The sequence below is a fragment of the Bos indicus x Bos taurus genome, chromosome 1 (genome assembly GCF_003369695.1).
Source record: "Bos indicus x Bos taurus breed Angus x Brahman F1 hybrid chromosome 1, Bos_hybrid_MaternalHap_v2.0, whole genome shotgun sequence".
NCBI classification, from domain to species: Eukaryota; Metazoa; Chordata; class Mammalia; order Artiodactyla; family Bovidae; genus Bos; species Bos indicus x Bos taurus.
The window spans coordinates 156,741,251-156,811,359 of NC_040076.1; the positions used below are offsets into that span (position 1 = coordinate 156,741,251).

General features: G+C 44.1%; 1 protein-coding gene and 1 pseudogene across 1 annotated transcript; both read right to left on the bottom strand.

The window, feature by feature from the left end:
- Window positions 1–3,672: 3,672 nt before the first annotated feature.
- Window positions 3,673–21,878, bottom strand: SGO1 (shugoshin 1). Its single transcript, XM_027549812.1, has 8 exons — window positions 21,721–21,878; window positions 20,166–20,318; window positions 19,890–20,083; window positions 15,848–15,942; window positions 14,160–14,215; window positions 12,893–13,654; window positions 5,197–5,389; window positions 3,673–4,958 (listed from the first exon to the last, which is right to left on the bottom strand). The coding sequence occupies exons 1-8, from the start codon at window positions 21,869–21,871 to the stop codon at window positions 4,856–4,858; spliced, it is 1,707 nt and encodes a 568-aa protein (XP_027405613.1). The 5' UTR covers window positions 21,872–21,878; the 3' UTR covers window positions 3,673–4,855.
- A 20,009-nt stretch (window positions 21,879–41,887) lies between these two features.
- Window positions 41,888–46,853, bottom strand: LOC113898316 (annotated as a pseudogene).
- Window positions 46,854–70,109: the final 23,256 nt, after the last annotated feature.

Below are 70,109 nucleotides of genomic sequence, written 5' to 3' on the forward strand. Positions count from 1 at the left end.
CCATTCTATTGGAATGACTATCTCAAAGAATGTTCAAACTACCGCACGATTGCACTCATCTCACATGCTAGTAAATTAATCTCGAAATTCTCCAAGCCAGGCTTCATCAATACGTGAACTGTCAACTTCTAGATGTTCAAGCTGGATTTATAAAAGGCAGAGGAACCAGAAATCAAATTGTCAACATCCGTTGCATCATCAAAAAAGCAAGAGAGTTCCATAAAAACATCTGCTTTATTTATTACATCAAAGCCATTGACTGTGTAGATCACGACAAACTATGGAAAATTCTTCAAAAGATGGGAATACCGGGGTAACTTACCTGCCCTTCTGTGAAACCTGTATGCAGGTCAGGAAGCAACAGTTACAACCAGACATGGAACAACAAACTGGTTCCAAATCAGGAAAGGAGTATGTCAAAAATTTCTCATCAAAACGTGGAGAAAACATTTGAAGAGAGAGTAACTGAAAAATGAAAACTTTCCTAACCTGGGAAAGGAAATAGTGAACCAAATCCAGGAGTGCAGAGTCTGATACAGGACAAACCGAAAAGGAACACACCAAGACACATTGTAATCAAAACGGTAAGAATTAAAAATACAGATAAGGTGCTAAAAGCAGCAAGGGAAAAGCAATGAATTACATATGAAGGAATCCCCTGAACATGACCAGCTGCTGTTTCACTCACAAACAAAAAACACAGAAAAAGCATTTGACAAAATCCAACACCCATTTGTGATAGAAACTCTCCAGAAAGTGGGCATAGAGGGAACCTACCTCAACATACCAGAGGCCATATATGACAGTCGCAGCCACTTCCGTACTCAAGTGGTGAAGAGCTGAAAGCCTTCTCTCCAGCATCAGAAGCAAGGATGCCCCCTCTTGCCACTGTTTTGGGGGCTGCACCGGCTGGCATGTGGAACTTCACTGGCCAGGGCCTGTCCCCTACACTGGGAACAGTCTTAGCCGCTGGACCATCAGGGAAGTCCTCTTGCCACTTGTATTTAATGTAGTTTAGGAAGCCTGAGGCGAAGCAACCAGGGGGAAAAAGAAAGAATCCAACTGCAAAAGGAAGAAGACTGTCACTGTTTGCAGATGCCATGATATTAAACAAAGAACGCCTAACGTGCCATGAGAGAACTACTATAGCTCATCAATGAACTTGGTAAAGTTGCAGGATACAAAAATTACCATATTAGAAATCTGTTATATTTCTATAAACAACAAATTATCAGAAAGAAATTAAGGGGACAATCTAATTTACAACTATATAAAAAAGAATAGCATACCTAGGAATAAACCTACCTAGGAAAACAACTTGTACTTCAAAAACAGTATCTTACAGTTCTCACTCAGCTGTAAAAAGAGCAAAAGGGTGCCACCTGCAGCAACATGGATGGACCTAGAGATGACCGTGCTCAGGGGGTCAGACAGAGCAGCACAGACACCACACGACGCCACTTGCAGGTGGGATCCAAAAAACGATACGGGGCTCCCCCTGTGGTCCAGTGGCCAAGACTCCATGCTCCCAACGCAGGCGGCCTGGGTCTGACCCCTGATCAGGGAACAGGGTCTTACGTGCTGCAACTGAAAAGTCTGTTAGGAGGAGGTCCTGTGTGCTGCAGCCAAGACCTGGGACAGCCAAATAAGTAAATATTTAAAAAGTGGCACAAGTGAGCTTATTTACAAAACAGAAATAGGCTCAAAGAAAACAAACTTACGGACTAAAAGGGAAAGGTGAGGGACGGAGGATAAGTTTGAGACCAACAGACACGCACTGTATATGGAATAAACAAGGACCTATGGTGTAGCACAGGGACGTCGAGTCAGTGCTTTACAATAACCCTTGAGAAGAGTCTCCACTATAGGCTATATATAAGTGAATGACTTTGCTGTATACTTACCAGAAACGAACGAAACATTGTAAATCAAGTATACTACAAAGAGTAAACACATATTTAAATTTTAAAAAATTGTTGTTTGGAAAATGACATACTCGTTTTATCAGGAGAAGAGCAACCCTACTCTTAGGTACTAACTCCCTGGAAACTTATTTATACATATGAGAACACAGAATATTCAGTGAAGCACTAATTTATAATAATGACAAAGTGGAAGCCAATTATTTCTGAAAAGAAGAGGAAGTCTGGTTTATATAATAAAATTTTGTACACCAAGCAAAATAAGTTACATCTGTCAACATGGACAAGTCTAAAAACAGTGCTGAGTAAAAAGTTGTTATTAAAAGATGTATACAACATAACATTCATCTAAAAATGTTAAAATACAAAGCAGTTTTAATAGTCTACGGATAAACACTACAACAAGAATAAAGAAATAGTAAAAAACAGAAACTGCAGAAGTACAGGATTTCCCTGGTGATGCAGTGGATAAGAACCCGCCTGCCAATGCAGGGGATACAGGTTCGACCCCTGGTCCAGGAAGGTTCCGCATGCCGAGGAGCAACTAAGCCTGTGTCCCACCACCACTGGAGCCCACGGGCCCTAGAGCCAGCGAGCCGCCAACACTGAGCCGGTGTGCTGCGACTGCCGAGGCCCGCACACCGAGAGCCTGTGCTCGGCAGTGAGAGGGGCCGCTGCTGTGAACACCCGCGCACCGCACCCGAGCAGAGAAACCGCAGAGAAGGTCCGCGTGCGGCAACGGAGACCCAGCCAGAAGTAAAGTAAACCAAATTCAGAATAATCGAGTTTGGAGATGAAGGGAAGGTGAGGATAAAGGTAGATCAAAAGCGTCAGAAGAGAAAGATCCATAAAGTGATAAACAGTAAAGGCAGTCAATGGCGAAGAGCAGGACTTGGCAAGCTTTTGGGGTAAAGGGCTTGAGAGTAAATATTTTAGACTTTGCAAGCTTAAGGGATAAAATAAATCAACAGTAAGTTTTTGATTTAAAGACAAAAAAGCATCTTTACCTGGCAGACCATGCAAAAGCAGACTGTGTTAAAACATTATTTTTTGATTTAAAGAAAAATACACTTTACAAAACAGATTCTTTTTCACTGAATGCATTATTACTAAGACAGAAACAAGTTATACTTGGACCTGCAGGCTGCACACTGCTAGCCTAGAAGAGCCATCAGCCCGGCAGGACCTTCTGGAGTGACCGGAGTGGACTGCGTCTGCGTGGTCCCCAGCGTGGTAACCACTAGACTTGTGGCTCCTGAGCACTTGCAATGCAGCAGCTGTGACTGAGAAGTTAAGCTTTAAAAATTGTACTGAATCCTAAGACAGCCATCCTAGAGTTTGAATGAATTCAAACAGCAGGTGGAAGGGCAGCAGCTGAATAAACAAACTGGAAAAGTAAGACTGTGATGGGAGAGTAGGGCATGTGAACCCATGATTCCATCAGGGGCAGGAAAGTCTGGGCTGACTCTCAAGGAGCGCAGGTGGGCGTGGAGGTGCAGGAGAGAGCTTGAGGTCAGGGTTGGAAGAGGCAGCTGGGACACAGACACTGCTCCCGGGACAGGGAGGCTCCCGTGAGAAGAGGAAAGAGAAGAGACACGTGAGGATGGCATTGTGACAGAAGCGACGACCACGGGGAAAGCCAAGGTTTGGGGGAGAAACGTCCAGGGAGGATGAGAGCCGTGACGGCTGAGACAGAGACGACCGGAGAGACAGGATACCTCTGTATTTAAAGACTGGAAAAAAAACAAACTCACTGTCTTATACAAACTTTATTGCTCTCTAAACACGAATCAAAATTTATAGAAGTATATAAAAGTATGGGCTTCAAACTCTCAGAACTGAACTCTTATTGAATTTACTTTTTTCTTAGAAAGGTAGATTCTATTCTCTAATTAGGAACCTTGAGAAAATGAAGTCACACCAGGATCTACAGGCAGAGGCAGAGACCCCAAGCCAGCTGGTCCTCCCCGGGCAGCTGGAGCAGTTAAACCAGGCCAGACCCACTCCAGCTCGGGCCGCCATCTACTCTCCACATTGGGGTCCCAGGGTGGCTGGGTCGCAAGCTGGCTTCACATCACCTGAGTCCCTGACTCGAGTGAATTCGTGGCTTCAGGTTTGAGCACGCCTCACTTCTGCCGCTGGAGTGTCCCTCGGCCATGGACTTAGGAATTTGATCAAATGCACAAAAAAGGTCTTGGCTTTCACACACTTAACATCTGGCATTTTTGACTAAACAAGGAACTATTCTGACAGGCCGTGACGCAATAATCTGTGATTTTGCTAACGCATCACTTTCAACAACGGGCACGTGGCATTGTGGGTTTAGAGGCAGTCACTTGCCCAGTCCCTGAGCCTAAGCAACCTCCAGTTCTCTAATCACGATCTCAAACACATTTTGTCCGAAAAAATCAAATACAGCGATGGTATAAGGAACCCACAAGCAGCTCAGTGTATACTCTACTGTGAACGACAAGGATTCGTTTTATTCAAACACTGTACAAAGAGTTTCAAAAGGTCTTCAGTCTGTCTTCAAAAATTCATTCAGTCATAGTACTACCCACTTAAGGGAAAAAAAGATGCCTTATAACGAAAACATCTTAATTTGGAGAAACATGATTAATTTCCCAGTGTTGGTATAAGATACATCAATTAAGTTTTTGGCAATATAAAAAAATCTAAACTACGATAGTGCTTCAGTCCAATTACTTAAAGCTAGAAGAAAAATAAACCAAGTGTATCAAAGGTTTAGGAAGACACATCACTTTTGAAGTACAGTTTTGAAGACATGTTCATGATCTATAGACTTGTCAAGAGAATATTCTATGGCAACAGTTCAACCATTCGAGTACTTTTACAGATTCCCTCTTGGCGCCACAGAAGCGGGTGCAGGATGAATTTCAATAGCATCTAACACAGGCTTCATTGTACTTGCTTCACATTTTTTTTTTAGAACAGTGTCTGGAATCTTTTTTCTGCTTGAAAATAGGCGAATTCAAGAAACACAAATCCGTGAAAGGGTCCCCTCTCCTCAGTTTCCTGTAAGAGCAGAGAGAACTCTTAAGCATGAGGATAAGCATCCCAATATTAACTTACTCTTCAGTTTAAGTTTATCAGTTTAAGTTTAAGTTTAAGATCATGCCATTGTTAATATTCTCACTTCAGTTTTTCATCAAAACAGTGTATTTCAAATAAGGCTCACCCTTTAATGAAGCTCTGTAACCTTACTCTCCCAGGGGTGTCATTAAAAGTGAATTCCCACAAGCCAAATACTTACGAAGCGAGCGTGGGTTCCTTATAGTTCACGACGGCGGCTGTGCACCTACGTTTACGTAAAGACACTGGTGGGCTTTCTACATTCTTTTTTGGAGAAAGAGAAAGCTTTCTGGCTTTCATCACAGGATACAAAGGGACATTAGTGATATCCTTCAGGCTAAAATGAGGCGACTGGGGAGCTTCAGGTAGTACACCTACAAAAACAAGAACAAGTTTTATTGAGTACGCTTCCAAAAATCAGACAAACACAGGGACTGAAGCCATGTGATTACACACCTTAGATGCATCCAAAATCTGCAGAGGAAGGAAAACTCCCAAACTCATTCTACAAGGCCACCCTTACCCTGACACCAAAATCAGACAAAGATACACAAAAAAAGAAAATCACAGGCCAATATCACTGATGAACATAGATGCAAAAATCCTCAACAAGATTCTAGCAAACAGAATCCAACAATACTCTGACAGGATCAGGGCTCCTGTAATGTAGGAGATGCAGGTTCAATCCCTGGGTGGGGAAAAAAGAGCCCCTGGAGGAGGAAATGGCAACCTATTTACGATAAAAAACTCTCCAGAAAGCAGGCTTAGAAGGAACATACCTCAACACAATAAAGGCCACAGACAACAAACCCACAGTAAACGTTATTCTCAACAGTGAGAAACTGAAAGCATTTCCTCTTAATATCAGGAACGAGACAGGCTGCCCATTCTCGTCATGATTATTCAACGTACTTTTGGAAGTCCTGGCCATAGCAATCAGAGAGGAAAAGGAAATAAAAGAAACCCAAATCAGAAAAGAAGTAAAACTCTATTTGCTACTATACACAGAAAACCCTAAAGATTCACCAGAAAATTACTAGAGCTAATCAATGAATACAGAAAGTTGCAGGACACAAAAGCAGCACAGAAATCCCTTGCATTCACACACGAACAATGAGAAATCAGAAAGAGGAACTGAGGAAACAATCCCATTCACCACTGCAACAGAAAGAATACCGAGGAATAAACCCACCTAAGGAGACAGAAGTCCTGTACGCAAACAACTAAAACACTGATGCATGAGATCAGAGATGACGAGTGGAGAGATACACCACGTTCTCGGATTAGAAGAACAATATTATGAAAAATGACTATACTACCCAAAGTAATTAGATTCAATGCAATCCCTAATCAAACTGCCATTTGTATTTTTCACAGAACAAAAAATTTCACAATTTATATGGAAACACAAAAGTCCCCAAATAGCCAAAGCGATCTTGAGAAAGAAGAATGGAGCTGGAAGAATCAACCTTCCTGACTTCAGACTATACTACAAAACTACAGTCATCAAGCCAATATGGTACTGGCACAAAAAAAGAAATATAAATCAATGGAACAAGATAGAAAGCCCACAGACAAACCTATGCACCTATGGGTAGCTTTTTTTTGACAAAGGAGGCAAGAATACACAATAGAGAAAAGACAGCCTCTTCACTGAAGTGGTGCTGGGAAAACTGGACAGCTACGCGTGAAAGAATGAAACTAGAACACTTTCTAATACCATCTGTCCATGGGATTCTCCAGGCGAGAATACTGGAATGGATTGCCATTTCCTTCTCCAGAGGATCTCCCTGACACAAGGATCAAATCCAGGTCTCTTCCCTTGCAGGCAGATTCTTTTGTCTGAGCCACCAGGGAAGCCCTTCTAATACCACACACAAAAAATAAACTCAAAATAGATGAAAGATTTAAATATAAGGCCAGAAACTATAAAGCTCTTAGAAGAAAATATAGGCAGTACATTCATTGACATACATCACAGCAAGATCCTCTGTGACCCACTTCCTAGAGTAATGGAAATAAAAACAAAAGTAAACAAACGGGACTTAATAAAACTTAAAAGCTTTTGCACAGCAAAGTGACTCAGTTGTGCCTGACTCTTTGTGACCCCATGGAGTTCTCCAGGCCAGAATACTGGAGTGGGTAACCATTCCCTTCTCCAGGGGATCATCCCAAACCAGGTCTCCTGTACTGCAGAGAAGCCCAAGAATACTGGAGGGTGTAGCCTATCCCTTCTCCAGGGGATCTTCCTGACCCAGGAATTGAACCAGGGTCGCCTGAATTGCAGGCAGATTCTTTACCAGCTGAGCTACCTGGGAAGCCCTCCGAAGGGCAAAGCAAAGGAAACGATAAACAAGATTAAAAGACAACCCTCAGAATGAGAAAAAATAATTGCAAACAAAACTGACAAAGGATTCATCTGCAAAATATACAAGCAGTTCACACAGCTCAATACCAGAAAAACAGAAGACCTAAAAAGACTTTTCTCTAAAGACGACATAAACAGATGGCCAACAAACACATGAAAAGATGCTCGACATTGCTCATTATTAGAATGCAGTATCACCTCACACCAGTCAGAAAGGCCATCATTAAAAAATCTACAACCAATAAATTTGCAGAGATATGGAGAAAAGGGAACCCTCTTACACCACTGGGAATGTAAACTGATACAGCCACATACAAAGAACAGTACGGAGTCTGCTTAAAAAACTAGGACTAGAACTACCATATGATCCAGCAATCCCACTACTGGGCTATACCCTGAGAAAACCATAATTGGCAAAGAGATGCATGTACCCCAATGTTCACTGCAGCACTTTTTACAACAGCTGGGACATGGAAGCAGCCTAGATGTTCATCAACAGATGAATGGATACAGAAATTGTGGTACATGATGATGCTGTGAAAGTGCTGCACTCAATATGCCAGCAAATTTGGAAAACTCAACAGTGGCCACAGGACTGGAAAAGGTCAGTTTTCATTCCAATCCCAAAGAAAGGCAATGCCAAAGAATGCTCAAACTACCGCACAATTGCAGTCATCTCACACGCTAGTAAAGTAATGCTCAAAATTCTCCAAGCCAGGCTTCAGCAATACGTGACCCGTAAACTTCCAGATGTTTAAGCTGGTTTTAGAAAAGGCAGAGGAACCAGAGATCAAATCGCCAACATCTACTGGATCATCGAAAAAGCAAGAGAGTTCCAGAAAAGCATCTATTTCTGCTTTATTGACTATGCCAAAGCCTTTGTGTGGATCACAATAAACCGTGGAAAATTCTGAAAGAGATGGGAATACCAGACTATTTGACCTGTCTCTTGAGAAACCTGTATGCAGGTCAGGAAGCAACAGTTAGAACTGGACATGGAACAACAGACTGGTTCCAAATAGGAAAAGGAGTACGTCAAGGCTGTATATTGTCACCCTGCTTATTTAACTTATACACAGAGTACATCATGAGAAACACTGGGCTGGAGGAAGCACAAGCTGGAATCAAGACTGCTGGGAGAAATATCAATAACCTCAGATATGCAGATGACACCACCCTTATGGCAGAAAGTGAAGAGGAACTAAAAAGCCTCTTGATGAAGGTGAAGGAGGAGAGTGAAAAAGTTGGCTTAAAAGCTCAACATTCAGAAAATGAAGATCATGGCATCTGGTCCCATCACTTCATGGGAAATAGATGGGGAAACAGTGGAAACAGTGTCAGACTTTATGTTTTGGGGCTCCAAAATCACTGCAGATGGTTATTGCAGCCATGAAATTAAAAGACGCTTATTCCTTGGAAGAAAAGTTATGACCACCCTAGACAGCATATTAAAAAGCAGAGACATTACTTTGCCAACAAAGGTCCGTCTAGTCAAGACTATGGTTTTTCCAGTGGTCATGTATGGATGTGAGAATTGGGACTATAAAGAAAGCTGATCGCCGAAGAACTGACGCTTTTGAACTGTGGTATTGTAGAAGACTGTTGAGAGTCCCTTGGACTGCAAGGAGATCCAACCAGTCCATCCTAAAGGAGATCAATTCTGGGTGTTCACTGGAAGGACTGATGCTGAAGCTGCAACTCCAATACTTTGGCCACCTCATGTGATGAGTTGACTCATTGGAAAAGACCCTCATGCTGGGAGGGATTGGGGGCAGGAGGAGAAGGGGACAACAGAGGATGAGATGGCTGGATGGCATCACCGACTCGATGGATATGGGTTTGGGTAAACTCTGGGAGCTGGTGATGGACAGGGAGGCCTGGCCTGCTGTGATTCATGGGGTTACAAAGAGTCGGACACGACTGAACTGAACTGACTGATACCATTGAAAGTTACTCAGCCTTAAAATAGGACACATTTGAGTCAGTTTTGATGTGGTTGAACTTAGAGCCTACTGTACAGAGTGACGTAAGAAAGATATTGTATACTGACACACGTGTATGGAATCTAGAAGGGTGGTCCTGATGAACTTATTTGTGGGGCAGCGATGGAGACAGACCTAGAGAACAGGCTTGTGGGCGGTGTGGGAGGAGCTGAGAGCGGCAGGGAGACACACATCAGCACGTGTAGACAGAGCGCCACGCCCGTGCTCTGTACAACTTGTGGGGTGGGGTGGGCTGAGAGATGCGAACGTGAGGGGGACACGCGGACACCTGTGGGTGATTCATGCTGATGTGTGGCAGAAACCAGTACATTGTAAAGCAAGTATCTTTCAGTAAAAAAAAGTACACAAAATCCAGCATTTTATAATACAGCTTTTTAAAAACTTGTTCATCTTTTCCTCTCGGTATAACACTGAAATAATTATTGTGGCTGTGAAGAACTTACTAAAACAATAGCTTACTAAAACTTAAAATTCTTAAAAAATTTAAAGAAAAAAAATGAAAATTCTTCCATGATAGCTGGGGCACAATGAATTAGTTTCAACTATGCAACTTCACTTAGTCACACCTTATTCTTTAGAATTATCCAGGTCTCTATCGCTTTTAATTCTAACGGTTATCATCAACTGACTTCTTACAGTCTCAGAAAGCCACTCAAGTGCATTCTATTCTCCATACAGTGTTAACGGAAAAACCCAAGTGAACTTTTTGGCCAACCAAATACTAAATAAAAGAGAATTCCAAGTCACAGTCTCTGTGTAAACCAGGAGAAACGGGGTTCCCTCTAGTAAAGCTTTCCAGCTGGTGCTAGGAGTAAAAAATCCACCTGCCAAGGTAGGAGATGTGGGTTCGATCCCTGGGTATCCCCTGGAGGAGTAAACGGCAACCCACTCCAGTATTCCTGCCTGGAGAATCCCAGGACAGGGAAGACTGGCGGGTTACAGTCCACGGGGGGACAGAGTTGAACATGACTGAGCATGCACGTGTGCTAATAAAGCTGGAAGATTAAAAAGTTACCCAAAGTTTTTCCTATCAGAAACACCCAAGTTATTCGACCTGGATCTACATCTATATTGGGAGACAGGTACCCAGCACACAGTAAGAACACGACAAGGCAGATAATCTCTTAAAATTGCTTTAAAAAGCAAAGTCTTTCCCAGGAAAAACTAAACTTTAACTGTAAAATGATTTTATGTTTAATAACCACTGTTCAGGGCTACCTGGGTTTCAGATATTCTGCCTTTCTTGTCTCTACATAAACAAACTGTACTATGCTAATTATTCCAACTTTTGGTTTGGAAACTATGGTTGAACAACATCAGATCAGTTGCTATGTTCTGGAATAAAGCTTCTAAAACTTTTACCCGTATATCAATCTTCCAGGAAATTTGTTAAAAAGATACAGATATGATTCAGGGTGCAGGGTATGGCATGCGATTCTGCTTTTCTAAGCAGTTTCCGGGTGACGCTGAAGGTCTGGGGACCAAGCTCTGAGCAACACTAGTGTTTTTTCCTTTAAAAACTTGGGAGAATCTAAGTGCGAAGATGGAGACGGAGTACGAGCCCCATTCACCCAGCTCCAATAATTGTCAACATTCGGCCAATCTTGTTTGATGTACTCTAAAATCATTACAGCATACTTCTTAAAAGAGATATTTGCATGCTACCAATGGGGAAACCAGAGAAGGCAATGGCACCCCACTCCAGTACTTCTGCCTAGAAAATCCCATGGATGGAGGAGCCTGGTAGGCTGCAGTCCATGGGGTCGCTAGAGTCAGACACGACTGAGCGATTTCACTTTCACTTTTCACATTTATGCATTGGAGAAGGAAATGGCAACCCACTCCAATGTTCTTGCCTGGAGAATCCCCGGGACTGGGGAGCCTGATGGGCTGGCGTCTATGGGGTCGCACAGGGTCGGACACGACTGAAGTGACTTAGCAGTAGCAATGGGGAAACAGTGGAAACAGTGGCTGACTTTATTTCTGGGGGCTCCAAAATCACTGCAGATGGTGACTGTAGCCATGAAATTAAAAGACGCTTACTCCTTGGAAGAAAAGTTATGACCAACCTAGACAGCATATTAAAAAGCAGACACATTACTTTGCCAACAAAGGTCTGTCTCGTCGAGGCTATGGTTCTTCCAGTGGTCACGTGTGGATGTGAGAGATGGAAAACAGAGTGCAGAATTGATGCTTTTGAACTGTGGTATTGTAGAAGACTGTTGAGAGTCCCTTGGACTGCAAGGACATCCAACCAGTCCATCCTAAAGGAAATCAACCCTGAATCTTCATTGGAAGGACTGAGGCTGAAACTGAAGCTCCAATACTTTGGCCACCTGATGCGAAGACCTGACTCACTGGAAAAGACCCTGATGCTGAGAAAGATTGAAGGTGGAGAAGGGGACAACAGAGGATGAGATAGTTGGATGGCATCACAGACTCAATAGACATGAGTTTGAGTAAACTCTGGGAGTTGGTGATGAACAGGGAGGCCTGGAGTGCTACAGTCCATGGGGTCACAAAGAGCTGGACACCACTGAGCAACTGAACTGAACTGTACCACCTAACTGGGCTTCCCTGGTGGCTGAGCTGGTAAAGAATCTGCCTGTAGTGCAGGAGACGTGGGTTCGATCCCTGGGTTGGGAAGATCCCCTGGAGAAGGGAATGGCAGCCCACTTCAGTATTCTTGCCTGGAGAATCCCACGGACAGAGGAGTCTGGTGGGCTACAATTCACAGGGTCACAAAGAGTCAGATATAATTGACTAACACCATCCTAACAACCAGAACAGTGCTGTTATGGGGATCCAATGAGCTAGCATGACAGAATTTTGAGAATGATAAAATTTGCCTGTTTATGTTCGCATACTAACTATTAATACAGTTCCCAGATGAGAATCTTTGTGGGCAGCAGCAGGCTGTATTGTCAATATTTGGACTACTTTCTGATCTAACCAATAAAAGCAAGATTTTCTAAGCCACAGTTTTTAGATGTTTTACACATGTCTTATAAAATACTACTAAGGAATTGAGGAAAAGGTTTTCTTGGTCTTATTAGGCCACCTTCACGAAATAGAAAATTCTTTTAAATTCTGGATCCTGTCAAGTTGACGATAAAGCAAAGTCATTAAAATTACAGGTCGCTGGATTTAAGTTTGATTTCATTTTCAGGGGGATGTTTTGGAGGAGTGCATAACAGGCATTTTAATTCAACCTAACTCCACAACTTTCCTTGCTTTGGAAGGTTTCATTTACTGAAAGTAAAAACTCTCTCTCCATGACAAGTCCTATTTGTTCTTAAAGAGGATTTAAATTAGCTTAAAGTATGTCAAAGCTACACACTGTGGTTTGCACCCCCAGTCCCCCACTATTTAATTTTCCCCAAAGAGACAGATGGTAAGTCTATAACCTCCTCCAGAGAAGCAGATGGTAAATGCTAGTATGAAAGTACAAGGAGTGATCATTTATCATAAACATCAAGAGTGAGGCAAACAAGTAAATCACTTACCAGGAGGCGTCTCCGTTGTCTCAGAGCCCCCACGTCTCAGCGCTCGTCTAGGCCGAGGCCTGGGGACAGGACTCCTCATTGATTCACTGCTGAGATCTGGACTGGACTTGGATGTGGGAACATAGAGGTCATCAGAATCATCTCCTGAACAGCTTGATTCACAGGTGCTCACTTCAGATTCATTGTTGGTTTCCTCTCTTGTAGCATCATTGCACACTTTTTGCCGGAAGGGAGTAAGGTGAACACCTTCTTCCGAATTAAAATTGTAAGCGTCACAGGAGGTGAGAGTTTTATTCCCACTTTTGCTCCCTTTACACTTTGATACAGATCTTGATTTCCCCCTTTGGTTAGCTTTCGCTTTTCCTTTTCGTTCTTTGGCACCTCTGTGCTTGCTTTTAGTTGGCTGTGATTTATAGTCATAAGCATCTTTCTTTGTTTTGGTAGATCGTCCTGGGTGAACCAGCCTTGGGGATAAGTAAATCTGACTCCTGCTGTACCGACAAACACTTTGTTCTACGTTTTCAGGTATCCGTGTGCTTATTGGCGGGTCTACAAATCTAATCCTTTCTAGTTCCAAAGAGTCCTCTGACAAGTGACTGATTCCAAAATCATCCACAGCACTAATCTGACATGGACTGTTAATGTATTTCTTTAAACCACGACGGAGAGATATAGTTCTAGGTAAGACAATATCAGTTGACTTATCTTCACTTGAATCCAAATCGAATCCTGGTCTGTCTTGAGAAATAGTAGGTACTGGCTCTGAGAATTAAAAAAATAAAATAAATGAGAAAAACAGGTTCACTTTATGGAAATTTAAATTAAGAATGTTAGAATTCAAAGTTAAAAATGGAACTAATGAAAATTCTTTCTGTAGTTTTCCATTTACTCTAAATAAATAAAAATCTGGGGAGCTTACTATTTACTTCCTTTTGACTGTCTATACCTATATAGTCCAAGGTTGTTACAAGGGTTAAGTAAGATAATGTATGTTAAGTGCCTAACAGAGTGTAACACATCGTAGGCTCAGTAAACTGCAGCCGCAGTTGTAACCAAGGTTTCTGACTACAGATTTGGAAAAATAAAAATGGATGGATTTTAAAACTCTTTTGTGATTCTGTGTAAAATAGATATTTGCTTTGAGCAGAATACCAGATGAGCAGATCTTAAAAGGTAAAAAAACAAAACTTAGAGAAATTTAATTGCTACTTGTTCTCAAAGATCTCATCGTGCCTTCACGGTATTTTTAGATTTTCACTGGAATTACCTTCTCCTTGGAATGATTCTTCTTGTCCTGGACAGTCAGCACCCTCAAGCACTTGCCTTAGAAAGTACCAATAAAAAATAAAAAACTTAAAACATTTATGCAATAAAAGAATTTAAGACTTTCTACAAAGTTTTTTCCTTTTAGTAACATTTCATAATTCCATTCTATATCAGTATATCTGTTCTGTATCAAAGGAAACCAAAAAACACTGATGATGATGACATGGAAGCAGATTTGTTATGACTGATATTCAACTCCCCCTAGGAGGAGCACATCAAACTCAACAGTTTCTCCTGAACACTTTCCCTAACTCATCATTTTATTTAACTGGAGAAATAGCCAATCAGATTGATGTATAAACTACATTAAAAGAAATTCAGTTAGATGCCTCTTCTGGAGCCTACTGTATCATTAGCCAAGCTGTGATTTTCTTTGGTACAACATACTTTTGTGACATTTACCTACTGACTCCTCTGAATTCACACTGTTCATTTTCTGTAAAAAATTTTGTCCCTTTGGTTCATGAAATAAGAAATTTCCATTTTTATGCTTTAATATGGCCATTTCATTCTAATTTTATTCTTTTTTTTTCTTACAAAATTTACCCCTCTAGACATCAAAACTTAAGCACAAGTTGTGGAAATAGAGTAATAGCAACCAGTCAATAAAATTTTAGAAATCTTATAAAAACTCAATTACCTCATCTTACTTTTTGGCCATCACATAAATATTGCATCAGATCTTTAATATTCAACAGTTTAAAAACTACTCATGATTAAAATTAATATGGGGACAGAAATCACATTAGTGATTACTTCCACAAGGAGAGGGGCACAAAGGCACAAACTCCAAAGGGACACGAAGGGATGGTTTATGACGGAGCTCTCACCTGGGGACACTTAACCTGCCCGTTCCCCTGGGGCCTCAGAACGTCTGCAATGTCTAGACACACCTTTGGTCCTTACAGCTATTAGAGGCGGTTGCTGTTGGCATTTGGTGGGTAGAGGCCGAGGATGCTGCTAAATGCCCCACAGTGCTTAGGACCACGCCCACAACAAAGAATGATCCAGTCCAAACAGTCAGCAGTGCTCAGCTGAGAAATCCTGGCCAGAGCAATGGCAATGCTCTGCACTTTAACCCAGGTTTCAGTTCACAGGTGTATATATTAGTCCAACTCACTGCACTCTGTAATTGAGATCTGTGCATTTGACTAATCTAATTTTATTTCAGTAATTCATAAGCAAACAAATAAAGTACCCTAATTCAAGAGAAGGAGTATATGAGGTCTGATGATATTTCAGAACCAACTGGACAAGCAAGTCAGTGTGACAATTTGTTAAATATGGTAGTTTATTAGATTTCTTTTCTAAACCAGACTATTTGTGTTACTGGCAAAATAACCAACATTCGAATGTCCAATTCTTAGAATAAAAACATGATACAAGAAAAATACAAATGAAGCTTCAAGAGAAGCTTCTTATCCCTAGACGTCAAAAAGTAACTAAATAGAAGAAAGCTTTGGTGTGGCTATATAGGACAGAATTTCAACATATCAAAATTTTCTTAAATACATTCTTGAGAGAGTACCAGACTTCAAATACGTGACTCAGTATGATGCTGATTTCCTTTCACAAATGGATCACAGTTAAATATTTATTGGTATTGATAATAATGAATTCGATACTAACGGTAAATGCTTCACAAATACATCTCTGGAGTTGTCGTCACTACTGGAGTCCATTCCACTTTTGGAGTCCATTCCAGAGGGACATAATTCTAGGTTCTGTTAATGTATTGAAACAAAGAAAACACTGGTACAACCAAAATATTCACAACGAAGCATTCATTTACTCAACAATAGATACTTACTGATAGTCTGCTATGGTCCCAGGGACTGTTCTAGGAACTGAATCCAAAACTAGAAAACAGAATAAGTACTACCCTCTTAAAGCTTACAGTCTAGCATAGGGAGAGAAAAGGTAAAAAAGCTAGTAGTCATAAATGCAATGGAGGAAGTATTTACTCAGGGTGAAATGGCAGAGTAACTGATGTCTGGAGGGCTTTTAGGTGGGATGACTTTCATCTGAAATCTGAAGAAATGCAAAGAGCCAGCCACTTGAAGGAGAAGCACTGGGAACAGAAAATACAAAAGTCATGATGTAGGAAAACCCTTGCTGTGTTTAGGAAAGAAGGCCACTGGGGCTGGAACAGTCACAGGAAAGACCAGGAGGTGGGCAGAAGCCAGATGATGCAGGGCCTGAGGGCCATGAGTTTGACTTTTTTTTTTTTTTTTTTTTCAGAAAAAGACCAGTCTCTTGGTGGGTGACACAGGTTGGGCATGGACCCCAAGGCAGTTGCCCACCTAAAGGGAGGCCCCCCGACAAGACACTCTGCGAGGCCTGCTCTTCTGGCCCCAGCTGGTTGGCTCTGGATGGGGTTTGGGGGGCCCGTGACACACACCGGGAAGTCATTTAAATATTAAGCAGGGAAGTAAAATGATCTAAGTTTTAAAAAGATCAAGCAGACCACCATGTGACACAGGGACTGAAAAGAGCCAAAGGCACAGCAGCTGGGAGTCGTCATGTCAATCAAGCAAGACACGCCCACTTGGACTGAATCCTACAGCTGTGAAGGTTTGGCCTAGAAGGTTTTGGGGTAACAAAGTGTGCTCGCATTGAATAGGGGTGGAGGTAGGGACAGTGAGCGAGAGGGAAGCTTCTTGTGGTTCTGACTTGGCCAAGCAGCTGGGCTGCCTTATTGAGCCGAGCAAGACTTATAGAGGGAGGCACAAGTCCACAGGATCTTTGGGAGGGGGAAAAAGTAGAGTTTATACTTTGTACAAAGTATGTTTGAGATTCTTTATAATACTTAAGTGAATATATCAAGTAATAACTGTGTGTGTGTAGATCTTGAGCTACACACTTGGAAGTCACCAGCAGGCAGACAGTATTTAAAGCTGTGGGAAGGGATACAGTGGGTCTAGGACAACTGATGTTTAGGAGTAAAGAAGAAGCCAGCAAGAGAGACCCACATGGCATAGTCAGAAAGGTAAACAAGGAGATTATGATGGTAAGAAAGCTGAGATCAAAGTACTTCCAACAAAGTCATCCCTGTACCATAGTAGTACTTCAAGGCCAACAAGAAAGAAAAGTGACCAAAGTTACTGACTTTGGTAACACAGAGGTTTTGGTGACCCAGATATACAGTGATAACAGAATGGTGGGGATCAAAGTCTGACACAGAATTCAAATGTGAATGGAAGCTGAGGAAGGGAAGACAGTAAGTGCTCTGTTCTCTTTGGAAAAGTTCTCCTGTGAATGGAAGCAGAGAAATGAGGAGACAGCAGAATGAGATCAGGAGAGGTTCTATTTATTTTCTTTTCCTCTTAAGGTGAGAGAGATACTAAAGCACATTTGTACATAACTGGAACAATTGGGTAGAGGGAGATAAATGCTGGATGAGAGTGCAAACTTTCAGGAGCAAAGTCCCAGAGGAGAAGAAAACAAGAGAATCAGATCACACAGGGAGGGACTGGCCTTGGATAGGAGCAGACACTTCAGCCAATGGCACCAGAAGGAAAAGGAGAGACAGCGGAGACCTAGGCAGATGTGTATAAATAGATGTGTGTCAGGGAAACAAGAGGCCCAGTCTGATTCCTTAAAAGTCATTCCAATTCAGTGCAGTTGTTTTATGAAATGTGATGGACAAACAATATACAGACATTATAATGAATAGGTTGAAACTGTTCATCAGAAATAAAACTGGAAACTTAATCCTGTTAATAAAAGTTTTAAGTTGATTATCAACACAGCTAATGTTCTAAAGCTAGTATTACTGAAGGTAAATAAAGGCGGATATTTAACTACAGAGAGATGTAAAATTTTAAAAGATCCATCATAAAATGTAAGAAACGCTATTAGTACTTTCTAATTAATCCTTAAAAGGCAAGATAATTGTTGGTAGGCAAGAAATAAAAACATTCCCATTAAAGCATTTTAAGCTTCTCTATCACTACAAATTGACTTGATACACAAGGACGCACAAGTACACAATGATGGTTGAGAGCAAGCGACACATCAAACGTGTGGCAGAAAACAAACCGATGTTTTAAATGCTAATACTCTCACCTAGCAACTTAACACTATCTTTTAATACTAAAAATTCATTGATCAATGTCAAAAGGTCTGTAATAAAAGAATTTTTTCACCAGTTTTTGTGATTATCTTATTGAATATTCACTTGACACTATTCTGTGTGGTTTCAGCAAAAATCTGAAAAGGGAAGAGGAAGAATCAAATGTCTTTGGAGAAATGTTTTGCCTCACTAGTTGACCAAAGAAAAAACTTAGGAAAGATTACATTTTGAGGGAAAAAAGTTTTGTTTTGTTTTTAAATAATCTAACCCTTACATGAAGGTTAAAAAGAAAAAACAATCTAATCTTTATAGGTAATTCTCTATCACACTACAATGCATATTGCATGTGTGTGTATACATTCTATGTATTATACGCAGAAGAGATACGAAATCACCTTAGTTGCAGGGAGGCAAGAACTCTTTCACTGACCCCTCCTCTAGGTGGAGAAAGGACTTAACTCCTTTCTTGAGCCCACCCCCGACCCTAAGCACTAGGCTCCGGCTTCTGCTGCCCTAGGTGCCAGCACAGCTGTCTTCACTGGTATGGCAAACAGACAAGACACCTAAGTGTTTCCACCTGACTTCTTTCTCTGCCCCATGGAGCTTCCCTGGCAGTGGCCTTTAGGAAATGAGAGGAGAATGACCCAGAGAAGATCCTAAACCAAACTTTCTCCATGTGTTGCTTTGGCTGGCCTTTCTATACACCCCTGGACACAAACAGAATCAGATTAAAAAGCTGACAGCAAAATGTTCAAGATATTTCCTGTTTGGCAGTTAATGTATAGTTGTCCTGAAGGAAATCAGTCCTGAATATTCTTTGGAGGGACTGATGCTGAAGCTGAAACTCCCATACTCTGGCCACCTGATGCGAAGAGCTGACTCATTGGAAAAGACCCTGATGCTGGGAAAGATTGAAGGTGGGAGGAGAAGGGGATGACAGAGGATGAGATGGTTGGATGGCATCACTGACTCAATGGACATGGGTTTGGGTAGACTCTGGCAGTTGGTGACGGACAGGGAGGCCTGGCGTGCTGAGGCTCATGGTGTTGCAGAGCTGGATATGACTGAGTGACTGAACTGAACTGTCCTAACTTAGCCAACTAGTAGGTAAAAAGGATTCTCCATAAAGCACTTAACTACTTCTCATCTCCCCAATTAAGGCAGTCCTTACATTAACCCCACTGGTGTAGCAAAACTACATAGAAAAGTTGGATTAACAGCACTGATTAAAACTTCTGCACCACTCTGCTTCCACCACCACTTCCAGCCCTTCAGCTTACTTGCCCTCCCTTTGCCTCAGTTTGCTGACCATTCAGAGGGTCTGGCCATGCAAGAGACTCAACTATTTCTTTTATACCTGGTCTTGCTACAGTCTTTCGGAAGCAAGTTATAGGAGTATTACCAGTATTCTTGAAGCATTCTTAACTGGCCACACACAACTACGGGGCCACAGCACTGAGAAAAGACGTTCTGACCAGCTCACTAATAACAGAGCTATCAGTATAATTAATTAAAAAAAAAACAATTGATCTAAATTGATAATTTAAGGCTTTAACATTTTCTTCCTAAGAAATCCAGCCTTCCCGATGAAAATACCTGAGCAGGTTCTTCTGTCTGTTGTGACGTAAGTTTATTTTTCAGTGTGTACAGTTGGTAGCTGAGGAGGTAACACTCTCTCCGCAGCTTTAAGATGACATCGTGGGCTTCTTTCAGTTTGGACTTTTCATTTTCCAAAGCTAAGGCTAACATTCTGTTGTTGTCTTCATAGTTTAGCACTTTGGAAGTGTTGGCTAAAAGAAAATAAATTTTTTTAAATCAGTAATTAAATCTAATCTTAAAAAGTGATATATAGGAAACATGAAAGTCTCTTACTGATTGTTTGGCATGGCGCAATGATCAAAGACTTTCGTTTAACCTCTGTTAAATTTTTACTCCTTTTCTCTTTTATTTGTTTCTTTATGTCTTCAAGACTATCTTGAAAAGACTTTTTGAGGCATCTTTCCTTGGCCATCTTCTGCTCTAGGACTTTAAAAATAATAGAAATCATTTAATTTTTGAAGAGGTGGTATCAAATATAAAACAAAATTGAAAACAGGCTGTCCATAAAAAATGATTAGACCCTTGGTAACTGCAGAATCAGCCCAAAGTAGATAGCTAATCTGGTAATAACCTATATTTTGCAGCTTTTAAATTACACTAATGTCTGTGGCATAATTTTATCCTCCTTAGGTACTTTATAGGAAAGGTTTAATCAATAAGATTTCCAACCCAAAGACTCTGTAATATGCCACTTATTAATTCTGTAACAAATACTGGGGGCTTACTATACACTAGGCACTATGATGGCATCAGTATTTTGCTACTAAATACAGACTACTGTGCATGAACACCTTTGCCCTACATTGTACTTTGCAGATCTTAAAATTACAAAAAAAAATTCTCATTTCCTATGGCAATCTATATACATAAGTTTTCACTACAAAGCATGTCTTCATTTCCTCTGAGTTTGTCAAATGTTTTCCTGAACCTTACATTTTCTTGAGTATTTTCTCCAGGCGTTTCTTATTTTCCTCTGGGCTCTTAAATATAGATACTGTAGATTTCACTTAAATATTTTCTTTCTGCCAATACAGATACATATACTGGGATGCTTCCAGGCCAGCCAGGACAACTACTATTTTTAAAGCGCTGACTTCAAGTGGGATGTATAAAACATACTATCTACCACAAGGAAGCTTCTTTAGTTCAAACCTGGAGATGTCTGCGAGCCACACAAATTAGGCAACTTCTTAGTTATTTTAAAAGCAGTCTTTCTTAAAAACTTTCGTTCGTACATTAAGTCAACTTAAAATTAATAAGGAGATGAGCCCCGTCAGAAGTCTCCTTCCCGCCTGGGCCGACGGTCTTAACAGGGGGTGTGGCGGCCAGCAGGGCTGGAGAAGTCAGGACAGGGCCGCACTGGATTCGGGTTTAGGGATCTGGAATCCAAAGAACCAGGGCGGGAGCTCTCCACCCGTCGCCCCTGCCGCTGGGTGGCCGGGAGGACCGGCCAGTGCGGCTTCTCCAGAAGGAGAAGCAGCCAAAGCGAAGGACGCCACCAGGTCAGGCTGCCGGCCTGCGGGCTCTTCCGCGCGAGCCTGGGCTTCAAATCCCGCGAACGCTTCACCTCCCGATCTCCGGGGGGCGGGAGGTTCAGGCCCTACTGAACAGGAGGAACTCGGAGAGCGGCGCCAGCCAGGTCCGAGCTTCTGGCCGCCGAACTAGAAGGACCGGGAGACCCCGCGGCGGGGGGCGCGTATGGCGGCGGGGGGCGCGGCACGACGACCCTGGGCCCGGAAAGCCGCGGCGCCCTCCCTGGAGAAGGCAGCCGGGGCGGGAAGGCGTGAGGCCCGCAGACCCGCCTCGCGCGGGACGCCCAGAACGGTACCTGGGCCACGGCTTCCGCCGCAGCTGCTGCTCTGCTCACACCAGGCTCCGCGGGAAGGCACAGCCGCGAAAGCCGGGACCTCCGGGACCCCAGCCTCAGACTCCGGGTTGCGCCGCCGTCCGCGTTCAAACTCTCCGCCGCGCGCGTCCATTGGCTGACGGTCACGTGACGCGGCAGCCCTCCCGGCATAGGCGAAGCCCCGCCCCCTGGGCGGTGTCGACTGACGCGATCTCGCGGGGACTGCGCCTTCGCGCGGCCGCGGCCGTTTCCCGCGGGGCGGAGTCTGTGGTCTGGCGCTTTTCGGCCTCCCGCTGTGGGGATTAGGGGACGGAGCCACCATGACACCTTGAGGGGCGGGGACTTTAGGGAGTGAAAAGCTTCCGGTTTACTGCGCCCAGCGCCGGTCTTCGAGGTCGTGCGCAAGGGCTCCCTCTGGCGAGAAGAGTCTTCTTGGTGGTTTGCCGGCTGAAGCAGTCAGCCCACTGCATGGAGGCCGTTAAAGGGGTGGGGTTCTGCAGGCCAGAGTACTGGAGTGGGTAGGTCGTTCCCTTCTCCAGGGATCTTCCTGACCTAGGGATCGGACCCAGGGCTCCCGCATTGCAGGCGGATTCCTTACCTCTGAGCCACCAGGGAAGCTTCAGTTAAAGCGATATGCAAGCCGAAACAGAGAGGAGCTTTTGGAGAAACTGGATTTTGTTAGGGAGGTTGCAGACATCTGAAATATTCAGGTCCAGGTTCTTTATCTTTGCCTCTCAGAAAATGACAGTAGTGTCTATTGAGTTACCTGCCCAGAAGCCTGGGAAAATCTTCCTGATTATTTATCATCCCTTAGCTTTTCCGTCGGAGAAGGCAATGGCACTCCACTCCAGTACTCCTGCCTGGAAAATCCCATGGACAGAGGAGCCTGGTGGGCTGCCGTCTCTGGGGTCGCACAGAGTCGGACACGACTGAAGTGACTTAGCAGTAGCAGCAGCAGGAGCTTTTCCTTGTCCTATTGGTCACCCAGTCCTGTCAATTCTTCTAAGTATTTTTCAGGTCCACAGTTAGAGCAAAACCAGAAATGAGTGAAGGGCCTCTGGCACGTACCAGCCAAGAATTAAACGATGTTGCTTGTTTCTTCAGCTGTTACTACTAACAAACATTTGTAGCTGGACCCATCCTTGACAAAGTGGGTTATTCTTTGACTCTATGTAGATTATACTCTGCACCTGGCCTTCTTCTCCCCCTGTACTCTCTTGTCAGTTCAGTTCAGCCACTCAGTAGTGTCCAACTCTCTTGTAGCATTCTGTATTTCAGAAAGAAGGTAATGGGCCTATAATTTTAGGGACACTAGTCGCAGTTGCTGAGTTGCCTGATGCTAACTGTGGCGTTTTGAAACTTTGCAAAAAAAAAAAAAAAAGGCAGGGCCTTCATGAGAATATAAAAACCTCTCCCTATTCTTGAGAGTGGAGGGCACAATTCTTGAGGCGCTAGCCTTCTGCGTTTCCCTTTTGCCTGGGAAAAATACTGAAGCCACTCTTTTCTGTTTCCTTGAAGCTCTGTCTCTGTATTTCTGTTTGGCTTGGGTGGACAGGGAGCCAAGGTTTTAGCAACCAAACCCTATTTTCCATCCCCTAATCCAAGCAACTACCTAATTTCTTTCTATCAACTGCGCTGGGACCTGCTCTGACTGCAAACTCCATTCTGTTGTCAGGGTGTTTTCTCCAAAAGGCGGGCTCTGACCTTAAACAGATTTAAACTTTCTTCATGTTAGTGTGACCTTACTGCTACTGCTACTGCTAAGTCACTTCAGTCGTGTCTGACTCTGTGTGACTCCAGAGACGGCAGCCCACCAGGCTCCCCTGTCCCTGGGATTCTCCAGGCAAGAACACTGGACTGGGTTGCCATTTCCTTCTCCAAGGCATAAAAGTGAAAAGTGAAAGTGAAGTCGCTCAGTTGTATCCAACTCTTAGCAACCCCATGGGCTGCAGCCAGCCAGGCAACTACTCACATGTTAATGTCAGTGACTGCTTGGTAGCCAATCAGCTACAAACAAGTAAGTTTAATAATTCTACTACTACTACTACTACTACTACAATAATTCTACTACTCTAAAAAAGTGAAAATGTTAGTAACTAATCACACAAAAATGAACTCATTCATTCATGCTTTATGAACTGAGCTGACTACTGAAAGCTAAGTTTCTAACCACTTCTAGTTTGAATACTCCTAATTCACCAGAAGAATTGATGCTTTTGAACTGCGGTGTTGGAGAAGACTCTTGAGAGTCCCTTGGACTGCAAGAAAATCCAACCAGTCCATCCTAAAGGAGATCAGTCCTCGGTGTTCACTGGAAGGACTGATGTTGAAGCTGAAGCTCCAATACTTTGGCCACCTGATGTGAAGAACTGACTCAGTTGAAGAGACCCTGATGCTGGGAAAGATTGAGGGCAGGAGGAGAAGGGGACAACAGAGGATGAGATGATTGAATGGCATCACCCACCCAATGGATGTGGGGTTGAGTAGACTCTGGCAGTTGGCGATAGGGAGGCCTGGCGTGCTGCTGTTCATGGGGTCGCAAAGAGTCGGACACGACTGAGCGCCTGAATTGAACTGAATTCCCAGTTTGTTTCTTAATGAAATATTCATATCAAGTAGTGCTGTCTGAATTTTCTTTTGAGAATACTTCTGTGTGCAGGTTCTGTATCAGTACCTCTGTACCTGGGGCCCCAGGGGGTACTTACAGCGCTGAGAGGCATTTCTGGTTCCTTTGGGACAGAGCTTGCTTTGGACATAGAAGAGCAATGGTGTTCTATAAAATATGAATAACTGAGGAGCGTTATTATTTTCTAACAGTGTTTTCTTGCCACTCTAAAAATGATGTCAGAAGGAAAATGAAAGATAGGACAACTCATAATTTTCTTTCAGTCCATCTCTATTCATTAGTAAGCTGAAGGTAAGAAACTGTTGGTAGAATGTGCACATATAAAGAACTATAAACAGTTCGGTCAGTCTTGTGTGGCATTTCTACTGTTCTGGTAAGAATGAAATGCATACACATGTAAGAGTTGTGAAATATGAATTGTGTGATTTTGGTGACTCTGCAAATGCAAGTTAATTGCTCTTATGTTTGCATTTAAAACTAGCATTGTACAGTACAATGATGAATGGTAACATTCATGCTGATGCTTGAAATTTTAAATTTTGCTTTACTTAAAATGACATTATATGTCAAATGAAAATACACATTGACAAATTGAGGCAGATACTGTGGAAGAAAGGTAGAATCTTTATATACATGGGCTTCCCTGGTGGCTCAGAGGTTAAAGCGTCTGCCTCCAATGCAGGAGACCAGGGTTCAATCCCTGGGTCAGGAAGATCCCCTGGAGGAGAAAATGGTAACCCACTCCAGTATTCTTGCCTGGAGAATCCCATGGACGGAGAAGCCTGGTAGGCTACAGTCCACGGGGTCGCAAAGAGTCAGACACAACTGTATACACACACACACACACACACACACATACACACACATATACAATGAACATAGGGGTTCATATATCTTTTTAAATTAGTGGTTTTTTCCTCAAAGTACCAGAAGTGGAATTGCATGATCATATGGTAGTTCTATTTTTAATTTTTTAAGCAATCTCCATACTGTTTTCCATAGTGTCTGCACCAATTTACTTTCCCACAAACAGTGTAGGAGGGGTTCCCCTTCCTCCACATTCTCACTCGCACTTGTTATTCGTTCTCTTTTTGATAAGAGCCGTTCTGACAGGTGCAAGGTGCTATCTCATTGTGGTTTTGATCTATTATTTCCCTGATGATTAGTAGTGTTGATCATCTTGTCATATGTTGGACATCTGTATGTCTTCTTTGGGAAAATGTCTATTCAGGTCTTCCGCCCATTTTTCAATTGGGTTATTTTTTTTTAGTATTGAGTTGTCTGGGTTCTTTGTATGTTTTGGATATTTACTCCTAATCAGATATATCCTTTGCGAATATCGTCTCCCATTCATTTGTTGTTCAGTCACTAAGTCGTGTCCGACTCTGCTACCTCATGGACTGCAGCACTCCAGTATTCCCTGTCCTTCATTGTCTCCTGGAGATTGTTCAGACTCATGTCCATTGAGTTGACGATGCCATCCAACCATCTCATCCTCTGTCGCCCCCTTCTCCTCCTGCCCTCAATCTTTCCCAGCATCAGGGTCTTTTCCAATGAGTCAGCTCTTCACATCAGGTGGCCAAAGTATGGGAGCTTCAGCACCAGTCCTCCCATTCAGTAGGGTGAATTTTCATTTAGTTTCCTTTGCTGTGCAGAGGTTTTCAGTTTAGTTTTTAGTTTTCAGTTTAGGTTTTCAGATGTAGTCATATTTATTCATTTTTGCTTTTCTTTTTCTTGCCTGAAGGAGATCCATTAAAAAAAATCTTACTAAGACTTATGTCAAAGAGTGTACTGCCTATGTTTTCTTCTAGGAGTTTCAGATCTTATATTTTAAGTCTTTAATCCAGTTTCCATTTATTTTTGTATATGGTATGAAAACATCCTCTTTGTCTCTTTTTGCAGTTTTTGCTTAAAGTTTATTTTGTCTGATGTAAGTATAGCTATCCTAACCTTCATGTGGCTTTCATTTGCATGGAATATGTTTTTCCACCCCTTTAATTTGTCATGTATTCAAATTTCACCTTCTTAAAATATGTTTAATGGAATTACGATTGGCTAGACTTATCTAGGACTTCCTGATTCTTTTCACTAATGCTGATACATTTTCTTTTAGGTTTTTAACATGTCTATGATGCTAATTAAGAAAATTTATTGAAGTATAATTGATTTCTAATGTATTAATTTCTCCTATTCAGCAAAGTAACTTAGTTATACATATACATATATCCTTCTTCATATTCTTCTCCATTATGGTTTGTCACAAGATATTCAATCTAGTTTCCTATAGTAGGACCTTGTTTATCCATTCTATATATAATAGTTTGTATCTGCTAATCCCAGACTCCCAATCCATCTTGCCCACTTGGCAACCACAAGTCTGTTCTGCATACCTGTGAGTTTGTTTTTGTTTTGTAGATAGGTTGATTTGTATCATATTTTAGATTCCATATATAAGCAATATCATGATATTTGTTTTTTCTCTGTCTGACTTACTTCACTCAGTTTTATAACCTCTAGGTCCATCCATGTTGTTGCAAATGGCATTATTCCATTCTTTTTGATGGCTGAGTAATATTCCATTTTATATATGTATCTCATTTTCTTTATCCATTCATCTCTTGATGGATATTTAGGTTGTTTCCATGTCTTGGCATGGAAGTACTGAAAGGTTGTTGTTGAATCACACGAATACACCAGGATTCTTGGCCCCCGGAGGAGAAGAATTCAATCCGGGGCCAGAGACGAGGCTTGATCTCTCAGAGCTTTTGTGTAATAAAGTTTTATTAAAGTATAAAGGAGATAGAGAAAGCTTCTGACATAGGCATCAGAAGGGGGCAGAAAGAGTACCCGCTTGCTAGTGTTAACAATGAGGTTATATAATCCAAAGAATGTCTGGAGGTTGTAAAGACCTCATCAGACCTACTCCCATAATTTACATTTTAAGGTAACAGAAGGTTTAATCCAAAGACTGTCCTCAGGCAGAATACATTATTGTTATATAATCCTAAGGAATGTAGAGAAGGAAAAAAGTTTGTCCTTTCTTCCTCCTTGATAATTCCAGACCCCTCTCTCCTTGGGGACCCCTGGACTCCCTATCACCCTGCCTAGGAACTGACTCGCTCAGTACTATTGTAAATAGTACTGCTGTGAACATAGGGACACATATGTCTTTTCAGATTAGAATTTTATCTGAGTATATGCCCAGGAGTGGGATTACTGGATCATATGGCAACTCTATTTTTAGTTTTTTGAGGAAACTCCATACTGCTTTCCATAGTGACTGCATCAATTTACATTCCCACCAAGAGTGTAAGAAGGTTCCCTTTTCTCCACACCCTCTCCAATTCTGATACTTTAAAAAATCCACAGTAGGAACATACACAAAACAATTTGAGTTCTGCAGTAATTAATCATAATAGAAAGTGGTTATTTCCCTTATCTCTTTTGTAAAGTACGTTATTCCTTCAAATATCAGGAATTACTTATTGCTATGGTTTGAATGTTTGTGTTCTCCCCAATTCATAGTTGAAATCCTAATGCTTGATGTGATGGTATTGGGAAATGGGGGTCTCTGGGAGAAGACAGAGCCCTTATGAGTAGGATTAATGTGCTCACAAAAGAGACCCTACAGAGCTCCCTGGTCCTTGCCACCATGTGAGGACACAGCAAGAAGCCTGATATGAACCTGGAAGCTCTCACTAAACGTAGACTCTGCCATGATCCTGGACTTCCCAGCCTCCTGAACTAGGAAAAATAAACTTCTGTTGTTTATAAGCCCCCCAAGAATGTAATGTTTCATTATGGCAGTTTGATTGGACTAACACATTTAAGTGAAATAATTTATAGTACACTGATAGTAGTCTACAAATAAAGACGAAAAGGTATACATAGGGCTGTGGACAATTAGGTAACAGTTATTTCATAACTAAGCAATCTAACAAATTTATATTATATGGAAATGAATATTGCCAAGTGAGAATTAGAAAATGAATGTTACTAGTTGAGAAAACTAGTAAACACGAAACTGTTAAACACAAAGGCAGAGACTGCTCTTGCCCACCTGATACTCCTTCTCTCTTAATGATTGAACCTCGGTTCTGTGCTGTGCTTAGTAACTCAGTCGTGTCAGACTCTTTGTGACCCTGTGGACTGTAGCCTGCTAGGCTCCTCTGTCCATGGGGATTTTCCATGCAAGAATAGTGGAGTGGGTTGCCATGCCCTGCTCCCAACCCAAGGATTGAACCCAGGTCTCCTGCATTGCAGACAGATTCTTTACCATTGAGCCACCAGGGAAGCCCGACTAAACTTTTCCATTATTGAAATAACAGTGTGCTCAGCTATAAAGATGGAGAAGGCAATGGCACCCCACTCCAGTACTCTTGCCTAGAAAATCCCATGGACGGAGGAGCCTGGTAGGCTGCAGTCCATGGGGTCGCTAGAGTCGGACACGACTGAGTGACTTCACTTTCATTTCTCACTTTCATGCATTGGAGAAGGAAATGGCAGCCCACTCCAAAATTCTTGCCTAGAGACAGGGGAGCCTGGTGGGCTGCCGTCTATGGGGTTGCACAGAGTCGGACATGACTGAAGCGACTTAGCAGCAGCAGCAGCAGCTATAAAGAGCATTTAAAATCTCCCTGTCACAGAAATACCTAATGTGAGTGGAAGTGCTTATATGGGAAACTATGTAAATTCCGTAACCTATTTTTTTAAACTTCTGTCTTCAGTTCAGTTCAGTTGCTCAGTCATGTCCGACTCTTTTCGACCCCATGAATTGCAGCACGCCAGGCCTCCCTGTCCATCACCAACTCCCGGAGTTCACCCAAACTCATGTCCACTGCAAAGAATGCAATGGCACCCCACTCCAGTACTCTTGCCTGGAAAATTCCATGGATGGAGGAGCCTGGTAGGCTGCAGTCCATGGGGTCGCACAGAGTCGGACACGACTGAAGCGACTTAGCAGCAGCAGCAGCAGCAGCAGCAGCAGCAGCATGTCCATTGAGTCGGTGATGCCATCCAGTCATCTCATCCTCTGTTGTCCCCTTCTCCTGCCCCCAATCCCTCCCAGCATCAGAGTCTTTTCCAATGAGTCAACTCTTCACGAGGTGGCCAAAGTACTGGAGTTTCAGCTTTAGCATCAGTTCTTCCAAAGAACACCCAGAACTGATCTTCTTAGAATGGACTCGTTGGATCTCCTTGCAGATCAAGGGACTCTCAAGAGTCTTCTCCAACACCACAGTTCAAAAGCATCAATTCTTTGGCATTCAGCTTTCTTCACAGTCCAACTCTCACATCCATACATGACCACTGGAAAAACCATAGCCTTCACTAGACGGATCTTTGTTGGCAAAGTAATGTCTCTGCTTTTGAATATGCTGTCTAGGTCGGTCATAACTTTCCTTCCAAGGAGTAAGCGTCTTTTAATTTCATTGCTGCAATCACCATCTGCAGTGATTCTGGAGCCCCCCAAAATAAAGTCTGACACTGTTTCCACTGTTTCCTCATCTATTTCCCATGACGTGATGGGACCAGATGCCATGATCTTCGTTTTCTGAATGTTGAGCTTTAAGCCAACTTTTTCACTCTCCACTTTCACTTTCATCAAGAGGCTTTTTAGTTCCTCTTCACTTTCTGCCATAAGAGTGGTGTCATCTCCATATCTGAGGTTATTGATATTTCTCCTGGCAATCTTGATTCCAGCTTGTGCTTCTTCCAGCCCAGCGTTTCTCATGATGTACTCTGCATATAAATTAAATAAGCAGGGTGACAATATACAGCCTTGACATACTCCTTTTCCTATTTGGAACCAGTCTGTTGTTTCATGTCCAGTTCTAACTGTTGCTTCCTGACCTGCATATAGGTTTCTCATGAGGCAGGTCAGGTGGTCCGGTATTCCCATCTCTTTCAGAATTTCCCACAGTTTATTGTGATCCACACAGTCAAAGGCTTTGGCATAGTCAATAAAGCAGAAATAGATGTTTTTCTGGAACTCTCTTGCTTTTTCCATGATCCATCGGCTGTTGGCAATTTGATCTCTGGTTCCTTTGCCTTTTCTAAAACCAGCTGCGATGGCGCAGGAGTGACTGAGAGGAGCTACCCCACGTCCGAGGTCAGGGGCGGCGGCCGAGAGGAGCTACCCCACGCCAAACTTCTATCTTAAGAGAGTCTAAATTTTAAACCAGGTAGAGCAAACAGGGTTTCACCTCTCATGCCACATTTCATCTTGCTGTAATTACTTGTATCAATGTCTTTTCTAAAATGTGTACACTCTCTGAGGACAGGGGCTGACTATATCTTGTTTTACAGTGGAACTCAGAAGAGGCAGAGAATAAATATTTGTTGCATGAATAAATGAATGAACAAATTAATAAATGAACGAACGAATGAGTGAAGCGATGACTATCTGAATTTTGTGTTGAGAAGGATTCTGAGTTAGTATTTTACTTAGGGGAAATAATGTCATTACCCATTTGTTAGGACTGTCATAGGCATGTGTCGTTTTCATTAGGGATTTATGTTGTAAACACAAGTCACTAACATTATGCTATTTTATTGCAAAGTTTGATTTTGTGTTATGTGTTGATGTAATAACCATTAAAGAAATAATAAAAACATTAAAGTTGGAATAAAACTGGTTTGTTTAGTTCAATCTCCTTAAAATTGTAGATCTGGGAAATTAAGTGCTTTATTGAAAGTCTCACAGCTGCTTGAAGTGATTTCTTTTATTTTTTCTCCCACATGTTGCTGCCTCACCTTATTAATCCCTTCACCTCCCTAATTTAACTACCAGTTAGAGTCATATGGCAGTTATTCCAGCACAAGGGAGAGAGAGAGAAAACAATGTCAGAGATTGTTTTGAAATTACATGCGAAGTCCTGAAACTCTGAAACTCTGAAGTTCCAGTTCCTCTCCTTTTCCAGTGCCCACTCACTCCAGTGTTTGTAAAGTGAAACTAATAGTAAGCGCACAGCTTCCTGTTGATAAATTTTTCTTTTCACTTTTTTAACTTTCTGAATCACATACACTCAATTCTGTCCATTTTTTTTGAGAAGCATGGTTATTCAACTTTTGTTTCTGTTATACAAAATATTATAGAGTATTTACATTTTGGCTTACCCTTAGAAATTTTAATTTCATTTAATGTTGCTACTTTATAATTTCTTTTGGAAATGTTTCATCCAATAAATATGATCTTTTTTGCCCTACAAACCGCTAAAAGACTATAGACATGTGGACTGAGAAAAGGTCAGTTTTTTTCTTTTTTTAAATTGAAGTAAGTATAGTTGATTGACAATGTGTTCGTTTCAGGTGTCCAGCAAAGTGATTCAGTTATACACATATATATTCTTTTAAAGATTCTTTTCCGTTGTGCTGCTACTGCTAAGTCGCTTCAGTCGTGTCCGACTCTGTGCGACCCCATAGACGGCAGCCCACCAGGCTTCCCAGTTCCTGGGATTCTCCAGGCAAGAACACTGGAGTGGGCTGCCATTTCCTTCTCCAATGCATGAAAGTGAAAAGTGAAAGTGAAGTCGCTCAGTCGTGTCCGACTCTAGCGACCCCATGGACTGCAGCCTACCAGGCTCCTCCGTCCATGGGATTTTCCAGGCAAAAGTACTGGAGTGGGGTGCCATTGCCTTCTCCACTTTTCCATTGTAGGTTATCGCAAAGTAGTAGGTTCTGTTGGTTATATTATACGTATAGTAGTTGAGTGTATGTTAACCCCAAACTGCTAATTTATCCATCCATTCCCACCCCAAGAAAAGGTCAGTTTTGACTAAGATAGTACCATGTGTCAGAATAAGGGAGGGGCTGACAATGAGAAAGAGGCAAACAGCAAAGCAGGTATGACAACCAGAACATGGTGTTTAGAATAGGCAAGAGATACCCACACACTTGTGAAACCCCACACTAGTGTTTGGACTATCTACGGGAGTGCTATTATATGAGCGTGGCTAGCTACACGATAAAGTATACTGGCCTCATGTGCAATGTGAAATAACAGGAAAAAATGCTGACATTACGTTCCAGCATTGTGTTTTAAATATTGTTTTGCTCAAAGAGAAATGCAGTGTTCTTAATTTCAGACTTTGGTCATGATTTAGTATAAAGTTATAAAATAAAAATAAAGCATGGTTGACTCAGGACACTTGTAGATTATCCTATTAAACTGCCTCAGTGGCAGGGTATTAAATAGTATATTATTCCTTTTAAGGTGCTCACATGCTTACTTGCTCAGTTGTGTCTGACTATTTGCAACCCTATGGACTGTAGCCCACCAGACTCTCTGTCCATGGGGTTTTCCAGGCAGACATACTGCAGTGGGTTGCCATTTCCTTTTCCAGGGGATCTTCTAGATCCAGGGATAGAATCCATGTTTCCTGCACTGCAGGTGGATTCTTTACCACTGAGCCACTGGGGAAGCCCGGTAGTAACTTGGAGCATACTAAATCGAATTCCAGCCATAAAGGGTCACAGAACTGGAACTGAATTGGAAGGGGTCTTAGGTGGTACCTGGTCCACAACCTTCACCCGAGGAACTCAGAAGTAGGCAAGTAAGTGTAGCCCCAAACCTACGAAATTGATTCGAGGGCTAAATATTTAACAGCAATTCTCGTTTTGAACTCTCAAGTTTTTCTTACAATGCCATTTGAGTTATGCAACAACTGTTACCTGTAAAAACCATTTTTTTCTTCCCTCTGGATATTTAGGAATTCAGTTCTTGGCCAAGGTGTATTAGACCCTTCTTTTAAATTCTAAAGTTGACTCTCAAGGCCCTAGGTGTTAATCCCTCGTGCTCACACCTTGTCCTTTCCCACCGCCGAAGTTTGAGAACAGTAATGTTCTAGAAACTTGGGTTTGAGCCTGGATTTGATCCCTGGGTTGGGAAGAGCCCCCTGAGAAGGGAATGGCCCACTCCAGTATTCGTGCCCAGAGAATTCCAGGGACAGAGGAGCCTGGCGCGTTGCAGAGCGGGACAGACTGAGCGACCAACACTTTCACTTTTCACAGTAAAATTAAGAGGCCCTGAAATTGGCTCCATCTCCTCTAAGCGCTTCTTATGCACCCTCCCCCAGCCTCTGTCTCTTCCTCGTCGTTCTCACACCCCAATCCTCCCAACAAGTCCGTTTGTCGTTATCCTAGGAAGAGTGTGAAGGTGGATGACACCTGCCTTTGCACGGACCCCTGGCTCTGGGAGATTTGTTCATCTCTTTATCTCACAGAAACAGCAAAGTCGTCTCCGGCAGCCTCTGCAGGCCCTTCCCGTTCCGCTCTGTGATAGTCACGTGACCGCGAGAGCAGCGGCACAAAAAGCGGAAGTCGGCCTCAGGGCAGGACGCCGGCGTCCAGCCCTGTAATCGCAGCTGCGCGCGTGTGCCTTTTGACAGCGGTTGGCAAACCCCGTCAGATTGGAAGAACGGACCTGTGCCCAGAGGGAAGGCAAATTTTGTCTAACCTAAGAGATTGACTGAGACTGTCGATACTGAAACTCTTTCACTGGGGGAACTTGGTAAAAACAGGCACGGACCTTACTGTGCCTCCACGACTCGCCTTCTTTCTCGTGTTTATTAGTTCTCTGGTAGTTCTGATATTCATCAGATTCTTTGTTGTTGTTTAGTGGCTAAGTTGAGTTCAACTCTTTGTGACCCCATGGAGTGAAGCCTGCCAGGTTCCTCTGTCCGTGAGATTGCCCAGGCAAGAATACTGGAGTGGGTGCCATTTCTTTCAGGGGATCTTCCCCACCCAGGGATGGAATTCTGCAGGCGTCTTGAATTGCAGGCGAATTCTTTTACCGCTGAGCCACCAGGGAAGCAAGTGCACGTAAATCACCCGTGGGTCTTGTTGAAATGCAGCTTCTGGCTCAGTATATTTGAGGTTAGGCCCCAGATTCTGTAGTTCTAACAAGTTCCCAGGTGTTGCTTATTTATTGGTGATCTATGCAGAGCACACTTTGAGGAGCAACACTCTAAGACACTGATTGGCAAACCCTGCCTTGGGACCACCTGGGGATAGTGAAAATTACCCTCTAGGGCCATCCCCGCATGTCTTGATTAGGTGAGTAGAGAGATGCAGTGATGCTAAGACACTAGGCATTTTTAAAAGCTTCCAAGTGATTCAGCCAAATCTGAGAACCACTGAGATAAGCCACCGATTCTAGGGCACCTGGTGTCTTTGGCTGCTCACCTTCTTGACCACTTGGGTTCTAAACCCTTTTTGGAGAGTGACCTACCTTCCCACCTCCACCTGGAAACAGGTTTACTCCATTTGAAAGTAGATTAGAGGCATGGTTCTCCTACCACTTAAATACCACTCCTGGGCATATACCCAGACAAAACTATAATTAGAAAAGATACCTCATGTATCTCAATGTTCATAGCAACACTATTTACAGTAGCCAACACATGGAAGCAACCTAAGTGTCCATCAACAGAGGATTGGATAAACAAGATGTGGTACATATATACAATGAAATATTACTCAGTCATAAAAAGAATGAAAATTTGCAGCAACATGGATGAACCTAGAGATGATCGTACTAAGTCAGGCAGAGAAAGGCAAATACCATAGGATATCCCTTATATGTGGAATCTAAAATACAAATACAGGTGCCTGAGAGCTGATTGGTTAAAATGCCAGAGTAGAAGGGCGCATGCTCATCTCTTCCTGAGAAAGCACCCAAATCACAACTAGCTGTTGAACAACTATGGACAGGAGGATGCTGGGATGCCTCCCGTCCAGAGACAAAGGAGAAGCTGCAACAAGATGGTAGGAGGGGCACAATCATAATAAGGTTAAATCCCATACCCGACAAGTGGGTGGTCCACAAAGTGAAGAACAATGATGTTAGAGAAGCTCTTCCACTGTTGTGAAGGCTCTGAGGCCCACGTCAGGCTTTCCAGCCTGGGGATACAGGCAAAGGGACTAGGAGCCCCCAGGAAATCTGATGTTGAAGGCCAGTGGGGTTGGATTACAGGACCGGGGGAAATGAGGCTCCACTCTTAGAGGGTACACACAAAGTCTTGGGCTCCTAGGACCCAGGCGGGGAGGAGACTGAACCCAACATACCTGCTAGTGTTGGAGGGTCTCCTGAAGAGGCGTGGGCTGGCAGTGCTTTGCCACACGGATGTAGGCACTAGCAGCTGCGGTCCTGGGAGTTGCCCACTGGTGGGAACCCTACGGGAGGATGCCATTAGCCCTACCATAGAGCCTGTAGACTCCAGGGCAGGGTCACCTCAGGTCAAACCACCAAGATAGGATGCAAAGGAATTTATTTACAAAGCAGAAATAGGCCCACAGAGGAAGAGAACAGACTTGTGGTTTCGAAGGGGAAGGGGTGGTGGGGAAGGGTTGGATTGGGAGTTTGGGGTTAACAGATGCAAACTATTATATGTGTGCTGTGCTAAGTCACTCAGTCATGTCTGACTTTTTGCAGCCCTATGGACTGTAGCTGCCAGGCTTCTCTGGCCATGGGATTCTCTAGGCAAGAGTACTGGAGTGGGTTGCCATGCCCTCATCCAGGGGATCTTCCAAACCCAGGTAACAAACTCATGTCTCTTATGTCTCCTGCATTGGCAAGAAGGTTCTTTACCACTAGCACCATCTGCTGTTGCTGCTGCTGAGTCACTTCAGTCGTGTCCGACTCTGTGCGACCCCAGAGACAGCAGCCCATCAGGCTCCCCAGTCCCGGGGATTCTCCAGGCAAGAACACTGGAGTGGGTCTAGCACCATCTGAGAAGCCCTCAACTATTTTATATAGAAAATGCATCAACAACAAGGTCCTACTGTATAGCACAGGAAACTGTGTGCAGTATCCTGTGATAAATTGTAATAGAAAAGGATATGAAAAAGGATGTGTATATATATATCATATAGCTGAGTCACTTTGCTGTACAGCAGACATTAACACAGCATTGTAAATCAAAAGTGAAAGTCGGTCAGTCGTGTCCAACTCTTTGCAACCCCATGAACTGTAGTCCACCTGACTCCTCTGTCTCTGGTGTTCTCCAGACAAGAATAGTGGAGTGGGTTGCCGTTCTCTTCTCCACGGGATCTTCCTGACCCAGGGATTGAACACAGGTCTCCCACGTTGCAGGCGAATTCTTTACCATCTGAGCCACCAGGTAGAGCGGAAATTAACACAGCATTGTAAATCAGCTGTACTTCAATAAAATTTTAAAAACCTTATGTATTTTCTGGGGAAAAAATGACCTCTTACATGCTTTAGCACAATGATCAAAGTCAAAAACTTACTCTGGTACAATACTGTCACCTAACCTACAGCCTGTATGCAAATTTCATCAATTATTGCATTAACATTTTTTATAGATACAGATTTTCTCCAGTTCATAATCTGTCTAGAAGTACTGTTAGTTTGTTCCTCAAGATTCAGTTTGATTTTAATTCCTTTGCTCTTTTAAAGCCAGAGCAAGATGGCTGTCATCACTTCCCAAAGTGACAAAAGACAAAGTTAATAGGGTTTTTGCCTTTTAAAATATAGCTTTATCTGTGTTATTTTGCCCACTTGCTATCAAGGCCTTCACAGATTAAAGAGGGCATAAATTTTCTTTCACTTCTGTTCCAGCCTACATTTCCTCCTGTAATGACTGTGTTTGCACACAGGACTCTTCAGTTGGTGCCAAAATAGGTGGGTCTCACCTGTTTGCTTCTCAAATGAGCACATCCACTGGATGCCTAAAGATGATCCGTAAATGGAGATATTGATAAACTGTACCTCATCAAAATAAAAAAACTCTGGCCCTGTGAAAGATCCTGTTAAAAGGATTTTAAAAAGCTACTGACTGGGAGAAATATGCTTACAAATCACTCATGACTGACTGAATAATGGCTACTTAAAAATATCAAGTCCTGATGCCTGGAACTTGTAAATGTTATTTTATTTGGGTCATTGTTGATGTAATTAAACTAAGGCTTTTGAGATAAGGAGATTATTTAGGTTATCCAGGTGGGCCCTAAATGCTAACACAATTTTCCTTGTAAGAAAAAGGCTGAGGGAAATTTGACAAATACATACAGAGAAGAGACGCCAGCATGAAGACGGAGGCAGAGACTGCAGCGATGCAGTCACCAGGGAGACACAGGGAGGAGAGCAGGTGAGGACAGAGCAAAGAGAGCAGGGGCCACAAGCGCAGGCATGCCCACAGCCACCAGGAGCTGGAGGAGGCAGAAGATGGCCTTTCTCCAAAGGGTGAGCAGGCCTGCTGACAGCTTCCCTTTGAGCTTCATGTCTCCAGAACTGCCAGGGAGTACATTTCCATTGACACACTGTTGGTGGTGATTTGCTCCAGCAGCCTTGGGAAGCTAATACAACATCTATCCGACAAAGGGCTACTGTTTTATTTTTTAATTTTAAAATTTTCATTGGCTTGTAGTTGATTAACAATGCTGTGTTTCAGGTGCATAACAAAGTGAATCAGTTATAGGTATATCCCCTCTTTTTCACATTCTTTTCCCATATAGGTTACTGCAGAATATTGAGTAGAGTTCCTGTGCTGTACAGTAGAAGGACTAGTATTCTAAACAATGAAAGAGCATCACAAACTCAACAGTAAAATGCAGTCTGATTAGAATGAACAAAAACATATACAGACATTTTACTGACAAGGATAAACAGGTGGCAGAGAAGCACAGAAAAGGGTGTTTAACAAGACTATCCATCAAGGAAATGCATATTGAAACAAAAAATGGTACAAATGTATTTACAAAATAGTTACAGATATAGGAAACAAATTTATGGTTATTGGGAGGAAAGGGGGAGGGATGAATTGGGAGTTTGGGATTGGCATAAACACACTACTATATGTAGTAGTACATGTACTACATGTACTATTGATACAGGTAACAACTTGGAGGAATCGCCAAGAAATTATGTTGAGTGAAAAAAGTTAATCCCAAAAGGTTACCTTGGGTATGATCTTAACTTTCAGTTCAGTTCAGTTGTTCAGTCGTGTCCATCTCTTTGCGACCCCATGAGTCGCAGTACGCCAGGCCTCCCTGTCCATCACCATCTCCTGGAGTTCACTGAAACTCGTGTCCATCGAGTTGGTGATGCCATCCAGCCATCTCATCCTCTGTCGTCCCCTTCTCCTCCTGCCCCCAATCCCTCCCAGCATCAGAGTCTTTTCCAATGAGTCAACTCTTCGCATGAGGTGGCCAAAGTACTGGAGTTTCAGCTTTAGCATCATTCTTAACTTAGGTAACGTTTTTTAAATAGCAGAATTTTGAAATAGAAGGCAAAGTAACGATTGCCACTAAATAGAAAAGAGGATTGGGAGGGGTGGGAAGAAGGCGGGTGTGATTATAAAAGCACAACATGAAGGGTCCTCATGATTTACCTTTTTTTTTTTCTTAAAAAATAAATAACAACTGTATTAAGTTGTAATTCACATACCATAAATTCGCCCATTTACAATGTATACAGATCATTGTTTTTTAAGATATTCACAAATATTTGCAATGATTCTCACAATCAATTTTAGAACATTTTTGTCATTCTGAAAATAAGCCCTGATAACTACTAAAAGTCATTCCCTACTTTCCAGCCACCCTGCCCGTGGTCATAGGCAAACACTAATAGATTTTCTGTCGCTCTATATTAGGAAACTATGATCCCACAGGTGCAGGGCAACTAAGCCTGTGCACTCTGGAGCCTGGGCGGCAACTCCTGAGCCTGTGTGCCACACTAGAGAATTTGTGTGCAACAGTGAAAGGTTACACGTGATGCAACGAAGACCTTGTGTGCACAACTAAGACCCAACACAACAAAATAAAGACAAGTCGTAAGCACGCGAGGCAGCAAGAATCACAGAAGAACTGCACAAAAAAGATCTTCACGACCCAGATAACCACGATGCTGTGATCACTCACCTAGAGCCAGGCATCCTGGAATGAGAAGTCAAGTGGGCCTTAGGAAGCTTCTCTACCAACAAAGCTAGTGGAGGTGATAGAACTCCAGTTGAGCTGTTTCAAATCCTAAAAGATAATGCTGTGAAAGTGCTGCGTTCAATATGCCAACAAATTTGGAAAACTCAGCAGTGGCCACAGGACTGGAAAAGGTCAGTTTTCATTCCAATCACAAAGAAGGGCAATGCCAAAGAATGCTCAAACTACTGCACAATTGCAGTCATCTCACACACTAGCAAAGTAATGCTCAAAATTCTCCAAGCCAGGCTTCAACAGTACATGAACCATGAACTTCCAGATGTTCAAGCTGGATTGAGAAAAGGCAGAAGAACCAGAGATCAAATTGTCAACATCTGCTCAATCATTAAAAAGCTACAGAATTCCAGAAAAGCATCTACTTCTGCTTTATTGATTATGCCAAATCCTTTGTGTAGATCACAACAAACTGTGGGAAATTCTTAAAGAGGTGGGAATGCCAGACCATCTTACCTGAGAAATGTGTATGCAGGTCAAGAAGCAACAGTTAGAACCAGACATGGAACAACAGACTGGTTCCAAATCGGGAAAGGAGTACATCAAGGCTGTATACTGTCACCTTGCTTATTTAACTTACATGCAGAGTACATCATGCGAAGTGCCGGGCTGGATGAAGCACAAGCTAGAATCAAGATTGCCGGGAGAAATATCAATAACCTCAGATATGCAGATGATACCACCCTATGGCAGAAAGTGAAGAGGAACTAAAGCTTGTTGATGAAAGTGAAAGAGGAGAGTGAAAAAGCTGGCTTAAAACTCAACACTCAAAAAACGAGGATCATGGCATCCAGTCCCATCACTTCATAGCAAATAGATGGGGAAACAATGGAAACAGTGACAGACTTTATTTTCTTGGGCTCCAAAATCACTGCAGATGGTGACTGCAGACATGAAATTAAAAGATGCTCGCTCCTTAGAAGAAAAGCTATGACCAACCTAGACAGCATATTAAAAAGCAGAGACATTACTTTGCCGACAAAGGTCCGTCTAGGCAAAGCTTTGGTTTTTCCAGTAGTCATGAATGGATGTGAGAGTTGGACTACAAAGAAAGCTGTGTACCGAAGAATTGATGCTTTTGAACTGTGGTGTTGGAGAAGACTCTTGAGAGTCCCTTGGATTGCAAGGCGATTCAACCAATCCATTCTAAAGGAACTCAGTCTTGAATATTCATTGGAAAGACTGATGCTGAAACTCCCAATACTTTGGCCACCTGATGCGAAGAACAGATTCACTGGAAAAGACCCTGATGGTGGGAAAGATTGAAGGCAGGAGGAGAAGGGGACAACAGAGGATGAGATGGTTGAATGGCATCACTGACTCAATAGATAAGAGTTTGAGCAAGCTCCCAGAGTTGGTGATGGACAGGGAAGCCTTGTGTGCTGCAGTCCATGGGGTCGCAAAGATTCTGACATGACTGAGTGACTGAACTGAAGCATGCAAGAGTTTTAGTGTAATTTTACATACTTTCCTTATTTCAACTTGTAGTATTGATTTTTATTTCCACTAAATACTTAATCATAATGGCAAGGGTAAGTGAAAATTTGGAAAGTAGGAATAATTTTAGGGGCAGTACTTTAAAAAATGTATCTACATGTTTGAATACAGTCTAATTAACATATAATAAGTAAAAGCATAGGTTATCTAACTACTTGAAATTTTAAAATCAGATCTTGTCTAAACGATTTTATTTTTGCTAAAGAACAGCTATTCTTAATAGGCAATAACTGCTTTCTTAAATGTAATGAGAAAACCATCACAAACTATTAATGCAAATTATTATAATAAGTATGGGGCAAAAGGGCTTATGATCCTTTGGCTTTATTCTTCTTTGGAAGAGGTCAGGAGAATATTGGCTTGAATTCTGTCATCCTTATCTACTTACTTTACTGTGTTCTTAACACTATTCATAAAACTTCTTAGGTGACAAGTTGAGCATTCAATGAAATGTTAATGGCAAATTATTTGCAAATGTCTATCTTAAGGTGTTTAAAAAATGAATTGGAATTTACCATGGAATATAATTTGGGCTTCACTGGTGCTTCCATGGTAAAGAAGACACAGGTTCTATCCCTGGGTCAGGAAGATTCCCGGGAGAAGGAAATGGCAACCCACTCCAGTATTCTTGGCTGGGAAATCCCATGGACAGAGGAGCCTGGTGGGCTACAGTCCGTGGGGTCCCAAAAGAGTCAGACACAACTTAGCAACTAAACAACAATAACAACAAGTAAGGCTTCTTTGTTTTTCAAGAGACTTATCTTGAAAGTTTTCTTTAATACTAGTCTCTGACATTATAAAATTTTTGTTTTTTGTGCTCTGACAATTTCTAAATACAAACTGGGTTAAAAGATTGTTTCAAAAATCTGCTGCTTCATCAGAAGGCATTAGAACATTTCTTACAGGAAAGAATCCTATTAGTCTTTTAGTTGCTAATGTATGAATCATAACAGGTAAGAAAAAACCAGGTGGAAAATGACTAACATACTGGAAATATTTGCATGTGCAAAAATACCGCTACTTCATTTTCTCTGTATCTGAGCGGCCCTGGGAGGATCCCTGTGCTTCTCATCCTCAGCAGGTGTGTGGTGTGCTCTGTAGATTGGCATCAGTTATCCGGCTGTTATGCTCGGCCATCTGCTTAAGGATGTAGGGGATTATGCTGTCTATGGAAGCATTGCCCATGTGACCAGTAAAAAGTGTTCTTTGGTTATGTTAGTGCTCATCAGCCTGAGTGCCCGCAGGCGGTTTGAGGATCTGGGCCAGTCAGTAGGTGTCTTCCAAGTAGGTTTTCTGAACACAATCCTCCAACTCCATCTCTGCTTTTCTTCTAATCTTAAAATCTGGCTTGTGCTGGCCAAATCTGGATTAGTTCAGTCACTCAGTCGTATCTGACTCTTTGTAACCCCTTGGACTGCAGCACACCAGGCCTCCCTGTCCATCACCAACTCCCGGAGCCAACTCAAACTCATGTCCATCGGGTCAGTGATGCCATCCAACCATCTCATCCTCTGTTGTCCCCTTCTCCTCCCACCTTCAGTCTTTCCCAGCATCAGGGGCTTTTCCATTGAGTCAGTTCTTTGCATCAGGTGGCCAAAGTATTAGAGCTTCAGCATCAGTTCTTTCAGTGAATATTCAGGACTGATTTCCTTTAGGATTGACTGGTTTGATCTCCTTGCAGTCCAAGGGACTCTCTTCAAAGAGTTCTCTCCAACACCACAGTTTGAAAGCATCAATTCTTCAGTGCTCAACTTTAATTATAGTCAGACTCTTACATCCATACATGACTACTGGGAAAACCATAGCTTTGACTAGACAGACCTTTGTTGATAAAGCAATGTCTCTGATTTTTAATATGCTGTCTGGGTTGGTTATAGCTTTTCTTCCAAGGAGCAAGCATCTTTTAATTTCATGGCTGCAGTCACCATCTGCAGTGCGTTGGGAGCCCAAGAAAATAAAGTCTGTCACTGTTTCCATTGTTTCCCCATGTATTTGCCATGAAGTGATGGGACAGGATGCCATGATCTTAGTTTTAGAATGCTGGATTCAAAAACCTGGATGCTGGGGACTAAAGAGAGCTATAGCTTTAAGATACGCATACTCATAGCTGTCTATACCCAGCTTTGCTCTTCTGTTACACGGCTCCTGAAACTTCCAGGTGTGCTCCATGACTGAATTTATCCACTTGCCAGAAGGTTTGTCTTCCTGGATATTGTCCTGCAGCTGATTGACTCTGGCCACAGGGTAGTGGGAGGCTTATGTTCTGGGCCAGGCCAAGGTTGGGGAGCTCATTTGAGCAGGCTTGCATCAGGCTGGTTCAGCAATCCTGCCCAAGTGCCTGAAGGGCTAGGCTTAACCCGGCTCAGTGCGTGGAGAGGAAACACAGGCAGAAGTAGCCTTGAGAGGCAGTGCACATTGAGGCACTCTGGAATCGGGCTGGCCACAGGATGTGAATGCTGAAAAGAAGGAGGGCGTGGGCCCCAGTGATGAGTGTGGACTGGTCTCTAATGATGACATAGATGTTCCCTCCTCTGCTGGTGTCTGTCTCACCTGCCAGGCTTGGAGGTGAGGAGCTGTCTGAGGTTTTCAGTGTTTTAGCTAAAGTATCACATGCCAGAGTAATCTCACTTGCCGATTGATGCTCCTGGGGTATTTCTGAAGCATCACCACTGATAAGGGATTCACTTCAGTTGACAAAGGCAGTCACTTCATTTGCCAGTGTGCTCAGATCTGGCTTGTTGCAGCCTTGGAATCCACGGTTAGGAGAAGGGTACCAGCCTCGTGTATGAAGAGTTGCACGCAGTTCACAAGCATCCTGGATCAAGACCTGTTGTCTTGTTCCCCTTTATCTGCCTTGAGTGTGGGAGTGGCTATCAGAGGATTTCTCAGATCCTTCTGGATAAAGGGTTTTCTCGGTTGCAGCAGCACAATTGCTTGGTTTCTCCCTTTGCACGTCAAAGTGCTTCTGTTCACCAGTCCCAAACTCTGAATTTATCCCTCCCCCTTCGCTCACCGTAAGTTTGTCTGTGAGTCTGGGAACGTTGATCTTATACATCTACAGAGCAGCGTTCATGGATGACACTTGTGGTTCATTCCCTGTATGTGGGCAAAGTGTACCTTCTTGCACATGGCTTTCTTCTTCAGAGTCTAAGTGTAGAACAGATTACTCAGCAAGGTCTTGTACACAGTAGATCTGTGAGAGTTTAGGGGCACTTTGACTGTTGATAGATATTTCATTAAATGGCTGTCAGTGTCTGAGGGCTATTGCTGTGGGGAGACGTGCCACAGTGGTATTCAAGAACCTTATTTCAGGGATTTCCCTGGTGGCCCAGTGGTTAGGAACCTGCCTGCCAGTGCAGGGGGCATGGGTTCAATCCCTGGTCTGGGAAGATACCACATGCCACAGAACAGCCAAGCCCGTGCTCCATGGCTGTTGAGCCTGTGCTTCAGAGCCCGGGAGCCGCAACTGCTGAGCCCTCACACTGCACCTCCTGAAGCCTCAGCTCCACCTTCTGAAGCCTGGGCGCCACACCGAGAGTGGCCCCTGCTCGCTGCACCATAACTAGAGAAAGGCCACGCACAGCCTTGTTAAATTTATTTATTAAGTAAGCTCACATGCTAGTAAAGTAATGCTCAAAATTCTCCAAGCCAGGCTTCAGCAATATGTGAACCATGAACTTCCAGACGTTCAAGCTGGTTTTAGAAAAGGCAGACGAACCAGAGATCAAATTGCCAACATCTGCTGGATCATCGAAAAAGCACGAGAGTTCCAGAAAAACATCTATTTCTGCTTTATTGACTATGCCAAAGCCTTTGACTGTGTGGATCACAGTAAACCATGGAAAATTCTGAAAGAGATGGGAATACCAGACCACCTTCCCTGCCTCTTGAGAAATCTGTATGCAGGTCAGGAAGCAACAGTTAGAACCGGGCATGGAACAACAGACTGGTTCCAAATAGGAAAAGGAGTACGTCAAGGCTGTATATTGTCACCCTGCTTATATAACTTCTATGCAGAGTGCATCATGAGAAACGCTGGGCTGGAAGAAGCACAAGCTGGAATCAAGACTGCTGGGAGAAATATCAATAACCTCACATATGCAGATGATACCACCCTTATGGCAGAAAGTGAAGAGGAACTAAAAAGCCTCTTGATGAAGGTGAAAGTGGAGAGTGAAAAAGTTGGCTTAAAGCTCAACATTCAGAAAACGAAGATCATGGCATCTGGTCCCATCACTTCATGGGAAATAGATGGGGAAACAGTGGAAACAGTGTCAGACTTTATTTTGGGGGGCTCCAGAATCACTGCAGATGGTGATTGCAGCCATGAAATTAAAAGACGCTTACTCCTTGGAAGGAAAGTTATGTCCAACCTAGATAGCATATTCAAAAGCAGAGACATTACTTTGCCAGCAAATGTCCTTCTAGTCAAGGCTACAGTTTTTCCAGTGGTCATGTATGGATGTGAGAGTTGGACTGTGAAGAAAGCTGAATGCCAAAGAATTGATGCTTTTGAACTGTGGTGTTGGAGCAGACTCTTGAGAGTCCCTTGGACTGCAAGGAGATCCAACCAATCCATTCTAAAGGAGATCAGCCCTGAGTGTTCTTTGGAAGGACTGATGCTAAAGCTGAAACTCCAGTACTTTGGCCACCTCATGTGAAGAGTTGACTCATTGGAAAAGACTCTAACTCTGGGAGGGATTGGGGACAGGAGGAGAAGGGGACAATAGAGGATGAGATGTCTAGATGGCATCACTGACTCGATGGACGTGAGTTTGAGTGAACTCCAGGAGTTGGTGCTGGACAGGGAGGCCTGGCCTGCTGAGATTCATGGGGTCCCAAAGAGTCGGACACAACTGAGTGACTGTTCTGAATCTGAATTAAAAAGAACCTTATTTCAAAATTACACAAGCCCTTCCTGTAGCTTGATAGGCTGGTGTATCAGATCAGATCAGATCAGTCGCTCAGTCTTGTCCAACTCTTTGCGACCCCATGAATCGCAGCATGCCAGGCCTCCCTGTCCATCACCAACTCCTGGAGTTCACCCAGACTCACGTCCATTGAGTCAGTGATGCCATCCAGCCATCTCATCCTCTGTCGTCCCCTTCTCCTCCTGCCGCCAATCCCTCCCAGTATCAGAGTCTTTTCCAGTGAGTCAACTCTTCACATGAGGTGGCCAAAGTACTGGAGTTTTCAGCTTCAGCATCATTCCTTCCAAAGAAATCCCAGAGCTGATCTCCTTCAGAATGGACTGGTTGGATCTCCTTGCAGTCCAAGGGACTCTCAAGAGTCTTCTCCAACACCACAGTTCAAAAGTATCATGTATACCTGTGGTGGATTCATTTTGATATTTGGCAAAACTAATACAATTATGTAAAGTTTAAAAATAAAATTAAAAAAAATAAAAAATAAAATAAAATCTTTCCAAGATAAAAAAAAAAAAAAAAAGCATCAATTATTTGGCGCTCAGCCTTCTTCACAGTCCAACTCTCACATCCATATATGACCACAGGAAAAACCATAGCCTTGACTAGACGAACCTTTGTTGGCAAAGTAATGTCTCTGCTTTTGAATATGTTATCTAGGTTGGACATAACTTTCCTTCCAAGGAGTAAGCGTCTTTTAATTTCATGGCTGCAATCACCATCTGCAGTGATTCTGGAGCCCCCCAAAATAAAGTCTGACACTGTTTCCACTGTTTCCCCATCTATTTCCCATGAAGTGATGGGACCAGATGCCATGATCTTCGTTTTCTGAATGTTGAGCTTTAAGCCAACTTTTTCACTCTCCACTTTCACTTTCATCAAGAGGCTTTTTAGTTCCTCTTCACTTTCTACCATAAGGGTGGTGTCATCTGCATATGTGAGGTTATTGATATTTCTCCCAGCAGTCTTGATTCCAGCTTGTGCTTCTTCCAGCCCAGCGTTTCTCATGATGTACCCTGCATATAAATTAAATAAGCAGGGTGACAATATACAGCCTTGACGTACTCCTTTTCCTATTTGGAACCAGTCTGTTGTTCCATATCCAGTTCTAACTGTTGCTTCCTGACCTGCATACAAATTTCTCATGAGGCAGGTCAGGTGGTCTGGTATTCCCATCTCTTTCAGAATTTTCCACAGTTTATTGTGATCCACACGGTCAAAGGCTTTGGCATAGTCGATAAAGCAGAAATAGATGTTTTTCTGGAACTCTCTTGCTTTTTCCATGATCCATCGGATGTTGGCAATTTGATCTCTGGTTCGTCTGCCTTTTCTAAAACCAGCTTGAACATCAGGAAGTTCATGGTTCACATATTCAATACATTGTTTTGTACTAATAATAACTGGAATGCTTTAAACTAGTTTCTATTTTTTGTGTCATATTTTCAAGGAATTTTTGTTCTGTTTATATTGTTAACCTTTTTTTGAAAGAATTTCAGATTTACAGAAAAGTTGCAAAAGTAGTGCAAAGATCCACTGGGTTCTATATATCCTTCAGTCAGATTTTCCAGTTGTTAACAATGTCCATATTTGCATTCTTTTTCTCTCTCTCTCTACACACACAAATACATATACATACATTGACTGTGGATTTTTTTTTGTTCCTGAACTTACTTGAAAATAAGTTGCATACATGATGCCCTGTAGCCTTTCATATTCAGAGTGTATTTACAAGGCAAAAATCAAAATTAAGAAATTGACATTCATCTAACTTGACCATCCAATCCATAGATTCTGCTCAGAATTTGCCTATTTTCTCCACACTTTCCATTATGAGTTCAAGATCTAACTCTGGACCGTGCAGCATTTAGTTGTCACTCCAGCTTGGAGCAGCCCCTAAATCTTTGTCTTTCATGACTGTGATGTTTTTGAAGAGTAAATGCCACATTGTAGAATCTCTCTTCATTTATGCATTATGAGCAACAATTGTCTTATCTGTTTAAATGTCTATTTTTGTATATGTTACATAAAATAGATAATTTGTCAGTAGTGTAACACGTGTATGATTTATAAACAAAAGGAGCTACATGCTTAAACATTTTTCCATACAATTCATTCATTCCTTCATTTCTTTATTTTTGGCCACACCCACATCACGCAGGATCTTAGTTCCCTGACCAGGGATCAAATCCACATCCCCTGCATTGGGAGCACAGAGTCTTAACCACTGGACCACCAGGAAAGACCCTTTTTAAACTGATGGTGATACATGGAGATAAAGACTTAGAAGCTGCTTTACTAAGTGGTAAGGAGAATAACCAGCCACAATCTAGGAGCCTAGAAAGAAGCTGGAGTATTTCAACTGGGAAATTACTGTGGGAGGCCAGGAGCTTTGAGCTGAATTATTCAGGCTCTGGGTAAGCACATGATTTGTCTTGCATCATTATGTGATCAGATGCTTTGCTGCTGCTGCTGCTAAGTCGCTTCAGTCGTGTCCGACTCTGTGTGACCCCATAGACGGCAGCCCACCAGGCTCCGCTGTCCCTGGGATTCTCCAGGCAAGAACACTGGAGTGGGTTGCCATTTCCTTCTCCAATGCATGAAAGTAAAAAGTGAAAGTGAAGTTGCTCAGTCGTGTCCAACTCTTAGCAACTCCATGGACTACAGCCTACCAGGCTCCTCCATCCATGGGATTTTCCAGGCAAGAGTACTGGAGTGGGGTGCCATTGCGTTCTCCGGATCAGATGCTTTACTGTAATGAAAAAACTTGGTTTAGCATTTGGTAATGTAGCAATTCAAAAGCATATGTTTTCAATTTATTTAGATACTTGATTTTTTTTGGCTGTCATGGCTGAAAAAGTTCTTCCAATAATATGCTAACCCAAATGGGAAAAGTGTATCTTTCACTGTGCTTTCAAAATTGTAACTGTCATTATTTAAAGTCAGACATCCTGGAGTGTGAAGTCAAGTGGGCCTCTACCAACAAAGCTAGTGGAGGTGATGGAATTCCAGTTGAGCTATTTCAAATTCTAAAAGATGATGCTGTGAAAGTGCTGCACTCAATATGCCAGCAAATTTGGAAAACTCAGCAGTGGCCACAGGACTGGAAAAGATCAGTTTTCATTCCAATCCCAAAGAAAGGCAATGTCAAAGAATGCTCAGACTACCTCACAATTGCACTCATTTCACACGCTAGCAAAGTAATACTCAAAATTCTCCAAGCTCAGCTTCAACAGTATGTGAACCGAGAACTTCCAGATGTTCAAGCTGGATTTGGAAAAGGCAGAGGAACCAGAGAGCAAATTGCCAACATCCGTTGGACCATAGAAAAAGCAAGAGAATTACAGGAAAATATCTACTTCTGCTCTATTGACTATGCTAAAGCCTTTGACTGTGTAGATCACAACAAACTGTGGACCAGACCACCATACCTGCCTCCTGAGAAATCTGTATGCAGGTCAAGAAGCAACGGTTAGAACTGGACATGGAACAACAGACTGGTTCCAAATCGGGAAAGGAGTATGTCAAGGCAGTATATTGTCACCCTGCTTATTTAACTTATATGCAGAGTACATCATGAGAAACGCTGGGCTGGAAGAAGCTCAAGTTGGAATCAAGATTGTCGGGAGAAATATCAATAATCTCAGATATGCAGATGACACCACCCTATGGCAGAAAGTGAAGAGGAACTAAAGCCTGTTGACAAAAGTGAAAGAGGAGAGTGAAAAAGCTGGCTTAAAACTCAACATTCAAAAAATGAGGATCATGGCATCTGGTCCCATCACTTCGTCGCAAATAGATGGGGAAACAATGGAAACCGTGACAAACTTTATATCCTTGGGCTCCAAAATCACTGCAGATGGTGACTGTAGCCATGAAATTACAAGTCGCTTGCTCCTTGGAAGAAAAACTATGACCAACCTAGACAGCAAATGAAAAAGCAGAGACATTACTTTGCCAACAAACGTCTGTCTAGTCAAAGCTATAGTTTTTCCAGTCATCACATCCAGTCATGTATGTATGTGAGAGTTGGACCATAAAGAAAGCTGAGTGCCGAAGAATTGATGCTTTTGAATTGTGGTGTTGGATAAGACTCTTGAGAGTCCCTTGGACTGTGAGGAGATCCAACCAGTCCATCCTAAAGGAAATCAGTTCTGAATACTCATTGGAAGGACTGATGCTGAAGCTGAAACTCCAATACTTTGGCCACCTGATGTGAAGAACTGACTCATTTGAAAAGACCCTGATGCTGGGAAAGACTGAAGGTAGGAGGAGAAGGGGACGACAGAGGATGAGATGGTTGGATGGCATCACCAATGTGATGGACATGAGTTTGAGCAAGCTCTGGAAGTCGGTGATGGACAGGGAGGCCTGGTGTGCTGCAGTCCATGGGGTCACAGATAGTTGGACACGACTGAGCAACTGAACTGTCCACTAATTGTCACTATAGCAGAAGTCAACACATTTGGATCACTTAATGTCTTTGTAAGAGAAAAGTGAAGACTTCATCTTTCAGTCAGTCTGTTCTTTCAGGCCCACAGTCTCTCCTGCAGTCCTCTACGTGGTTACCTCTGTGGACGCTGGCGCGCTTCTCCCAGTCCTTTGCGCCATGTTGGTGGCTGGCAGGCCATTCTAGGTACAGCACTCATCGGAAGAGGGGAACCTCACCCAAGGTGCATCCCCTCCCGGGGCGGCGCTCCGTCAGCAAACGGCTGGTGCTGGATTAAAGGCGGGCTGACTCGCTGAGAGCTGAGACCGCACTGAATGGCCATCACAGGCCCTGAACTGTGCAGGGCATTGGTTAAGGACCTCGTGGGAACTGCATCTCAGTTCAGTCCCTCTTCCTGCCTCCATCACGTCCCTGCAGTTAACCTTAAGGGCGCTCCCCAGTAGCATTTCTATATGTGACTGTTCCTGTCAGAATCTGCATCCCAGGGAACCTGATCTAAGAAAGTTACCCTCTAAAAAAGAGTGCAGAGAGTCCCCTATGTTTTAAAATGTCTTGTTTTTATAAATCTAACATCACCTACCACATCCATTGCTGTCTTATGCATTGTCTTTGCTACCAATACCTTGCCTGTGAATGATGGAGGGAATACATTCCATGTGGGGTATCAGTACTTTATCTGTACCTTTGCTTGGGAATTTCTACAATTCAGTTGAAGTAGTTTTCTGAACTTTTCTATGTATTATAGGTTTTCTAAAAGATGTTATTTTTAGCTGAGGGAAAATATTATTTGGTTCTTTTTTTGTGTGTGGTTCATAAAAAATAGTTCTTCATGTATTTTGTTATTGGAAACAGAATCCAGAAAATACCATAAGCTGAAATGTGTTAGAAATATCAGTGCTTCATACAAATACATAGCAAACGTTCAACACTATGTAATTTGTTCCAACAGTTGTTCCTTTAGTCTTCTATAATGCTTTCACATGTCATGCAACAAGATTTGACTAACAAAGATACACATTTTGGGTTTCGCCGTATGCTTTTTTGGTATTATTTCAGCCACCTTAACTGTGACAGAACAACTATTTCCTCACTGGATGTGGCTGTGCTTTTGTAAAATGCCTTCGATTTACATGAGAAACCTCAAAAGAAGCTTCTCAGCATGTATATTACCACATTTCATGACACTGTAGAGTTCTGTGTGTGCTGTTGCATGATTGTAGAAATCCCTGAAAAACTGTAAGCGTTTTTCCTCAAGTCTGAGATGCTTCGTTTTAACCTATTCCGTTCATCTTTATGGCATCATGCTACCATTTGCTATGTCTGTTTCTGGCAATATGGTAAACTAGATTACCCAGAAAGCTTCCTGTTATAAAATGCTCTCACATATTAGTGAAAATATAAAAAAGTATCATTTTAAAATGTGTAACTGAGGCAGAAAGCATGTAAGAACATTTCCAGTGGACTAAAAATGAAGTATGAACGGAAAACCAGAGCCAAAAGCCCACTGGAAGGGGCTTTGACAGCCTGGGGCGTGGGATCAGAAGATCGCTACAGGGAATCTTTGTCTCAGTCGCATAGAGGTTTAGACCTCAGGACCTACACGAGAATAGGGGATAATGCCTTGGGAGTCTTACGAGTCTAAAGGCTGCATTTGAGACTCCCACAGAAAGCTGGGGCCTTTGAAGATTCACACTAGAAAACTTACCCACTGGTGCAGAATAGTGTCTGAAGGACTTTTGTATGTCTTTATTTAGATTTTGGATAGAAAAAAATTTTCCTGAAAATCCATAACCAGGTCACTATCTTCACCCAGAGCTGGGATTGAAATCTTTCCGTCAGTATGGTTCTAGGAAACTCCAAGTCAATAAACTAACAGAGATCCAAGCCTCTGAAAATCCTGGGCTTCTGGCGAAGTAAGTGTAAACCTCTCAGGAGGAGAGCCCTCCTCGAGTTCTGAGAGTGCTGGAGAGCTGACAGTACAAAGTTACAAAGCATGTGAGGAAAGACTTAACACCGGTTGAGTCAGTGTCCTCAGGGAGCTGCAGTTATCTGCTCAAGAGCTTCAGATTAGAGAACTACTGAGGAGTCAAAATCAAATACAGATGCCTAAATCAGTGAGACTCAAGGGTGACTCCTAGAGCTTTCGGAAGGGTGGTGCTGAAACTTACTGAGACGGGAAAGACTAAAGCAGGAAAAGAACATTTTTTGTGGGGGCATAAATCAGGATTTTGGATTTTTACATCATAATTTTGAGGTATCTACTAGCTATTTAAGAAATGAGACCTTTACAGGCAGCTGGATCTATCTATGTATCCATCCATCCACCCATCTGTCCATTTACCTATTAACTATCTCTAACTCTCTTCTGTATCTCTCTGTATATACATCTAGACTTCTGAGTATGGACATTTGGCCTGTGGTTGGCCTCTGCTGACTTCTCCCATTACAATTCCCTCCAGCTCCCCACAGGCATGAGGCCCCTTTTGGCCCTTTGAATGCCAAGGATTCTCAACTATTGTTGCATCTGGAACCTGGGGGAGATCTTAAAAATCCTGATGCCTGGGTGCCTGGGTTGCATCCTGTTATATCAGCCTGTTGGGGGTGGAGCCAGGCATCAGTACCTTAAACATTTTTTGTCTCCAGTTTTATTGAGAAATAATTGACACACAATGCTGCATGAGTTTAAGGCATAGAACATGATGGTTTGATTTACATGTATTGTAAAATGTTCGTGGCAATACGTGCAGCTAACGTCCATCATCTCACATAGATACAGTATAAAAAGAAAGAAGAGAAAGGAGGCAAGTGATTTTCTCCTTGAGGGGAGAACACTTAGGAGGTTCTCTCTTCACAGCCTTCCTATCATAGAGCAATGTTTGCTGTGGTCATCATGTACATCATGTTCCAGTACTTATTTAGCGTATAGCTAGAAACGTGTGATGGAGAAGGAAATGGCAACCCACTCCAGTGTTCTTGCCTGGAGAATCCCAGGGACAGCGGAGCCTGGTGGGCTGCCGTCTATGGGGTCGCACAGAGTCGGACACGACTGAAGTGACTTAGCAGCAGCAGCAGCAGAAATGTGTGAAGTGAAGTCGCTCAGTCGTGTCCAACTCTTTGCGACCCCGTGGACTGTGGCCTACCAGGCTCCTCCATCCATGGCATTTTCTAGGTAAGAGTACTGGAGTGGGTTGCCATTTCCTTCTCCAGGGGATCTTCCGGACCCAGGGATCGAACTCGGGTCTCCTCCATTGCAAGGAGACACTTTACCCTCTGAGCCACCGGACTGGGGAAATGTGTGTATTTATTTACTTCATATGGCTGCTCCTGGGTCTCTTGCTGTGCATGGGCTTCCTCTAGTTGCGGGATGCAGGTGGGGCCCTCTCTTCCCACGGGGCTTCTCTGGCTGCAGAGCGTGGGCTTCTGTGCCCCAGCTTCAGCAGCGGTGGCGCTCGGGCTCAGCAGGTGCAGAGCACAGGCTCCGTGTGTGCCCGGGCTCGGAACATGGAGTTGCAGATAACTTTTTGAGTTAGTGTTTTCATTTTCTTTTGGATATATTCCCAGAAATGGAATTACAAGATCTGTTGTAGTTCTACTTTAATTTTTTGAGGAATCTTGTGGGTTCCTCCACACTGTTTTCCGTAGTTGCCGTACCAATTTACATTCCCACCAACATTGCACAAGGGTTCCATTCTCTCCACATCTATACTAGCATTGTTATTTCTTCTCTTATTGATGATGGCTATTCTAATAGATCAGATCAGATCAGATCAGTCACTCAGTCGTGTCGGACTCTGCGACCCCATGAATCGCAGCACGCCAGGCCTCCCTGTCCATCACCAACTCCCGGAGTTCACTCAGACTCACGTCCATCGAGTCAGTGATGCCATCCAGCCATCTCATCCTCTGTCGTCCCCTTCTCCTCCTGCCCCCAATCCCTCCCAGCATCAGAGTCTTTTCCAATGAGTCAACTCTTCACATGAGGTGGCCAAAGTACTGGAGTTTCAGCTTCAGCATCATTCCTTCCAAAGAAATCCCAGGGCTGATCTCCTTCAGAATGGATTGGTTGGATCTCCTTGCAGTCCAAGGGACTCTCAAGAGTCTTCTCCAACACCACAGTTCAAAAGCATCAATTCTTCAGCGCTCAGCCTTCTTCACAGTCCAACTCTCACATCCATACATGACCACAGGAAAAACCATAGCCTTGACTAGACGAACCTTTGTTGGCAAAGTAATGTCTCTGCTTTTGAATATGCTATCTAGGTTGGTCATAACTTTCCTTCCAAGGAGTAAGCATCTTTTAATTTCATGGCTGTAGTCACCATCTGCAGTGATTTTGGAGCCCCCCAAAATAAAGTCTGACACTGTTTCCACTGTTTCCCCATCTATTTCCTATGAAGTGATGGGACCAGATGCCATGATCTTCGTTTTCTGAATGTTGAGCTTTAAGCCAACTTTTTCACTCTCCACTTTCACTTTCATCATGAGGCTTTTTAGTTCCTCTTCACTTTCTGCCATAAGGGTGGTGTCATCTGCATATCTGAGGTTATTGAGATTTCTCCTGGCAATCTTGATTCCAGCTTGTGTTTCTTCCAGTCCAGCGTTTCTCATGATGTACTCTGCATATAAATTGAATAAGCAGGGTGACAATATACTGCCTTGACGTACTCCTTTTCCTATTTGGAAACAGTCTGTTGTTCCATGTCCAGTTCTAACTGTTGCTTCCTGACCTGCATACAAATTTCTCAAGAAGTGAGGTGATATCTCACTGTGGTTTTAATTTGCATCTCCCAAATGACTAGTGATGTAGAACATCTCTTTTATGTACCTATTGCCCTTTTATATACATTCTTTGGAACATTGTTTATTTAGATTCTTTGCCCTTTTCTAATTGGGTTATTTGCTTTTTTATTAGTGAGCTGTATGTCTTCTTTATATATTTTGGATATCAACCCCTCATCAGATATATATCTGATATATACCATATGAACAATAGAGTTCGCAAATATTTTTTCTCATTCTGTAGGTTGTCTGGTCCCTTCAGGCTTCAGTACTTTTTAAATCTCCACGTGATTCCAATGTGTAGCAAAATTTGGAAACAGACTGCTGAAGCCCTTGTCTGCTTTAAGTGCAGTTCTCACGCAGCAAACATGGTCCTTCCAGCAGCAGCACTGGCATCACTTGAGAGCTTGTTGGAGAGGGAGATCTCAGCAGCCCTCTTGAATCAGATCCCACATTTTAACCAGCTCTTCCAGGGATTTATGCTCACAGTAACATCTGGGCAGCACCATGTCTGTCTCTGCCGAAGCTGTCTTCTCCATCATGCCTGCACCCCCCACCCCCATCCTGCTGGCTCATTCCCACCTCCTTGATTGGTCTCAGGTATTTCCCTCTCCTGGAAACCTTCCTCATCCTTCCCCCTACATACTCAGGCTGGTCTTCAAGGGATGCCCTAACTGTGACCTTTGGCTCAGCCACTAGTCTTCTCGATTTTACCCACAGTGGGAGGGGCAACATTGCTGATAGTAGTTGCTCAGTGTTTGTTGAATTGAGTGGCTAAGGCGGACGTCAGCCAGGTGGGACTCATAGGTGTACATGGTAAGGACCTAGGTCTGTGAGATCAAACTCCTGAGGATTCTGGCTCTAACAGCAGTAGCCCCTGATGTGATGAGGTCTGACCACAGGCTGCATGAGGCTATTGATTTTCTTTTATCTTTGCTGTGGCGAAGGAGACTGTGGCTTGCAAGGTGTGTGCTCATAGCTAGAGGAGGAATCTGAATTCTGTAGGTATCTCCCTCATAAGCTTCCCTGGTAACATGCAGAGAATGAGGAGTGAGGATAGCTTGGGTTTCTTCTATGATCTTATTAAAATTATTTCCATGATAAGTTTATTTTCCTAATTGTAAAACCAGTACACAAAGAAGCACAATTGGAGGAAGGTGGTTAAAAAGTGCAAACTTCCAGTTACAAGACAAATAAGCAGTAGGGTGTCCTGTTCAGCATGACGACTGTGGTTGACAGTGCTGTGTGATACATGGTTGACCCTTTGAATAATGCAGGGTTAGGGGTGCCTACCCACCCTCCTCGCATGGAGAATCTAAGTGTAACTTTTGACTCCTTACAAATTTTACTAGTAGCCTACTGTTCACCAGAAGCTTAACCAATAACCTAAACAGTTGATAAACACATATTTTGTATGTTGTACTTATTATATCCTGTATTCTTACAATAAGGTAAGCTAGAGAAAATAAAATGTTTGTAAGAAGACCAGTTCAGTTCAGTCACTCAATCACATCCGACTCTTTGCAACCCCATGGACTGCAGCACGCCAGGCCTCCCTGTCCATCACCAACTCCCAGAGCTTGCTCAAACTCATGTCCATTGAGTCGGTGATGCCATCCCACCATCTCATCCTCTGCCGTCCCCTTGTCCTCCTGCCTTCAATCTTTCCCACCATCAGGATCTCTTCTACTGAGTAAGTTATTTGCATCAGGTGGCCAAAGTATTGGAATTTCAGCTTCAGCATCAGTCCTTCCAATGAATATTCAGGACTGATTTCCTTTAGGATTGACTGGTTGGATCTCCTTGTTGTCCAAGGGACTTTTCAAGAGTCTTCTCCAACACCACAGTTCAAAAGCATCAATTCTTCAGTGCTCAGCTTTCTTTATGGTCCAACTCTCACATCCCTACATGACTACTGGAAAAACCATAGATTTGACTAGATAGACCTTTGTCAGCAAAGTAATGTCTTTGTTTTTTAATATGCTGTTTAGGTTGGTCATAGCTTTTCTTACGAAGGAGCAAGCATCTTTTAATTTCAAGGGTGCAGTCACTATCCGTAGAGATTTTGGAGCCCAAGAAAATAAAGTCTGCCACTGTTTCCATTGTTTTTCCATTTACTTGCTATGAAGTGATGGGACTGGATGCCATGATCTTAGTTTCTTGAATGTTGAGTTTTAAGCCAGCCTTTTCACTTTCGTCTTTCACTTTCATCAAGAGGATTTGGTTCTTCTTTGCTTTCTGCCATAAGGGTGGTGTCATCTGCGTATCTTTTTATGGTGGCCTAGTGTAATCAGTCGTTTCATGGTAGACTCACCTGCACAGTAATGAAAGAGTCATTATACAATTTGTATGGCATACAGTTCTACAGTCATATTCATAATATAGTATTGAAACACCATTATATTTGAAAAAACCCCACAAAAACACTTACCTGTTATGATAGGCTGATAATACAGTTTCTCCAATTACAAGAGAGAGGCATACTGTATGTTAACAACTACTGTATGTTAACATAACTGTATGTATGTAATTCTTTGAAAATGAAGTTATAAAACAGTAAGAAAACTGATACATTATTTACAGTAAATGTCACTCACCCTGTGCCTGTGTTGCTGTTCAGTCGCTAAGTTGTGTCTGACTCTGAGACTCCATGGACTGCAGCATTCCAGGCTTTTCTGTCCTTCACTGTCTCCTGGAGTTTGCTCAGATTCATGCCCATTGATTTGGTGATGCTTTCTAACCATTGCCTCCTCTGATACCTACCTGTGTGTGTGGTGTGTATATATACATATATATAAATGTATATATGCTAGTAATATCTTATGAAAAAATGGTGGTGGAGAAGCTGAGGGAATAAAATTTCTAGTTGTATACTGAAATGACATTCTTGCAGACAGAAGCCATATATGACTTAACTCTCTCCTTGTCGCTGGGGAGAAGTCCTCTCTAGCTCTGGCAGAGGCCATGTGTGACTTAACTCTTTCTCCCCATCGCTGGGGAGAAGTCTTCTCTAGCTCTGCTTGGGGTCGCCGCCCTCAGAGTGGCCCTGGAGGTGTCCGTGTCAGCCACTGAGCCTTCTGCACAGAACCGGCAGCTCCTCTCCTCCTGCCTCTGCCCCTGGTTCCACGTGTGGAGGGCCCTCTGGTGACAGACACATGACTACAGACTGAGACGCACCCTTTAGTCTTCAGCATCATTTTCAGATTTAGGGGGGAATTGTGTGCCACGGGAAAGAGGAAGCAAACATTCCTTTGATTCGTGGAAGGAACTCCTTTTGCTTCTGGTCCCTGCCTTTGTTCCTTGGTGGGGCTTCTTCTCCCTTCTCCATTGTTACGCTGCTGACTGTCGTGACTGTGACAACCTGTGGCTTTTTCATCTGTTTTTCAGCCCGGTTCACACACTCCAAATGCCAGCAGAGACATAAGAATCTATAACTCAGACTGGGGAAATGGCTAGCCTTTCATATTGTTCTTTGGTATTTGCATTGTTTTAATTACTCTTTCTTATTATAATGGTGACATTGTCGAAAGCTTCAAAAGCTCACCATGGGGCCTTCTTATTGATGATAGCGATAGGATGCTCTCAAGGGGAGAGGGGGAAGGCTCGAGTGAGTAGCTGGCTGAGTTCTTTAGCAAGCTGGTTATGTGGGGGTTAGAAATGAATGTGTGAAATATTCATTGGGGAGAACGGTTTGGGGATTGTCTTCCCTGATTTTCTCGTCAGCTTGCTCCACCTTCTGAGGGCAAGAGAGATTTCTGTCCTTATTTAGCCTTGACTGGAAGTGTCATAGCAGTGGTGCATGATGGGAACTTATCTGCAAGGCTGATTTTATTGTAATGAGGGCAGAATGAGCAAAAAGTTACATTCAGACATTGGAGATTCCTGCCTTTCTCCACTTTTCTTTGTCTGCCTCTAGGACACTTACGGAGAAGGCAATGGCACCCCACTCCAGTACTCTTGCCTGGCAAATCCCATGGACGGAGGAGCCTGGTGGGCTGCAGTCCATGGGGTCGCTAGGAGTGGGACACGGCTGAGCGACTTCACTTTGACTTTTCACTTTCATGCATTGGAGAAGGAAATGGCAACCCACTCCAGTGTTCTTGCCTGGAGAATCCCAGGGACGGGGGAGCCTGGTGGGCTGCCGTCTATGGGGTCGCACAGAGTCAGACACGACTGAAGCAACTTAGCAGCCACAGCAGCAGCAGCAGGACATTTAACCCCAAAATGTGTGGTTTCCTGTCCGTCTGGAGGCTCCTGCTTTTCTTTGCCCAAGGACCCTGCTGTTTGTGGATGTGTGGCTTCCTGCCGTGTGACCCTTGTCCCCTTCTCTGCTCAAATCCTGCTGTAACGTCCCCCTCAAGCAGTAGGGAGTCAGGCGGCGAGCTCCTCTCTCGCACAAGGCAGGCCGGGCTCGCCGAATTCTCCTGGCTGGATCCACCAAAGACGTTTTCAGTGGAAGGTTCCAGTCTCAATGCAGGAAGTATTCCGAGACAGGAAGGTCAAGAAAGCAAAATGAGGGTTTATTTACTTAAGAGATAGTACGCTCTCAAGGGGAGAGCAGGAGGCTGGGGGGAGTATGCATACAGCAGAAATGAAGGAGCAGATGTTCATTGGGAAGGAAGGGATTTGAGGGTCTTATCTGCTGATTTTCAGGCCAGCTCCACCTTCCTGAGGAGAAGAGGGATTTTTGTCCCTCTTTAGCCTCGAGCAGAAGCGTCACGGCAATGGTGCCTGATGGGAATTTCTCTGCAAGGCTGAGTTTTTAAAAAACTGTTCTTTGTCCGCACCGGGTCCTCCTTGGCGCTCGGGGGCGTTGTCTAGGTGCGGTGAGCGGAGGCCGCTCCCTGTGGCCGCGGGCCCGGCTTTTCACCGCGGCGGCTTCTCTCGTTGCAGAGCGTACGCTGTAGGCCTGTGCGCTGCAGTAGCTGTGGCCCGCGGGCCAGTTGCTGCGCGGCCTGTGGCATCTGCCCAGAGCAGGGACTGAACCCGCGTCCCCTGCGCTGGGTGGGGGATTCTTACTCACTGTACCACCGGGGAAGTCCCGCAAGCCCTCTGGCTAATTTTATTGTATCGAGAGCATAATGAGCAGCACGTACGTCTTCCTCAATCCAGGTTACTACATCGAGGAAAAGTTTCTAGAAGCCTTGCATGCTGGATGAACTTCAAGTGAGAGGCCAGATGAAAGTGTAGCAAGATTTTCTTACAGATTTAATAACCGAAGAGGCGTCTATCGTCGCTGTCATGTCCGTTTTTTCTCTTTATCTTTTCTATGTTGTGTATTTGTCATCATTCTTTAGAAACTGTATTACATCTTTCAGCCTGCCTTAAATTTCTGAGAAGTCCTGTTTTAAGAAATACATATGAGGAGGAAAGAATAGAGACCAAGCCCAGGGAGACAGGGTAAATAGAAATCAGGAATACGATGCGTGTGTACTAACAGTGAGGGCTTCCCAGGCGGCGCTAGTGGTGATTCAGCTGCCAGTGCAGGAGACTAAAGAGACGTGGCTTCGATCCTAGGGTTGGGAAGATCCCCTGGAGTAGGAAATGGCCCCTCACTCCAGTATTCTTGTCTGGAAAATTCCATGGTCAGAAGAGCCTGGTGGGCTACAGTCGTGGGGTCGCAAAGAGTCAGACACAACTCAACGACTGAGCACACACATCTATATAAAAATAACTTGAACATAAAATAGACTACAAGATTATCTTTTCTAGAGTTGGAAGATGAATTTAGTAAGTCTGGCATTTTTGCATTAAAAAGTATATAATACATTTGTGTGAAATTAGAGTAGATTATCAGTGTTCTTTCTGAGTAGTCCAGATAATTAGAAAAAGAAGTGGGCGGGAGGGGGAACCCAGTAGAAGTAAGATTTAATTTTATATGTAATCAGAAGAAATATTCTAAGTAATTCATCACTAATTCAAAGAGTCAAGAGAAATCTAGGAAAAGTCCTAGGAGACATAATTAGCTATGCAGAGGTTGAAACATTTGCAAAATGTCACAGTTATAAATTGTAACTTTTCCCCTCATGAGACCTGAATAATGTTTCATCCACAAATCTCAAAAGAATTTTCAGCAAGTCTCAACAAGAAATACTTGCACTTGATAAAGGAGTTTTCACCTCAACAGAGGAGTCTGGCTTTGGAAGGTTTGCTTCTTGTTTTTTGGAAAGCTTTCTGGAAGTCTGCCCCTTACACTTTCTGGGCTTCACTTCCTCTTTATGAAAAATGGGGGAACCATGCCTGTGGCCAGTTCACCCCCAAGGGCGCTGCAGAGTGACTGGAGTCCATCTGCTCGCAGTCCTGGGCTGTGAGAGGGCTCAGTCAGCGCCAGCGGCCAATTGGTTCTGGGCTCCGCTTCCGTGGCCTCGGTGTGAGGCCTCCTGCACGGGACCGGGGGCAGGACTAGGCAGGACTGACCCTGCTTCAGGGTGACCAGCCTTACAGATGCCCTCAGACACGGGATGTGGGACGAGCCCTGGTGAAAGGTGAGCGAATCCCCTGAGAGGAGGCTCTGTGGAGGGGCTGATGTAGGGCCTGCTGAGGGCGGGCTGTCATCCCGGGGGCAGTGGGCACGGACCGCCTCCGTGGCCCAGGCTGTCCCTCTGGGGGGGTCACTTGGCTTCTCAGGCCTTCGGCCCCGCAGTCTGCTGGTGGGTTGATGGTAGCGTGGGCTGATGAGTCATTTGCTCAGAACAGGGCAGAAAGGGGTTAGGGCCTGGGGCGGGGCCTGGGGGTCCAGTGGAGACGCGCACGAGCTTGGCCTTGCCTCTGCCCCTGGGGAGGAGGCATGGAGCAATGTGGGTGCAGTGACCGCTCCTGTCCCCAGGCCCTGCCCGCATTGGCCCCTCAGGCTCCGGGTTGGGGAGCTCGTGGGGTGTGGGTCCCACTGTGCCCACCAGGGAGGCCTGGAGGACTTGGTGAGGAGGCACCGGTGTGGCCTTCACCTGGGCAGGTGCTTCGGAGCCAGGGTCCTGCGGGAGCGCTTGCCCTGCACGTGGGTTTCAAGCCCACAGCAGACATGAGCTTCTAGCGGCTCTGTTTCCTGACACACCAAGTCCTGACACCCAGTACGCCCACCGCCCGTGAGGACTGGGTGTCAGGTGCTGCTGGGCTCCAGGTGCCGCTTCTGGGTCTCTCCTGACTGTGTGCCCGGCGGCCGCATCACCGAGTCAGGCTGTCAGGTGGCGTCGGGGCGGGGACGAGAGCGAAGTCCAGGCCCCAGGCGGTGGGGGATGGGGGGCGGGGTGGGGGGGGTGGGGGGGCAGCTGTAGGTGCGCCCTCCACCTGCCCCCCAGGCAGAGACCACCGCCCCCTACAGACTATCACGAGGTCAGTCCTGTGGACCCTGGTCGCGCCCTAGCCTGGCTGGAGCTCTTTGCCTCAACAGGGAAGGTTTACTTCTTCCATTTGGGCTCAAGTAGGCGATTATGGAGAAGGCAATGGCACCCTACTCCAGTACTCTTGCCTGGAAAATCCCATGGATGGAGGAGCCTGGTAGGCTGCAGTCCATGGGGTCGAGAAGAGTCGGACACAACTGAGCGACTTCACTTTCACTTTTCACTTTCATGCATTGCAGAAGGAAATGGCAACCCACTCTAGTGTTCTTGCCTGGAGAATCCCAGGGACGGGGGAGCCTGGTGGGTTGCTGTCTCTGGGGTCGCACAGAGTCCGACACGACTGAAGTGACTTAGCAGCTTAGTAGCAGTCGATTATGAAACCAAAGCTGAGACCAACACAGCACAGGCTTTGTTCAGAGGCCAAAGAATGGTGAAGTGGGAACAAAGCTCACAGCTCAACTTCTCACCCACCTGGAGAGAGTGGTTTGGTTTTAAAAGTAAAGACAAAGGGAGGAGGAGTGAGGCTAATACTGGGGAGGCAGGTACATTTAGGGGAAGGGCAGGGCTTTTCCAGGTTAGTGGGGTGCCACCTCCTTGGTCTGTATTCAGGTCAAGAAGCAACAGTTAGAACTGGAGATGGAACAACAGACTGGTTCCAAATAGGAAAAGGAGTACGTCAAGGCTGTATACTATCACCCTGCTTATTTAACTTATATGCAGAGTACATCATGAGAAACTTCCAGCTGGGCTGGATGAAGCACAAGCTGGAATCAAGATTGCTGAGAGAAATGTCGATAACGTCAGATATGCAGAAGACACCACCCTTATGGCAGAAAGTGAAGAGGAACTAAAGAGCCTTTTGATGAAAGAGGAGAGTGAAAAAGTTGGCTTAAAGCTCAACATTCAGAAAACTAAGATCATGACATCTGGTCCCATCACTTCATGGGAAATAGATGGGGAAACAATGGAAACAGTGACTGACTGTATTTTCTTGGGCTCGAAAATCACTGCAGATGGTGACTGCAGCCATGAAATTAAAAGATGCTTGCTCCTTGGAAGAAAAGTTATGACCAACCTAGACAGCACATTAAAAAGCAGGGATATTACTTTGCCAACAAAGTCCATCTAGTCAAAGCTATGGTTTTTCCAGTGGTCATGTGTGGGTGTGACAGTTGGACTATAAAGAAAGCTGAGTGCTGAAGAATTGATGCTTTTGAACTGTGGTGTTGGTGAAGACTCTTGAGAGTCCCTTGGACTGCAAGGAGATCCAACCAGTCCATCCTAAAGGAAATCAGTCCTGAATACTCACTGGAAGGCCTAGTGCTGAAGCTGAAACTCCAATCCTTTGGCCACATGATGCGAAGAACTGCCTCATTGGAAAAGCCCCTGATGCTGGGAAAGATTGAAGGTGGGAGGAGAAGAAGACAACAGGATGAGATGGCTGGATGACATCACCGAGTCAATGGATTTGAGTTTGAGTTGGCTCTGGGAGTTGGTGATGGACAGGGAGGCCTGGTGTGCTGCAGTCCATGGGGATGCAAAGAGTCAGACATGACTGAGTGACTGAACTCCACCGAACCTCCTTTTTACCTTTTTTTGGTTCTTCATGTTGGGTCGTGGCCACAGGCAGGTGTGTCACTTTTAATATAATCATGTAAGCAGTGAGTGGTGGCGTGAAGTGAGGTATTAGTTCCCTGCCCAGGGACTGAACCTGGGGAGCCTGGATGAGAACCAGGAATCCTAGCCACCAGGCCAGCAAGGGCTAGAGGCTAGAAGCTATTTTTCCCTGGATCTTTGCCCCCAGTGAAAAATGTTTTTACCATGATGGCAGAAACTGTAAATGGAGGTATGAAATTTATTATTAGAGACACAAAGTAACAACAGGTGGGAGAGCACATGGAGAGATAGTTTGTTAAGATAGAAGCAAGGCAGGGAAAGGGTGTGGGCATCCCCCCAGTGAGGGGGAGCTCAGTAAAGAGGCGTGGTCAAGTCATTTATAGCAGTCATTTAGGGCAGCTCTTCCGGGTATTTGTCTCCCTTCAGGCCAGTTACCTGGTTTCTTTTCCCACACCTGACCTCCCCTGGGAGCCTCCCCTGGGCGCACACTTGCCCCTTAGCCAGGATGGGTCTCGAAGTGAAGCCTCCTGGGAGGAGCAAGACTCGTATGGCCTGGCATTCTCTCTCGAGTTCTGACCCAAGAAGCCTTTCTGTGCATGTGCAGTGTCTCCCTTGTCCCAAAAGTCTGAATTCTTTAATCATACAGGCTTCTGCCCTCTCTTCGTCCTTGCTGTGACTATTACCTTAAGGTGTTTACAAGAGACAAACACTGGCTATTTACTCTCTGTTGTTATTTCCATTTCAGAGGGCAAACAGGAGGCTGACTGTAAATACCTAGACTGAAGCCCACCTATCTCTTCTCTCAGAAATGCTAACAGTTGTAAGCATCCAGCCTGAAGCCCACTTTTTCATGCCCCATGAAATGCAAACAGGAGGCCAGTTATAAATGTCTAGCCTGGAGCCCATCTATCTCCTACATCAATAATACACTAAAATGAACACACAGTGAGACCGGGGTCTGCTGGAGGTCAGATTCATCTGGGTCCTAGTGAAGTAGAAAAATATTAGGTAGTCAGTGTAGTATAGGGTCAAAAGGAAAAAAAGCCTCAGTTTCTTCTAAAAATCTGTTTCCAATCTCCACTTATGTTTCACGTAAGCACTTTGCTCCAGTAATCTATGACCATACTGGCTGTTCCAGTTTCTTGAGATTCAAAGAGAATGCCTCCATGTCCCCTTGATGTGAAGGCCATCAAACACCCAAACCCATGACACGACAAGTGGAAACTGACCAAGGAGAAAAACACCAGGTGGTCCATTACGTTTAGAACAAACATCTGGTCCTGAGATAATGGCCTGATGTCACAAGAAATTTAGATCGGGGGATGGAGACTCAATATCATAAGAAAATTCAAGAACTGGGAGATAAAAAAAAAGGGGGCCATAAAATTGACAGACTGACATGATGATTCTTAAACTGATTGGCCAGGGATTACGTACATCAGGACCCTAAGCCAACCAAAAACGAACAGGTGGGTCAATATTGGTAAAGATACAAACTGTTTTGATTCTCACCATTTTAGGGAATTCTTTTCCCCCTCCCAGTGTCTTTTCTGGGAGCCCTGTACTTCTATTCTCTGAAATGAAACTCTGCCCCTGTGTGTCTCTGCATGTCCGTGGAAGATCATTCGTTGACATCGCAGCCTGAACCCGGATTCTCGTTTCACTAATTGGTTCCATCTGGTTTTGTTTGTAGCTTCCTGTCTTCTCTCTGGACCCTGTAACTTAAAGACTTCTGTTAACTCCTGCTAAAGGTGGGGGTTGGAGAGTTGTGAACAAGGACACCCCTACTAAAGGAGGTTTCAGGTGCTGCTACAGATCCTCTGATCATATCCTGAGAATACGGGGGGTAAGGGTGGGGGTGGGGGGAGTCGCTCAAGCAGCAGGGCAGATAGCTTGCTCTGGATGCTCGTGTGGGGAGGGGAGCACAGCAACAAGGGCTCCGCCTGCAAACTCCAGAACCACTCACAGATCGGCTCCGGAACTGCCTACTAGCCCTGGAGGAAGGGGCGGGGTCTCAGGCCTCCTGGAGTGACAGGGAGGAGGGGTGTCCCCCTAGTAGACCTGGAGGAAGGGGCGGGGTCTCAGAGCCACCTCGGGACCTGCTGGGAGGCTCCTGGGCTCAGCACAGGCTGGGTGCTCACTGCCGAGACGCGCCTCAGGCGCAGTAGGGCCGCCCGGGTGGGTGGGGCCCTGAGCCGGCCACTCACCACCTTCCTGCCCCTCCTCCCTCGAGGGTGTCTGGGGAGTCTCTTCCCCCAGCAACCAAGGGCAGAGCCCTTACCCGTCCCCCCACGGAGCGCACTAGAGACTTGGCACCTGGCTGGGGGCTGGGCACGTGGTGGTGTCTGCCCACACCCTCCAAAATGCCTGTGCCGAGCAGGAGCGCCAGCGCTCAGCATGAACCTCACGGATTCGTGCAGACGGCACAGGTGCAGGGGGCTGTCCCTAATGGGCTGGAGGCTTTAGATCGGGGCAGGGAACCGCCCACCAGCTGCATGGGCTTCCTGGGCAGCGGTGACAAACGACCACACGGACGCTCTGAACAACAGAAGCCTGTCCTCTCTCAGTCCTGGAGACCAGACATCTGAGGTCAGGGTGTCCCAGCACCGAGCTCTCTCCAGAGGCTCCAGCCTCTTCCAGTTTTTTCGGCTCCAGGAATCCCCGGAGCCAACACTGTTTCAATGTGTCCAAAGTGGTCTGTGAAGTTTTATGCTGGGGATTTCTCGCTGTAGGATGCTCTTCATTTGGGGAGACCTGTTGAAGTTGACCATGATCAAATAGAGACATTAACAGACAACAATCAGCTTTATACCAGTAGGAGATAGGCAACATACTCGCAACACCCGACTTAAGTGTGAAATCATCGCATTAACTTGGTCAGATTAATCACTTTGATGTTCGGGCCTACAGCCCTCCACCTTCAGGCCTCAGCTCCCAGAGTGTACCTTCACAGGAGAGATTGATTTCCTGCTTCCAAGAAGACAGCCGGGAGATGGAACCCTTAACCTCACCCTTGAACTGTGCCCTTTAACATGCTGCTGGGGACAGGAGGAAGACCGGCCCATCTCCAGGACCTGCAGTGGTCTGTTTTCTCCTTTACACTCTCACTGGCTTCGCCTGTTCACTAGGATGCGGGTCGGAGTGGTTCTTTGTGTGCTCACAATTTTCTCCCTTCAGAAGCCACATGGAACCATCAGAGAAACTGAATTTCAGAAGATATAGCTGATCAGAAACCCAGTGTTCATTATTCAGAATTGTTTATGTTTTTCCTGGAGCAAATAGTTACTGGAACCACAAAGTGAATAATAAAACTTAATCCCTCTACACTGTAACATTTACCATGGATTCATCTGAGCTTTATTTATTTACACCCCAAGGTGAGCATCTGAACTGCCCCTAGGTGTGGGCAGCAAACCCTTTCAGTGAGCTCCCCAAGTTGAATGAGAAATAGGAGCATTTTCTCTGCATTTAACACACAGCAGGCTGGGTATTAGGAATTCACAGATTTTGTGACTTTTAATTCTGAGTAACGTGTTACCGAAGCAGGTTTTCGTTTCCCCATAGCCCATGTGTGCTCACGTTTGCCTCTTTGTGACCCCGTGGACTGTAGTCCAACAGGCTGCTGTCAGTGGGGTTTCCCAGGCAAGAATACTGGAGTGGGTTGCCATTTCCTTTTCCAGGGGATCTTCCCAACTCAGGGAACAGGACTTAGGACGTGTTCTGTGGATCAAGGGTTAGGTGGAAGAAGCAATGAAATACAAACCTTTGGGCGTTTGGTGTTTCTCCTGGCCCAGTTCAGTTCAGTTGCTTGGACATGTCCGACTCTTTGCGACCCCATGGATTGCAGCATGCCAGGCCTCCCTGTCCATCACCAACTCCTGGAGTCCACCCAAATCCATGTCCATCGAGTCGCTGATGCCATCCAACCATCTCATCCTCTGTCGTCCTCTTCTCCTCCCACCTTCAATCTTTTCCAGCATCATGGTCTTTTCCAATGAGTCCGCTCTTCGCATCAGGTGGCCAAAGTATTCAGCTCTAACTGACAATCCACACACAGGAGTCTGCCTGAGGCTCTGCTTGTCCAAGGAACCAGAGTTGAGCATTAAGAACTGCTGCCACCTTGTGGCTACATCCAGTAAAACAACTTTAAAACCGGTTCTCAAGGAGTCTTACTATTCAGAAGGCCTGTGGTGTTTTCGTGGCTCAGTCGTGTCAGACTCTTTGTGACCCCAAGGACTGTAGCCCGCCAGGCTCCTCTGTCCATGGGGTTTTCCAGGCAAGAGTACTGGAGGGGGTTCTCATTTCCTTCCCCAGGGAACCTTCCCGACCCAGGGATAGAACCCAGGTCTCCTGCATAGCAGACAGATTCTTTACTGACTGAGCCACCAGGGAAGCCTAATTTTATTCAGAAGGCCTGAGATGCTGTAAATGGCACCTGCCCTTCAAGTAATGTCCCTGGGAAAATCATCAAAAAAGAATTCAAAACAGGGCCCAACTTCAAGAGGTACATTGTACTCACACTGTCTAAAGTCCAAGAGCACTTGGAAACATACTCCACATGACTGCCTCCTAAAACGAGGCCAATCAAACCCATCATGAGGAATCACCTCATACTACTCAGAAAAACCAGAATCAAAAAGATCTACTGAAACTAAGTCCCATAGAGGGCTTAGAGAAAAAGGGAATCCTCTTTCCCTCTTTGCTGGGATGTAATTGGGTACAGGGAATATGCAAAGTAGCAAAGGAATTTCTTTAAAAACAAACAACAACAACAAAAAACCTAAGCATAGGAGAACCTCCTGTGAAATGAAAATACCTCTGGCCATATTAATAAAGAAGAAATGTCACAGCCATCAGCAATTTCTGGCCTTCAAATGTGAATGAGGGCTCCCCAAATGGCTGCACCCTTCAGGGAGGTTGCTGAGGAGCTGGGGAATGCAAGAAACAAGGTGAGCAAGGAAACAGGATTCACCCCAGATAGCTGAGGTGCATGTGATAGAGCCCAGGCTTGCATCTTCCCACACAGAATGCCGAATTCCTATTTGATGCCTGATCTCTGATATTTAGACTGCCTTTGTTGCAAATTTGCATGTAGCCTGACTTGCCCTCCTGCCTCCTTGCAGCAGTTTTCACAGAGCTGTTGATGCTATCTCCTGGGCTCAGCGTCCTAAACGTTCCCACCAAATAAAATAATCTCCCTCCAGGTTGTGACTGTAAATTGTAGTCGACACTTCTGATCGGGCTTTCCTACTCTCCCACTCTTGGGCTTGGGTCCAGAGAAAGCCAGAATTTGAGATGACAGGCACACTCCTGTTTTGTTTTCAGGACAGCATGATTTACAAGAGCCAAGATATCAGAATCAAACCAATTGTCTACAAACAGAAACTGAAGTCTAAGAAGTACCCCTCTCCACCAGAATCCAGCTAAGTCGCAAAGCAGCACAGATGATGCCAGTGGCCACAGCAAGGATGGATCCAGAGACTGGAATGCTAAGGGGAGCGAGTCAGAGCGAAAAATAGCATACACCTGATGGTTTATGCTAAAATAAGATACCCCCGACTGGTGGAATCTAAAAAATCATACAAACAAACTCATTTACACAAGACGAACAGTCTCACAAACTTACGAAACCAGCTTATGATTCTCAGAAAGAAAATGTTGGGGCAGAGGAGGCAATTAAGAGGTTGGAATGAACCTCTTCACTTTAATAGATATCAAATGGAGAAGCCAAAAGGACCTACTGAATACCACAGGAAAGGCTAGAGAACACACTGTGATCACCTCATAGGAGAAAAGAACCCAAAAGAGAACAGGTGAGCGTGTAAGTGGAACCGAGTCAAGTTCTTGGAGATGAAACAGACAGGACAGTGCGAATGAACTCTACTCCAAACACAATAGCAGTGAGTTACAGCAGAAAAAAAGCAGCGTGAGGCCTGAAGGCACGCGGTCGCCTTCTGGTTTCCTGCCCTAAAACCGCTTGCAAAGCTGTGAGATGTGCACTCCACATTCACAAGGCCAGCAGGGCAGCCCTAAGAAACACCTCCCCTCACAGCGTGCCCCAGGGCTGGTCAGCGGAGAGGGAGTCAACGTGGGCAGACCTTCAAAAGGCCAGTTTCAACAGGCAAGTTTCAATCACACTGTTCTTAACAAGTCCCATGAAAAGCTGTCAACATCACTGTCTGAGAAATGGA

Bases quoted from the DNA above. Each gene is read 5' to 3' on its own strand.
- SGO1 (XM_027549812.1), bottom strand. From the start codon at position 21,871: ATGGACGCGCGCGGCGGAGAGTTTGAACGCGGACGGCGGCGCAACCCG. The intron at 20,084-20,165 runs GTAAGAGACTTT...ATTTTCTTTTAG, and splicing joins TGCGCCATGCCAAACAATCA to CCAACACTTCCAAAGTGCTA. The intron at 4,959-5,196 runs GTAAGTATTTGG...CTGCTCTTACAG, and splicing joins AAGGAACCCACGCTCGCTTC to GAAACTGAGGAGAGGGGACC.